This window comes from Dendrobium catenatum, unplaced genomic scaffold (assembly GCF_001605985.2).
Source record: "Dendrobium catenatum unplaced genomic scaffold, ASM160598v2 fragScaff_scaffold_794, whole genome shotgun sequence".
Lineage (NCBI taxonomy): Eukaryota > Viridiplantae > Streptophyta > Magnoliopsida > Asparagales > Orchidaceae > Dendrobium > Dendrobium catenatum.
Genome location: NW_021319256.1, coordinates 75385 through 147473, shown reverse-complemented (window position 1 = coordinate 147473; position 72089 = coordinate 75385). Strand labels below are relative to the sequence as shown.

At 32.1% G+C, this 72089-nt stretch overlaps 2 protein-coding genes across 2 annotated transcripts; one reads left to right on the top strand and one right to left on the bottom strand.

The window, feature by feature from the left end:
• Positions 1 to 23785: 23785 nt before the first annotated feature.
• On the bottom strand, positions 23786 to 24331 carry LOC110111086. Its single transcript, XM_020842786.2, has one exon. The coding sequence runs from the start codon at positions 24191 to 24193 to the stop codon at positions 23987 to 23989; it is 207 nt and encodes a 68-aa protein (XP_020698445.1). The 5' UTR covers positions 24194 to 24331; the 3' UTR covers positions 23786 to 23986.
• Positions 24332 to 38254: 13923 nt separating this feature from the next.
• On the top strand, positions 38255 to 39275 carry LOC110111085. The gene has a single exon (XM_020842785.2). It carries the CDS (start codon positions 38779 to 38781, stop codon positions 39256 to 39258), a length of 480 nt encoding a protein of 159 aa, XP_020698444.1. The 5' UTR covers positions 38255 to 38778; the 3' UTR covers positions 39259 to 39275.
• Positions 39276 to 72089: the final 32814 nt, after the last annotated feature.

Genomic DNA, 72089 nt, shown 5'->3' with positions numbered 1-72089 from the left:
TTGACCAAGTCAACCAAAATATTAGGTCAAACTCCACCCTACTTGTATTCATTTCCTCTCATGTTAGACATAGCACTCTTGATCCCTTTCACTCTAGCTCAAGAATAAATATACTCCCTTAAGTCCACCTCATCAGTCAACTTGACTAATTGACTGGTCAAATGGTCAACTAGGAGCTTATATGAGGTCAAAATGGCCACATGGTCAAGCAATTTAAGCAAGCTCTTCTACCCATCAAAACATGTTATAACCTACTATAATGAGGCTTTTTCCCCTCCCAAAGAAGCCCTAGTGCAACCCCAAATCTATATTTTAGGCATGGTTTAACCAAATAGGGGTAAAAGCATGTCATCCCCCTTCATATGGAATAAGGGAAGTCCCTCTTAACTCTAGCATTCCCCCTAGCATCTAACAGCCTTGGAGGACACATGGCATGCATCAAAGCTTACCTAAAATAGATCTAACCAATCATTTAAAATAACTAAGGGTTTAATGGGGTAAAACATGACCTAATGGCTTATTCTTTAATCATTCACTCAAACCCTTTTCTTTGGGAGTCTCCATCTGTCCAAACCCTTTCCCCAGCTTCTCCAGCCATTTTCTAAGTTTTCCCATGCTTTTACTCACCAACCCAAGTCTCAAAACAACGTTTTAGTGAAGAGAAAGAGTGATAGTAAAAAAAAAGTATGTTTTCTTCAATAACTTTAAATTCCACTATTATTGTCCCATTCAGTCTTCTACAAAGTTGTGGAGGACACCACCAGGAGAAAAAGGAGCTAAGGAACTCAAAAATCCATTTACTAGCTAGTGAGAAAACTCAATATTTATTTAAAACTTATATTTTAAATTTTTTAATATTTCCATTGTGGCTCCAAACTCTAGGTAATGAAAATATAGGTTGCAATGAGCTTATGTTTTTAATTTCATTAAATTTGGACTGGTATTTTGAAAGATATGAGGATTTAAAATTTTCTAATTTATTTATACTAAAATTTAATCAGCTAATAAGATAGTCAATCCAAACTGCATGGTTCGAACAGTCCAGATCACACACTGATATGGTTAAGTGACCATGCGGTCATCCAATGCATGTCCCGCCATACGATGTAATGTGATTCTGCCATGTGTCCCACCCTGTCGTTTGACCATATGAAGCTCTTCCTTGCTAGCACATATTAGTTGTTGTCACATCGCCACCGTTTCCTACCTCCAATCATTGCCAATCATTGGCACAATGGCACTAGCGCCTGATTTGACTAAATTATGTTTAAAAATTAAATTAAATTCTCAAAAAAAATCTTTGAAATTTTATAAAAAAAAATTAATTTTCCACCAAATTGATATATTTTAGTTTTATTTGAAAGGGCTTGAGCTCCAGTATTTATTAAAATTAAAATTAAAGTATTTTGATCACTAAATTATGCATTTTTAACATCTTCGGCATCCCCTATATTTTTCATAAGTTCAGAAGTTCTCTAGATTTCTATGGAGTGAATTTACAAAGTGATGGTCCATTTTGGACACAAAATTTTGAAAACTCATAACTCTTTAAATTAATAGGATTAGGCTGCGTGTTTTGTGGTGTGTTTTCATTTGTATTAGAGTTAGCTAGATAAAGGTTCAAACCCATTTGAATAATAGTGACACCTAGAAAAAACAATTAAGGTCAAGATCTTGATAAACCAATAGGGATAAAACTTTATAAAATTAAATTTAGTGACGTTTCACTACTTAGGTTCAAATTTCATTGAATTTGAAGCTCATTAGTTCTTAAAATTAACCAAGTTAAAATTTAGCTCCTTATAGGGCCCAAAAACTTAAAAAACTCATAATTATTTCAAATTTAATCCAAAAAATATAGAGAACATACCAAATTGTTTAGAATTTAAACCCTCTTTAAAAAAAATTAAAAGCCACTTCATTGGATCTCTAATTTGGGCTTAATTTAGTTTTTTTAACTAATAATTAATTATATTAATTAATTTAAAATTAATAAAAATACCAAATAAATTTCAAACCTTGAAAACACTCCTATAGGTCAGCTTTGACCTTTGGGAGTGTTTTCAAGGATTTTAGAGTGCATTTGATAGAAAATCATAAAAACCTCCTTAATTAAGCAATTTAATAATTCATTAAATACTAAAACTTTAAAAATTTATAATTAATTACAAAAAAATTAAATTAAAAAACTCACAAAAATTGTACTCCTTTAAGGATCTAATATTTATTAAAAAAATTATGTTACAACTTAGTTCTCATAACTTTATTTTCATATCATGTGAATTTTTTATAATTATAAATATTATTGTTTGATTACTATTTCTCCTAACATATATTGGATATATTGCTTTTGTTATTTGTGTATACTAACATTTTAGGAAAATCATACTGCATATTATTAAAAACTTTAAGACATATTAGATTAGGATTTATTATAATTGGAGTCTATACTTTTTTATACTTTTGTTGAGTCTGAGAGAGTGAGATTGTAATTAAATAATCATGCACACACACACACACTAGGGAGTGTAAAAATTTGTAATTTTTTTAAAAAACTGATTGTACTGTATGATTTGAGTTCGTACGAGATAATTTATCTAGATCATTCTTCCACAAAATAGTTAATCAAACCATGACATAAAAAAAGTTTTTTTAAAGTCTTATTCGTATTGTACAAAGTTAATTTCATATAGATGAAATCCAGAGTATGAAATATATACGTACACGTTCGTCCTGAAAAACATTCAATTTTTTTTGAACTATTTATATTGTACGATCTAATGTTCGTACATACAACGTCCAAAGTATGAAATAGTGGTATATCTTTTTGTCTAGACAAACAGGTATATTTTTTGAACTATTAGTACTGTAAGATCATAGGATCATATATATGACGTCTATAGTATGAAATGGATGCATATCTTTTTGTCCAGACGAACATGTAGAATTTTTGAACTGTTTGTACTATACGATCATAGGATCGTACAGATGACTTCTAGAGTACAAAATGGTTGAGGCCATTTTCATAGCAAATGAAACATGGTTTGATTAAATCTGATCGTACTATACAATATGGATTTCGTATAGAATATTATTTAGAGTATAAAATTGTTTGGTACTAGTTCATACTGGACGATCTTATTCAATTTTTAACTGATCGTATTGTACGATGAAAGTTCGTACAGACGATTGTTAGTGTACGAAAATAATTTGTACAGCATCATACGAGCAAATTTTGAGTTGTTCATATGTATGATTGGTGATTATACTGTATGATCATAGATGATCAAACTTGCAATTTTCAATTTTTAGGACAGTTTTTTGTGCCTTTTATATATAAGGTCCTTAAAAACTATATGAGACAAATCATTCTTTGTATTTTCTTTGAGAGAAAGTGTGAGAGTATTTTAAGAGAGTGTTTGAGAGTGTGAAGAGATATCTTTCAAGTGGAAATTATGAATGGTTCATAATGTTGCCCAAAGGTGAGGATCTCTTTGTATATTTTATTGAATCTCTTCCTTGCGTCTTCGGAGTTGCTCGTGAGAATATATTTGGAGAAGATCAGGTTCTTTGCCTACACCAAGTGGGTGTGAAAGGATGATGGTTCTCTGCCAACACTTGGAGAAGTGTGAAAGGATGACAGTACTCTACTAACACCTGGAGGGTGTGAAAGGATGATGGTACTCTTTTGCATCGGGGATTGGTGGAAGAGTGGGTAATTATAAATGCTTCTCCACCTTACTGTGGGAGCAAAAGGAGAGTCAATTTGGTAATAGTGCAATACCTGAGGATAGAGTTTTTAAGGAGTTGACGTAGGTCTAGTTGGACCGAACCACTATCAATTTCTGTGTTCTTTTTATTTTATCACAATTTTATTTTCCTGCACTTTATATATTTTTGTGATTGAAAAGTTTTTTATTTTGAAAATTTTTTTGTGTCCAAAAATTATAAAATAGTATTCTAAAATTTCCAAGAGGTTTTTAAAATAGGCAATTCACCCACCCTCTTGGTTAGTATTGAAATAATTCTTATAAGTTTAACTATGTATACGGACTTTCAAATTAAAACTTTAAAAGTCAGTCCATGTCAAAAGGTTAACACTTTGGTCAACTTTAGTTTGAAAACACATCAAAAACCTCAAAAAATTATAACTTAATTTAGAAAAAATCAAACTCTGCAAACATAGAATCTATTTACTCAACCTAGGATCTAGAATTTAGGAAAAATGTTAAAGCTCTAAAATTTAACTCAATTTAAAAAGTTAAATTTATACCCCTTAATTTAATGATTTAAATAATTCATAAAAATTTTAAAAATTTAAAAATCCATTAAAATTTTAAGAAATAGTAATTTGATTATTAAAATCAGTTTATTAACCCCCAAATATATAACAAACACTCCATTAATAAAGTATTTAGGATGGACTACCTTGAGCTTCAAGGCTAAGTATCTTACGGAGGATTGGTTCCTTGAGCCTACTGTGAAAACACTATGAATAAATTCAATGGGAGGTAAAATATTAAATTTAATTGATTATTAATTATTTAACTATGATAAAACCTCTAATTTAACTACATCAACCTAATTTTTTTATGGACTATCTTGAGATGTGGGGCTACATATCTAAAGAAGGCCTAGTTCCTCGAGCCCATTGTGAAAATGCCACGAACTGGTTGATGGACAATCTAATTAATTTAAGCTTTAAAATCAGATAACAAATCTTAAAATATATAATAAACATTATATTGATAAAGTTTTTAGGATAGACCACCTTGACTTGCTGGGTTACATGTTCTAAGGAGGCTTAGTTCCTCAAGCCCACTATGATAATGTCATGAATAAATTCAATGGATTATAAAACCTTAAAATTAATTAATTATTGATAATTTAACCAAAATTATTTTTTTAATTCAACTACATCACCCTAGTTTTCAAAATGAACTACATTGAGCTGTGGGGCTATGTGTCCTAAGGAGGCCTGGTCCATCGAGCTATTATGACAATGCTACGAACTGCTTAATGATAAACATTAATTAACTTAATGATTCAAATCAAAAACTAATAAATTAACTTAAAATATATAATCATTTAATTCCAACCAATTAAATTAAGAAATGATTACTATTGGGTAACCTGGGCCTACAAAGCTATTAACTTAGCCCTAAGACAGGTGAAATAAACTTCATGACCCTGATATAAATAAAGGTAGTAATAACTAAACACTTAAAAATATATATTTTAAAAATAATATTAAAATAGTAATACTTAAACTTAAATAAAAAATTCCCTTTGGCCCATAATAAATATGAAAATATTAGACAACTTTAATAATTACCTAGCATAAGACACATCCAAATCACATAGCCTATTGTACACATTTTAGATGATTTTCTAGGAAAACAAATCCTAGTTTTAGGCTAGGCCAGTATTTTCCATTTCTGCTACTTATGTGCCATCTTTTTTGTGGTTTCACTATATACTAGTTGCAAAAATTTATTTTATATTATTTATTAATGTGTTAATTTTGTTATGCAATCTATGAATTGATATGGTAAGTGTTATATTACTCCTAGGTTAGGAACGATCTGAATGCTCATAAAATTTTTTATAGGTGTCTATGCTCTTGCAGGTCTATGAAATAATGAGGCTAAATTAAAATTTAATTGAGAAATTTTCTACTGGTGCTAAATATGCTAAGTCTCCCTTGAAATTAAAAGAGCATGGCCAAGCATTTTTGTGCTAAAATGTTAGCAATTAAATCATATAACTTCTTGGGATGATGTTAAGAATTTTAATTATAAATGCTTAAGATAATCATGCAGGTTATTTAGAGTCTTTTTTTATTTTCTACATGTATTTAAATTCAAGTATTAAAAAAGTTGATTTTGAGATTAGATATTAACCATCCAACATGAAGTCCAAAGAAAAGGGAAACATCCCCAAGGGGAGAGTTTCCATCGTTTATAAATTCAAGCTAGGATGACTTGAAAATCCAAGGAGAAAAGAAACTCCCCTTTAGGGAGATGTTCTTTTCCATTTAGATATTTAGACCCGACAAATCCAGGGAGCTCGCAAAAGGAAGGATGAATAAGAAGTGAAGAAATAAGAATATCACATTCTTACAATCACTTGCGTCATTTCTAGGACCAAAATTTGGGTTGTTGTTAGTGGTAGTTGACGACTTTTAATTTCTACAGAGCCTGAGTTATAATTAACACTTATCATATGGATTTTTCTTACACTTATTTGATTTATTTTAATTACATGATTTTATTAATTTTATAATTCTTCGTAGTAGGAGTTTCATAATCTTTATAAGTTTCTTACTCTTGCATGTATTTTTTTTATTTTGCCTGAAATCATTTAGGCTCTTTAAGGACAAACTATTTCTACTTGTAATTTAAATAAAATTTTTAGGCCAACATAGAAAGATAAATATTCTCTATCTTATTAGGCACCTCCCCGCCTATGGCCTGTGGCAGACCACCTGATCTGTTAGGGTGCAACTCAATCTAGGGTATGTAATGAAATCTTCAGGAAAAAATATATTTTTAAGCTTATTTTATAATTATTTCATATCATTTATACATACAAGGTCAATTAGCATACTTTACTTTAGAAACCAATTAAAGAATTAAAATTTTAATGGAATTCGAGCATAATGACCCATTATAAGTAAAGTGGTTAGTTAGGATATTCTATAGTCATCAACCCCAATTCCTCAAAGCTTAAACAACATCCCACCCATATTTCATAAAAGACCATATTTATGATTTTGAAGTGTTAGGTGATTAGCTGGCTCCCCATTCGAGATTGAGATAAGTCCAAATTTGTACTGCATTAGCTAGTTTTGGCCACTATGGTTTAGTGCCCAAAATAGAATTAGGATCCAAGGCGAACTCAAAATCATAATGCCCCACCTTCGAGAATATAATCCTAACTTTTTAATAAATTGACAATTCAAATTAAAATATTTTTTGATTCAAAATTTGAAGTCAAATACATAGGATTGACTAAGGCATTTTTGAATGGTTTCAAAATCCCAAAATGCCTCCTACTTTTCCTTCGTTGGCCTCCAAAAATGAGTACTCAAAATTTTATCCAATCCCTATTAAAAATTTAACCTCACTTCTTTGATATTACTTCTTGAAAATTCAAAATAAAATTTCTACCATTATTTTAATCGAAAATATTTGTAGGAAACTCAAGTTTTCTACATTGTAATTAACAACGAGGGCTTTCCCTTGTAGGAGATTTAAGACCCCAGATAAATTTTAAAATTTATTTAATTCTCCTTAGAAAAATCAAGAAAATCAAAGATAATCATTATCGTCTTATTTAACTAGTTAATAAGAAATGGTACTTTCTTCCCATAGGAAGATATATTATATGTTGTTATGGCTTCAAATATTAAATTAAGGATAACACATCTAGATTATAGAAGATAAATATTTGATTAAACATAATTTTGATCCTTGAGGGTCATATGTAGTTTCCTCTTAAATTTGGCTAGGATATTAATGATGAAATTTTCAGTTCTGAATTTGAACCCATTAGAAAATTTTATTTCTGCCTCATAGGGAGATATATCGATTCTAATGGCATGTTGGATTTCAAAATTAAAATAAAAAAGTTAATCTTAAATTTTCTCAAAAAAAAATTATAATGTTAATTGCTTTGCATCTTTCCAAAACAAAAGCTTCAAAACTAGTAGCTAAGAGTCATTGTATAGCCAATAGGTAGAACTACCTTTACAATCGATCAAGATCAAATAAAAAAAATCACAAGCTAAGAAATAGATGCATAAACTCAAATATTGGATGAGCTACAAAAAATGAGGGAGCATTTCAATGGAAATCAGGCATCATAAATAGATAAGGATACTTTTTCTAATTAGATTTTTTTTTTTGTTATTAATGGACATTTCATTTATATGTTGGGCATTTCATTTATATGTTTGTGTATTTTATTATGAATTTTTAATTGTGCAATAAACAAACTTTACATTTAATTTTAAATTGTTTGGTGAATGTTCAATAAAATTTTGTGATCAAGTCTATTATTACATGCAAATAGCATGTCTTTAAATTCAATATTTAAATGAATATGATATATGTATATTTTTATACATGTTTGTCGTGTTATAGAAAATATAAGGAGTGCTATTTTTTATTTTAATACATGTTTCTGGTGTATTTTCGGCAAAATATCCGTTGAAAAAAGAGATACGGTGAAAATATATTGAATTACTAGTGCAAACATTTTGCCTGAAATTTTAGTGGATAGCCCATCAGAAATTTACGCTAGTTTGTGTCCGTCAGATTTTTCCAATGGGTTATCCGCTAGTAAAAATGCCTCGCAAATGATGAATATTGCCCCACAATTTTTTTAGAACTCCATCAGATATATTTCCAGTAAAAAAATTTCGCTGGAATAAAGTTTCAACCATCAACCACATTTCCACCGAAAATCCATCGGAAATGCACATTTTTCGCCAAAATTTTTTTTATTTTGGGTGGATATGGGCCTCCTGTAATAAGATATTTTCTTGTAGTATAAATAATTATTTTGTATTATTATATAGCTACATATTATTATGTAATTGATTGTGGATTTTTCTATTCACCAAAACTAATTATTTCTCACTTAGGGATTCTTTGGTTGGAGGAAAAGTGAATGCAAAGTAAACTAATTAAAATATTTTTTGCCAAATTTTGAGAAGGAGCATGTTTCTTCCACCATTTATCGGAAGCAGCATGTTTGGAAATAAATTTGAGAACAAGCCAATGCGCTAAAGGCATTGGCGCATTCAAAAAATACGAGCAATTGAGTGGCGCGGTCTTTGAATGCGCCTAATTGAATGGCGCATTCAAAGAATGCGCCTATACTTTCAGCGTATTCTTTATTGGTTCAGTGATTGCGCTGAATGATGTAGCGTATTCCTTGATGGCATCTGTGTAACAGTCTTTTCCTAGTATTTATGTCTTTTTCCTAGTATTTACGTCGATATCGCAATATGATTGGGCAAAGTTTTCAGTGAGGAGCTCACTTGGACGGGCTACCCAGATTTCAACGAAATTGTTATCATTTTAATGTAACAATTTAATGGCAACAATTTGAATATATTAGCTATTTTTAAATATTTTTGAATGAACCTAAAGTAAAAATCGTATGTGTAAAAAAATATAGTAATATCTATTTATATCCTAATTGAAATATTTAATGAAAAATTAGTTTGATTATATTTTGATATATAAAGTCAATTTGATATAAGTTATTTATAATTTATGAACCGGATATCTATTAGATATTTAAATTATTTGTAATATAAATTTGATTTAAATTAGATATAGTAATATCTATTTATTTCATAATTGAAATATTTAATGAAATATTAGTTAGATTAAATTTTGATATATAAAGTTAAATTAGATTTAATGTGACATACAATTTGAACTTTGTAACAACCTCAACGTCGTTAATGTTTGTGAAGGTTGAACTTATTAATTTTTAAGGGTATTTTATTATTTTTTAAATAATTTTTTTAATGACAATTTTATATTAAATTTTTTTTTTATAAAAAAAGAGAAATATTTTATCATATTGAAATAAAATAATATTATTTTTTTTTACATTTTTCATAAAAAATATCTTTAAAGCACTTGTTATATGATCATGAAAATAATTCTTGAGAAAAAGACATTTATATATATAAAGCACATTTATATATTTGTTAAAATAAGAGGTTTCAATAAAATGTATTTGATATGAATTAGAGGAATTTTGATGAGAACATGTTAGTGTGTGAAATTTCAAATATAATCAATAAGTATAAATAGAAATGTTAAATATTTATAAAAATGAAATCAAAGTAATGTTTTTCTCATAAATATCATATATAAATTTGGAATAATGTAGTTAGTATTTAACACGAGTTAATGTTAATACATACGGTAATGATTGAAAGCAATATCGAAAAAATTATTATACATGTGGCTCAGTACAATGCGCATACGTGCTTGCAGCTGGGTTAAAGTTGGACAGCATAAGAATTTTTCTGTGAACTACTTTTGGATGATTTGCCAATCTTTGCTATTTAAGAACTCCTTCTGTTTTTTACCATATACAATATTCAGCTCTTGATATATTTTTTATAGAAATGCATCTTGATAAGTATGCCAACTTTTGTAAAGAATACAATGTTGCACACCAGCTATTGGATTCTAAACATTGACAACGATAGAACCATCTTTTATTCGTGTGATTTCACGAAATCTTGTTCTAAGAATACTTATAGGTGCAAAATGGCCATTATGATCCCTAAATCTTTGTCGTATAAATTTCCAACCCATATCAGTAATTGTTTGTCCATCCACTACATTGGATGACGAGTTTTGATAACTTCATGATATACATCCCATAAATTATCGTTCTTATACCAAGACCATTCATGTAGACAACATCGAAAAAATTCATTTGCTCTTGTTTTCTCCTCCAAGAATTCATCCATGGAATATGACATAGAATTTGACAATCGAATTATACCATCATAGATCAACTTCTTTCGTGGAATAATATGTAGGAAATCCCTTGATGGTGAGCGCTTGATTGATGACATGTTATGCTGAATATTTAAGAAATGCAAGTTTAGTATTCATTAGAATTATAATATGAAATAATTTTTTTTAAAAGAATGATTTGAAGAGCAAGAGTCTAATTAATAAAACAAATTATAAATTGAGTACCAAGAAGAAACGTAGATATTAAGCATCAACATAACAAGAAGAAGTACATTTTAAATTCATGTTTAACAATAAAAAGTACATTTTCGATGCATGGTAATAGGAGTAGTGCTAAACATATTATTTAAATTTTTTTGAAAGTACTACTTAATATTATTTAATTGATATCGTAAACGAGTTTGCAGCTATGTTTGTGTAGGACAACAGTTGAAGTCGATATGAAATTATTGTTGTATTTGCTGCCAATCTTCTCCATTAAGAAAATCCTTTACTTTAGCATGTTTGGAAGTTTGCGTTAACTGTTTATAAGAATCTAATATGTGCTTGTCATGCCGAGGCTTCCAATCAGAGTATAAAATACAATTGTCTATATCCATCATGGACCTTCCCAAACCGGGTTCAATGTCACCGTTTTTAGTGCGACAAAGTTCTAGAATTCGACCTTTTAGGAAATCTATTGCCACAAGGTGGTGCTTAAAAATGGGAAAGCCTTATTGTATACATTTCCAGCCTAACTCTCGACGTGCATGGTTACCTCTATATTCCTTCTCTTTCATCGTATCTTCGTGTAAGTGCCATAGTAAGAAATCTTCATCTTCATCCCAAGTATGGATAACACACCTGAATAGTTCATTTGATGATACCCTAGCTTCAAGGTCCTCATCGACAGGATACGATAAGCTTTTACGCACCCGTATGGTACCCTCTATAATCCATTGTTTGATTTCAGAACTGCTGCTAGCATCAGAATTGTTGGAGTACATTCTTGAATAATGACGCTGAAATGAAAAATTTGTGATCAACCTTGAGTAATGTAGAATTTAATATTTATTACTTAACGAAAAGTAAAGAAGAAAAAAAAAATTAGGACGTAGAAAAAAAAATTTCCTGTAACTACTAGATATGAGCCGTCGAGCAATTTAGTAAGAAGATTTCATAATATGAATAAATTTTTGTAACAGGTAGTCATATCCCAAATATCACAACAACAATACATCTCAAATCTTATACTAACGATGCCTAGGTAATGCCCCACTCCCTGGAGTAAATCTATTTGGTGCCCTTCATCTTCTCCTCTATAATTGTGGCTCCTCTGAGACCTCAGTCTCCTCCTGCTCAACCTCGGCGCGTTGTTGTGAAAGTTGTGTACCTGGTTCAGTAGGAAAACCTCCCGTTAACATAATATCCTGCTGCGTTGGGGATGAAGGTAATCCTACTGAGGACATCCACTATGGAATGGCCATTGGAAATAATGAATGTCCACTGGGTTGGTCGTATTGTGTGTCATAATAGATTTGTCCTGGTTGAGTAGACTGGCCGACGTGTGGGCTCTAATGTTGGGTTGAAGTACCTGCTCCCATGTAATCATAGGCCATGGATGGTGTATGAACGGAATGCCGATGCGGGTCCGGCACAACAGTCCGTCGGTGCCTGCTTCCCATCGACTGGGACGGAGCATCTGAAACAGATCGTCTACCATGCTGCTGCCCATGAGAACTCTCCACACGTTCTCTCCTTTGTTGCTCTGCCTCCGTGGATGTATCAAAGGTAGCGTAGTCGATGTACACTGATTGTTGAACTCGGGCAGACAATTCAGCAACCTGATCTATAGCCATCTGCAATGAACTAGCATTTTGTCCCCCACCCCCGGCAAGTGGCTCAAGTATCGCAGATGATCGTATATAGTAATCTGCCTAAAGATTAAATATATATTTATTAGTACTAATTTCAAAATTTATGTTAAAAAAAAATTAATGCATTGTACATAACAGTTCAATATATACCATTAATCTCTCGCCAGGTGATCGAGGAAAGAAGGTCTCTGGAGGCTCAATTTGAGGTTGTAACAGGTAGATTGAAGCCCAAGATCTATACCACCGTAGGTAAGCTCCAACTTCTCGGTTGCCTGTCCCTACTAGTGGAGTGATGGGAACCACGTAAGCCCTTCTCTCCTCCAAGATCTGGAGGTAGTCGCGGTACTATACTGTCCAATCTTGATCTACGCGACCCCGACCAACAATGCGCCTGAAAGATTGATCCATGGGCTCAATGTCAGTGGACGGCGTGCCTACAAATTGTCTTATAACCCGATCTGGAAAGTGCCACTCTGCACGTTTCCAACTAATCAACGGTACTCTTTCCCTCCAAATCTCATGTCCTTCTTGATACTGTACTGGAAGCGCATCTAAAATTTCTTGGGTATTTGGAGTCATGATAACCTAGAAAATTGTGATCAATAATATGTAAATATTTTATGTACAAAAATAAATTATTTACGTTGTTGACATATTATTATTTTACCTGACTCATACGCAGACCATCAAACTCGTCTCTATACGTCATTGTATTTCCTGCAGGAAGCTCTTGTATCCTATCTTCAGCCCACCTATAAATTTGTAAGAAATATTATTAGTTAAAATATAATTGTAATTTTATTCAGTAAAACTTACGAACCTGCATCCCAAAGGTCGTCCGGCCATGTAAAAAATCTGAGGGACTCGCAGTGTTGGTCGACCAATGTACAATCGTTCCCATGACCAAACTTGCAGGAGTGAGACACATCCCACTATATATGTCCTCGTTGGCCTTGTCGCATAGCACAGTTCCCTATAAAGATGTGCAAGAACAGCACCTCCTATTGACATCCTACTGAAGCTGTCAACATCCACAAGTAATGGTAACCACTGTAGAGAAACATGACTCCGTGATGTATCGGGTATTAAAAAACAACATATCATGAAAAGGATGTATGCGCGGACATGTCGAAGGAAAATTTCTGGTGCTAAATCATCATATGAATCTCTGTAAAATGTCCAGTGGAGCTAACGTAGTGGGAGCATAGAATCAACTTGTGATGAACCCATCCTGAAGGTCGCAACATCTTCCTCATCATCTGGGGCATGGTATACCGTGTCCCTGCCAGGATGCGTCCCTAGTAATTCATCACAACAAATCGGCCATATAGCCCATATACGGCCTAGCCCAACAACATTTGGGCCAACTACTGCAGGTCCATCAACTCTAAGGCCTAGTAAAATTTGGACATCCTGCAATGTGATTGTCATCTCACCGATGGTCAAATGAAAAAAGTTTGTTAATGGACACCACCTCTCCACCAGTGCCGTGATAAGGCTGTAATCCAACCTAATGAACTGCAAATGTCTGAGATTTTGGAATTCCATGTTAGTCAAGACATAAAGCATACGCGGGCAATCAATTGGCCATTCCCTAGCCATGCGCATATGAGTAGCGGCAACCAAAGGAGAGGCCTACAAATTTTAAATTTATTATAATTAAATAGATATATGAACATGCAATAAGGAAAATATATTTACATAAATTTTTGGTAACATACATGATTAGGATCGCGCGCCCTGTGAGACTCCCCCAGTGACGCAATACTAAGTTCTCTTGGGACATTTTCATCGGCAGTCCGATAAGATGTGCGTCGGCCTGGACGCGCACGTCTAAATCTGTCGGCCATACCTAGCAAAAATAAAATAAAAAAATTTCATATTTTTATTGTCACTAAATTTTTTAGAAGCACAATATGGAGTAATTAAAGATTACCTTGATGAGGAAGGATTATGTGGACATGTTGATCTATTGTGGCATGTTTGTTTGCAAAATCCACAAGCTTTATTTGAACTACTCGACGGCTCATCCATCGTGTTACGGAACTTATTCATTTGCGGTCGACCAGCACGACGTCTAAAATTTGGAGCCAGTAAAGGAATTAATCCATGCTCTTCATTAAATGCGGGCCATATGTCTTTCGGGGGGAAGACATGAAATAATTTGGAGTACGTAGCGATGTAGTTCTCAATCATAAACATTGGTGATACAAATGCATTATGATCCCACCGCCTAGCTCCAACTACTGCAACGACATGAACGTAAGGGACATGATAAAGTTGTGGTCTCAAACAAGTGCACGTACAAGAGGCTGCATTTGTTATCTCAACCTTGTTTGCTCGAGAAGATGTATCAATCACTTCAAATTCATTTCTATTAATCGTCACTGGTTCAGGACAACGTCGAGCATCACGTTCGGCTCTTTGTATCACAATCATTGTTCATGGAATGAAGGGTGATTGGCCTGCCTCAATCCACTTTTGAGATTCAGCTGATCTCTTCAGGAATAGTGCTACGAGGTTATAGTAAATTAACATAATTAGCCCTTGAATAGGAAGACCACGGGCTCATTTATGGACACCGTTAAAACATTCGGATGCATTGGTGGTCATAATACCATATCGATGTCCTTCATCAAAAAGTAGTGACCATTTGGAGACGTCGCGTTATACTAACCAATCAAATGCCTCTTGCTTTATCATTTTAATTTCATCCATCATTTGATTGAAATATGAATAATCATCTGTATTTCCGGCAAAATACATTTTTTTACTTAATCCCTCACTATCTGGAGTTCCTAAACGACTAACTATCTTTTTAAAATTTTCACGCAAGTGACGAAGACAGTGCCTATGAACTGCATTAGGAAATACTTCCCTGCATCCACGTACAAGTCCTGGGTGCTTATCAGAAACAATGCACAACTTCTCCCGAACAGCTACAGTTGATACTAATTATTGTAGTTTTTGTAGGAACCAAATCCATGATTCATTGCTCTCCGATTCCACCACTGCAAATGCTAGTGGAAACAATCCACCATTCCCGTCAATTCCTACCGCAGCCAAGAGGGTGCCTCGATACTTCCCAAGCAAGAATGTCCCATCCATGCTCAAGACTGGCCTGCAGTGTTCCCAACCACATATACATGTACCAAATGCCCAGAAAAGTCCCTTAAAGCGTCTGGGAGGCACGACATGAATATTGTATACAGTGTCTGGTTGTGATAATCGTAAGGCCTCCATAAAACAAAAAAGAGAATGATAAGATTGTTCGTAGCTACCAAAAGTGGCTTCAATAGCTTTTCTACGTGCGTCCCATGCCTTCATATATGAAATCATTATGTCAAACTTTGACTCCATTCTAGCAATGATCTCCTTCGGCTTCATGTCTAGTTGTTGTCTAATTATAGGAATGATAAGTCTGCATATAAACTTCGATGTGCAGTTATGATGTCCACTAGCCAATATTGGGTGGGTGCATGTATGTGGAGGGCCATATGTAGATATTTTCCATAACCCACCTAGATGTTTACTTCTTGATGCATGTAAGCGCCAAAGGCAGGGACGATCAACTTTATCATGTTGGGCACAAATGATACTCAATCGACTTTTGTTCGATGTTGAATTTAAAAATTGAACATTATGAAGAATTGACCAACCATTAATTGCGGCTTGTAAATCTACCTTAGTATGAAATATCTGACCTTCATATAACTCTATTGGAGAAGTTGCTTCTGTCGGGCTAACAATGTTTACACATGGAGTATCAAAATTTTCATCATCATCCCACTGTTATGTTGTCCTAACAGTTTCGACAAAATCGTTATTTATGTTCATCCCATCTAACCCATCACAATTTTGTGTTGCGTGATCTTCAATGTACCATTGGCCATTACATTCTATGTTGTTAAATTCTTCCATAGGACACTGGGAGTACAATCTTGGGCTATCATCATCCGACGAATTACTACTATTGTTATTCATCGTTTCATACCCTTCAACTTCATCTCTATCACCATCAGCATGTTCCCCCGTGTACGGCTCGTGTTGTGAATTACGGGGCATTGAAGCTACTGAGGGTAGGATGTTTTGTGATTGTTCGTAGTTAGTTGTCTCCCAAGAGGGATGTTCAACGACACCACGTCTAGGTTCAGCTCTTGGAAGCTGTTGCGTTGAATGAATAGGTCGCTCCCATAACCTATTACACCCATGTAAATGATCTTCAACATTACCCGAAATATCTCTAACAATAGGAATAAAGGCTTCAGAGGTGGGAGTGGGCCTAATACACAAAAGTTAAATGAGGACAATGGAGAAGTTTGTTCATATAATTATGAAAAGTAATAATTGGAACTCACATGTAAGCTTGAGCTGATGGGCCATCATCTTGGGCATCACTTATTTGCTCAACCTCCACATATACAACGACAGTATGTGTTTTGGCCTCCATCAATATGTACTCACATACCTCATCATCGAAGACATTGGTCGCAGAAAATCCACCATTATCTCGAATACGACATGTGAGGGTAATAGTGTTTGTTGTTGAATTTATCCTTATTGCACGCATAATTCTTAATTTTAACATTTCAAGAGTAATTATTCCATCGATAAGGATCGATCTATTTCTTCCGCCAATATAAGCTGGTGTGAACTTGCCCGAAATAAGTAACTCACCATCGAAATATAGCAACAACCGAGATATACTAAGAAGATAAGAGAAACTTATGTAAATACTTTGCTGATGATATAAAGTTCAAATTCACTTAAACATTGCCCTAATTATATGTCAATAAATTTTAAAGGTCCTTGGAGATCTATAAAACAAGTTATGTTCATAAGAATTCTATTCATTATATCTCTTTAATTAGTAAAAGTAAAAAAATATTTAAATATATTTTGAGGTTACTTATGACATAAACTATTTAAATTCTAATATCATCTTCACTTTTGTTATGATTTGATTACAATAACCAAATGATGTTTCCAAAAAATATTAATGTTCAACACTAATTACAGCATTCCATTTTAATTATAAGAACTGGATAACAAATTTATAGTTTATGTTAATCTATTATGCCATAAAATTAAAAAAAATTATTATGTCATCTTTTAATTGCTTTTACATTTAAAAACTTTTAAATTACTTTTATTCACAAAAAATAATTAATTTTCATTATTTATAGGATTGTAAGAACTTTTAATTGCTTTCATATTAAAAAATTTTGAGAGTATAAAGTTAAATGCTAACGATTTTCTTGACGAAGTAATACGAAAATAGACGCAAATTAAAACTACTCTAAATGTCCTCCCAACCGACCCATATAAGTCATGCCTACTTATAATATAATTAATAAATACTTGTTCATCATCATTAAGTGCATTTATTATAAAATTATTATACCTTAAAGATCTAAATTTTTTGTTCACGAATATCCTAAAAAAATTGTCTTTTTCCTTGATGGAAATTATTCAGGGATATCCCTTCAATTGAGCACATTCTTTTCACAAATAATTTTTTCTTAGGGAAAAATTCTTTCCACGTTAGTTAATATATTAAGAACCTATGTCAAAAATTACGCTATAATAAAATTTATTTTCTAACTATTTGCATAAAAAAATTTTAATGTGTATTAACTTATTTATTTTTAATCTCATGAACAAAAATACAAATATTAATGTTATTACAAACTAAGTTAAATATCAGAAAAATATATCTTTCTATCTTAATTTTTTAAATAAACTTACAACTGACGGAAACCATCACTAACATAATCTAACATTTATTAAATTAACTTAACAAATATACTACACGGGTGCTTTGCAAAAAATAAGCTTGCATTCTTATAATGATATTACTAAATATGACATTCTTATTTTTAATTGCATAAGATATTTACTGATAAAAATTTATCTAAAAGAAATATAGTTGTTGACCGCTATTTGCGAGTTGGAATTCTTTCCTGCTCGACTAGCGCCCCTCCTCGCGCGCAGAAGCCTCAACCACCAGTAAGCCGGAGCGGGAGGAAGAAATCCCGTTGGTTTCTATCGCCAGAAAACCGGAGGGAGAAGATGAAATCCCGTAGGTTTCTATCGCCAGAAAAACGGAGGGGGAGAAAGAAATCCCGTTGGTTTCTATCGCCAGAAAACCGGAGGGGGAGAAAGAAATCCCGTAGGTTTCTATCGCCAGTAAACCGGAGGGAGAATTTTTTAAGTTAACTATACAATTTTTTGTAAGACTTATCTAAAATAATAGTTTTTCAGTACAAAGCAAAATAAACTAAATCAATACTCTTTCTTAACACTAACATTCATTTTAAAAAAAAAAATAGAACCATGAAGTTAGGTTTCCTCTCGTTACTAAAATAACTTACAATTATTACATTAATCAAAACTGTTCTTTTGGATCCTTCTTTGTTACTTACACACAACTATTCGTATTTACTTGCTGTCTTTGGCAAGCCTTTATATTCTTAGGTTTTTTTTTAACATTAAAATGTTTAGTGATTCTATTCAGCTATTTTTTTTAAAAAAAATTAGCCTAATAATGCAAATAAACTTATATTTTATCATAAATTTTAATGAAAAAAATGAGAAAACTACTAAATACCTCATTCGAAAAACATGAGTCTTTCCTTTGAACTTTGGAAAAATTATTCTAAAAAACAAGTGCATGCGCTTATCACCATGAATTGTTTTAAGTAAATAAAATAACTATTTTTAAATTATAAAAAAAACTTATATTTCAGGAGATCATTCTTCTCTAAAACTGTTTTACTTAAATGTTTTCAAAGTACAAATTTTCAAATAATAAACACTTTTTAATGCTTTTACACCAAGTGGAAATCAAATATTACGTGTTTGTTTTTTAAACCAATCTCCACCATCTTTATTTTCCTTCTTAAATTTTATAAAATAGTTGGTCAAGGGAGAGAAAAGGCTAAGCAATTTCCAATAAATATATCCTAATCCCTCTAACATAAACAATAAAACCATGATGAAAATATATAAACGTGTCTCCCAAAATAAGGTCTCCGACCATACATTACCAACTTCAAATAATAAACAAAATATTTAACTCAGCATACGGAAGTTCTTCAATGAACATACAAAAAGGCTAACAAAATTATTCAACAACAAAAATAATTAACAAACTACGAATACAAAATTTTTCTGTCATAACACATGAAAATTAAATAAACTATAAACTCTGCAAACTATTCAACAAAGATAAAATATAATTATACAAAAAGTAAGGAACTAACCTTCTCTTCCTCTCTGGAGAATAAGTGAATAGCTAATGCGGTGCCTTCTCCCCAGCACTCCCCGGCTTTTATAACCATTTCTGCTTATCTCCCCAACCACCTCAATCAATCCACCGCACTGAATGCCACCAAACAAACCATCAACCACCGCACCGCACTGAATGCGCGGAATTTGCGAATCTGGCCGGGGACACGACAGCTGCCAAGAAAAAAACAATGGAATGCGCCAACTATATAGGCGCATTCTATAAATTACGCCAGATGTTTTGGCTTTAGAATGCGCTAAACGATTACGCGCATTCTTTAGAATACGCTAAACGATAACGCGTACTCTTTAGAATGCACTTTTTATTACGGCGTATTCTTTAAATACGCCAATTTTTATGGCGTAGTTGCTGTTTCTCAAATTATTATGAGACCACGCTGCTTCTCCTAATAACGGCATCAACCGTGCTACTTCCGAAAATTTGGCCAATATTTTTTAGTTTTTGGTGTTTTCTCAACATAATAAAAATTAAAGTGAAACTTCGGAGTATTCCAAATCCCGCCCCGCGGGCCATTTTTTGCTTAAAAGAAACCCACTCATTTTGAGCGAAAAAGGAAATCACACAAGGTCAAAAAGAGAGAAGCCCATGGAACCATCTTCGTCGCTTCATCCTCATCTTTTATTTAATTACACTTCACTCCCTAAACCCTAGCGGAGCTCAGGGAATTCAAGAGAAAACAAGCATAAGCAATGGCGAGTCTTGTCGCTTCACCACTCGCTTCCGGTTGCTTCGACAGAAGAGAAAATAAGTAGAAGAAACACAACTAACTGCCAATGCTTTGGCTTGGGCACCCACTTATGGGACCATCAGTAGCTTGAGTCTGATCGCTTCAGCAGTTATCTTCTCCTCTGTAGTTTTTGGCTAATTTTTTTCTCACCCCCTATTTGCGCTGACTTGGCATTTGGCTATGTTTTCTCGAGATTTCAAGCATGAGAAGCAATGGCATCTCGCTATGTTTTCTCGAGATTTCAAGCATGAGAAGCAATGGCATCTCCAAGATATCTGATCCATACCGATGCTTTTATTGATTTAGATGATTAAAAATTGAGAGTAATAGGATATTAAGTATCGATTAGTATCTTCTCCTCTGCCAATGCTTTTATTGGATCGTTGCCACATAACATGTTAGGCCAAGTTCAAACGTATCGATTAGGATAGCTATAGTATATTAAGTAATCAAGGAAGGAAACAATCATATTGTCTATAATTGACCAAATGAAATATAATTAATCTACCAAGTTCATATGATGCTCATGATTCTTGAAGAATATTTTACTTTCACTACTTTGAAGTCGGTGCAAGAGTTAAGTGGTCAATTATAGTATTATTATGCCCCCCCAACATTTTTTATTATAAAGAATAGTAGTTAATCAGATTTATTCTATTATTCATCCGTTATAATTCTAATTTTTACATAAAAATAAATTATGGTTTCAAGGTTGAATCAAAAAAATTAAAGAAATATTTGAAAAATCTAATTTGTGCCCCCACTAATAAAATTTCTGGTCTGCCACTATTTTGACATCAATTAGGGTTCGTATTAATGTTCAATTATTAATTATTTTGTAAGTGCAAGCGCTCATGATTAATTATATTATGATCTATATGTATAGAACAATCTTGATTGAGGATATTTTTTGGGGTGGGCATTAAGACCAATTAAGACAAACTCACCAATGACCTCTTGGTTAGTGGCCAAAGCTCATAACCAATAAACCAAGTTGAGTTACATTTGATTGGGGATATTAACTTACATCACATATTGAAAGTTATTGTCAAAATTATATTTGATATGTTAAAGCTGATACACAATGTTTTTAGTAGTCAAATAGAAGAGAAGAAAATGGGAAAAAATCCCACAATAATGAGTTTTTAATAATATAAACTATGTTTTTAATGACTTCATGGTGTTACTATTTTGTTTTTTTTTTACAGTAAAAGTGCAAATTTGTATCATGTTCTAATGAAACAAAGAAATGTATTTTGAATAATATGAATACAAAAATGAAGGCAATTGAGGTTAAGGATGTAGAATTTGATGGTAGATTGACTAAAATAAAATGGCTACAATTATTTCTATTCTTAAGTTGTGGGCTTACTTTTTATCCTATAAAGAAAATGTGCTAAATATATTTAGTCTTCGTTTGGGATAATTTTTTTATTGTTTTATAAAATTATTATAGAGAAAGTTGTTTTTAAGCTATTGTAAAAATAGTTTTCCAGTATATGAAATTTTTTAAAGCAGTGAAATATTAAGGACAAAAAAAAAATTATAATTGTGATCTAAAATTAAAGTAGTAATAAAATTGACACAAATGAAGCCTTATTTCCATGTAGCTAATGTGGTTCTGAAATGTTTGCTCTATGGAGTGTGAGCTTTGATGGTTTATGTCAATAACAACATTTTAGGTATTTTATTATACTTTCGGATGTTGCATAAAATTCTTCGTGTTTTGTACATATTGATTAGCTTTTATATTTTATCTCTTTTTGAAGACTCAACAATTGTATTAGATTTTGCCTATTGCTTTAAAAGATCAATCAATACAAAGTGTTTGCCAATCATTGATGCCCAACCAAACGCCTGTTTCTCTTCGTTAGCTGCTTCAATGACGTCGGATATAGCTTGAAGCTAAATTTGTTGATCCTTTAATTTGCAGCCCACATCTCTTTTGTTCTAGAGAAAACAACTAGTCTTCTAACCAAATTCCTCCCAACAATAAGCTTTCAGTCATGAACTGTTGGTACTAAGAAAATAAAAAAGCTTTATGCCATCAAGAGAATTCTGAAATAAGAGAAAGTTCTAATATAATTTTTTTTTTTTTATACTTTAAAAGAAATATGAGTAGTATTACTTCAGCTTCAGTTATACTATTTAAAAATATAGAGCTAAAAGCATTATTCAAGCAAATAATTCATTAAACTAATTTTCCAACAAGCATCATTTATTATCATTAAAATTAAATACTTCATTAGTTGTGATCATGGGATCAACAAGTGTATGCAAATTAAAAATTTCATTGAGTGGAACGATATAGAATGCAAATAAAAAATACATCTACATATTCATCAATCTCATAATCCAACGGAACTCTGATTTAAACAAACTTATATCGAATTGAATTTCTCAACAAGCCAGTGATATAAAAATTTGGTTTGACTCTAATTTGAATGACCCCAAGTCAATCGTTTTAAGTGTAATTGAAAAACCTTAGGACATTAATTAGACAATTAAAAGATCTCAAAATCTTGTATTTTTATAGTTGAATCGAGCATCCCAACAGTCAAATCCAATGAGACTAAGATCATGAGGAGATTTTATTCAGAAATCAATTCCATATATATTCTAGTAATGTGAGCTTGTGAGGGCATATCATAGGGAGTCCCCTTAATATTCTTGTATGAGATATAATTTAGCAAATTATAAATATTAATTTCTAATTACTTTGCCAATGAACATTTCTTAAAAAGCTGAAGCAATTCCAAGCATATTTTCATCCCCTAAATTTGCACAGGCCCAATATACACAGTTAGAAGCACTTAAAAGGTCAAAACAACTATCACAAATCTATATATTACAATAATTCTAAGATTTATAATCTAAATAAACTTAATAACATCTTAAGCAGATAATTGCAATGAGCAACAAATAAAAAAGTGATTGTAAATTGCTAGGCTTCCATACAAAATCAAGGCCATTTATATTCCTCCACAATGAACAAACACAGGATATTCATTACTGCAGAGCTACAGACTGATAGTCTGATAGAATCTGAACTAATTTTACTATGCCATTGATCAGCCAATCTCATAATCCAACGAGTATCTCATTAAGCCCAATAATTTTCGTCCCTTTAGTATCAAAACAAATTTTACCATAAGTCCACTAAGATTATTAAACCATCCCCACATTAAGTACAACGTGATAGTTTAGGATAAAGATGTGGTCATATAGTTTTATTAGAAAAAGAATTATGTGCTCATCAAAGATTGCTTAATTTTTATCGATTCAATGGCGACCATAACATATCTATGCTGGGAGTACATAGGAATTTACTTGCTGTGTACTCCAGAAATAGATGAAGTACTCCGTTATATACTGTTAGTATATTTTTTGTGTACTTATCATTTTGGAGTACATAGCAAGTGCACAATATGTGCTTATTACACAACAAATAAACAATTGCATAAACAAAATTCTCTGATTAAGAACTAAATCAACAAACACTGGAAAACATATCTTTATTTCCCCTAAAGAAAACCTCACTCCACCTTAAAAGCAGCTCAGAAATTCAATGTCAAATATAGAGATGAGGATGAAGAATGATGAGAAAGAGCATAAGTAGAATAGCAAAGATAAGAGCATGAACTAAAATAGAAACACAGCTGGTCTTCATATTAAAGAATTCAACAGGCCTATATCTCCCCGCCATCTGAATTATTACTCCTGGACTCAGAAATCCGAACAAGGCTGAAGCTATAATCGATGCCGCCCAGTCTTTCATTTCTTCGCTGCAAATTATATGGTAAGTTAGCGTTTGGGAAGAAGAATATGAACAACAAACTTTATAAGAAGCTGGGACTAAGATGAAGGTAATATAAATTTTTGATTTATTTCTTATATATTACACTCTTCTCAGAGTAAATATAATGGTTTTTTTTTTCTTTCAAAGTGGTGTTTTTTGTCTAATAGGAATCTGGGAAAGTTGATCAGAAGATAACAATTATGCAGAAGGAATCTGCTTTTTTCAGCTTTAAAAACAGAATAAGTTCTCTTCTATCTCTTGTTGTTACATAAGTATTGATGTTTTACAATTAATTATACTTCTGATTAGCGTCTAATAAGATACAAAGTGAACCTTATCACGGCAAATTGTAGAGAGAAAGAAATATATTAGTAAGGTTTGATAAGATGAGAAAATAGAAGACAGAATAGAGTTTATAGAAGGTATATTTATATAAAAAAAAGAATATATTTGAAGCATATTAGGGTATGATACGTCAACAAAAATAGCTTTGATTGAGCACGAATCTTGAGGCATATTTTAGTTGGCAACCTCGAAGATTAAATGCGGGAACATCTAAACTCCGATTTCGACAAACTTATAATCAAATTGAACGTCACAGCCAAACAAACAAATTGGTTCAATCCGATCGTAAATGGGCTAAAATCAAGGACTTCAAATATATTTGCAAACTCCAAAGTATTAATTGGATGACTAAATAATATCCAAATCTAGTATGCTTATAGTCGAATCGAGCGGCTGGACGAGAAGAATCCAACGAGCCAAAGTTCACTTTATTTTGATAGCAATAAGGCCCTTAAATGCTAAACAAACACTTCATAATTGAGAGAATCAATAAAACATATCTGATGGAGCACTCTTAATTTGCCCTAAATCTTTTCCATATTTATGGAGCATGCCACTATGCAAAATCTATAATAAATTCCACCCCCTCTTCCCACATGGAGGGGGCTTGGACTTTTGGAGACTAGAGACTCAATAGTGCTCGAAGGATCGAAGCATTCCGGAGCTCCACCTCAGCACCACCGTCAGCGAACCCTCGCCACCAGGCCGTTGCTATCAAACCTTTGCCCGATCATTGCTGTCAAACCTCCATCTGGTAACCATCGCTAGGCCACCAACTTCCATCCCCCATCGACTATGGTCCCTGTAACCTCTGTCGCCCACCGACTATAATCTCTTTGACCACCGTCGACAACCAACTATGTATATATATATATATATGGAGCATGTAAGGCTTCAGGCATACTTCAGTGGTATATTTGAATCCAACGCATCCTAATGAATTTTTTATATGGAAATATATTGATAGAATTTTTTGGTTTCATTCTAGCAAGGTGGGGCACGTACCCCCCTTAAAAAATTTGAAATTTTTTATTTTTTAATCTCATGACAAAATCAAGTTGGAAACTTCAAAAATTAAATCAGAGACCATCTGAACTCTGATTTTAGTAAACTTATAGCCGAACTGAACGTCTCGAAAATACGAACCTAACGACACCCAATTCAACTCAATCTGAAGCCAAATGACTCCAAATCAAAGACCCGAAGCATATTTGTAAGATTCAAACCATAATTTGGATTAACAAACGGTTTCCAAACATGACATGCTTATAGTCAAATCGAGCGGCTAGACAAGACGAATCCAATGAGCCCAAGATCGCCAAATTCTGATATCGCTAAGACATTTAAATGCCCAATAAACAGCCCACAATCAAGAAATTTAACATCGGTCATCCATTTAAATCACTATATATTTAATTTCCTATTCATTTACATTTTTTTCTTGATTGATATTAGCTTATTCCTATAATGATTCGATCTTAAAGAGATTTTATGATTTTTTTTAGCAATGAGATTTTTAATATCACGTATTTAGTTAATATATTAATCATGTTCTAGTAGAAATCGAGTGATTTCAGTATTGAAGTCATTTTGTGAAAGAAGAAAATAAACTAATTAATTACCAAAGTTTTATCATTTTTAATACTGATTATATTGGTCATAAGCCTAGATGTAAAATGTTGAACGAAAATAAAAAAAAATTAAAATTTAGGCCCCCCTAGATATATTTTCTGGCTTCGCCACTGCAAATTAGGGTATGATCCGTCATCAAAAATAGCTTTGATTGAGCATGAATCTGAAGGCATATTTTAGTTGGCAAATTTCTGTTGACCTCATTATTTGAGGTCATTTTTTTCGAAACTAATCTTTAGTGTCTAGGTCCTTAAAGTCTAAAAAAAAAAGGTCCGCATAGTCTAGAGTAGATGTTACCTTTAGAATTTCTATTAAGTGGATACCTATTGACGTAGTATTGACTTAGCCTCCAAATTCGACATAAATGGATGGGAGAGGAAGTGAAATTAACTCAAATCAGGTTTGATTTTAGGACAACAGCCCTGATTAATTCAAATTGAATCGTTGCCAGTTAATTGAAAACAAATTAGTGATAAATAAATTTATTAAATTTTTTTGAACCTTTATAAATTAAAAGTTTAATTCATTTCACTAAATTAATCTATCAAATTCATTAAAGTTTCTCTATATCTTCTAAATTTGATTAATTAAAATCTTGCCTATAGACTTGTTTAAATCAGCTGTATTCTAAAAAAAAAATAGGATTTTCAAATGAAGATCTTGGTTAGGACCGGTCCAAGCAAAACAGAACCTCTCGGTCCCTGGCTCCAATTCGCGAAACTGCTCTTAGCCCTGCCACTCTCTGCAGTTCGCAAACTCACACTCTCATTGGCACAACTCCTCCCCATCTCCCTCTGATTCGGTCATCAATAAACGCCTCTCCGGCTCTCCCCCTCTCCCGTCGCTCTCTGCTCGCAAACGACGCCAAGGCTGAAAGCCCGTCTCCTCTCTAGTTCGGAAAACCCAGGGTCCGTCGCCTTGCTATTCTCAAGCTACCCAACCGATCTCCCTCTCCGCTCGCACAACCCTAGGGACCCCGACCAAACCCCTCTCTGCTGCGGATTGTTCCACTAGAGGCAGGAGGAAGTGGTAAACCTTCTCTTGTTCCTGATTTTTCTTCTCCTCTTCTTCTTGATTCTTCTTCTACTCTTCTTCCTCTAATTGTTCTTTCTTTTATGGATAATTTTGTTGGATAGTTAGCCTATCAAATGAGGTTATTTAGCTAAATATTCATTCATTTTAGACTTAAATTTCTGCACTTGTTTGGGATGAATACTCCCTTGCCTGTGAATGCTTACTCTTCAAGACTTAACTAGATAGTCTGATGAATCATGAATGGGTTTATGGAAAGATCCATATCATTTAAAACTAATCTCTGTGTGTGTAAAATCTGCAGAATAATATACTTATTGTGGCTTGTATAATGAAATGTATAGTTTGGAACTTTATGCATAGATTGGAGGAAATTATAGCCTCATTTATCAAATGCATCAACGGTGTTCGTGTTTTTGTCTATTAAGGAATGAGATGAGTTTTGGGTAAATAAAGAGCTATTGGGAAAGCATATCTATGTTTTATTTCGTTCATACTCCCAAGAAATATATGAATTAGAGAAAGACAAGAAAACTTTATATATATATTTGTAACAAATGGTAATCATATACAAGTCAAACATTCATATGATTTTCATCACAACATGGTTTTTGATATCTTTGTTTGCTTTCATTGTTGAGCAAGGGTATTTCAGTATCATGTTTCAAGGGATTAAAATTCTCCTCAAAAGAATTCTTAGCGTTGCCTCAATCTTTCTGTTGTGTATGAGTTCATTGGATAATTAAGTATGGAAACATAAAATTGTCTTTGGATCTTCGCATGTGAAGTTGTATTTAAAATAGGCATTGATTAAAAGGATGAAGTTCTTATGTGATTTCATGTTCCAATCTTGAACATGTGTGGGTTAAATGAAAAATTATATGGTTTAAATTGAAAGGTGTTCTTGAATTGTCGGAAGGAAATAAAGTTGCTATAGTGTTCTTTTCTTTCTCAAATTTCATTTGTTATGTGTCGATTTAGAATGAATGAATAAGCTAGAAGAATTGTATGCATGTTCAAGGTTTAATATTATATTGCGTATCAAGGATTGATGAATTTGTTCTCTCTTGGAAAAGCCTATAGGAGCATGTAAGTTGCAATACTGTATTATCAACACAATAAAGCATAGTTGAGTAAAGAAAATGCATATATATATGTATCTTGTGTTTTAAAGTTCACTATCCATGCATATGTGATGTAAAAAGAAAGTTGGGCAAATACATCGGTCGTACCCTTTGAATTTTGGAAAGAAATTTGTTGCAATTGTTTCTTTCATTCAATCATGTATAAGTATTTGAGTTGAAATATGATTTTTATAGAGGTGAAGAAAGCAATTCGCATACTCTCATATGGTGATTTAAGAAAAAGAAAAGTTGTGGGTGCTTTTAGAGATGACATTTGTTTCATTGAATCATGTTAAAGGATTTTCTACATTTTAATATATTCTATATTCATACATGAGAAAATTTTAGTGACTTTTTTATACATTTATAACATGAGTGGTTATGTGTTGTGATGGGGGAAAGACAATGGTGAACATTGATTTATATTTCACAAGGGAAAATGAGTTGTCGTTAAGAGAAGAAATGTTGTGAATTTTGGGACAAGTGAATTGTATTTCAATTTAAAAGTAAAGTGCTTGGGAAAGTATGTGTTGAAAATGAAGTGTTTGAAAAGGTGATGTGTGTGAAAGATAAAAAAAAGTGAGATTTGTGGGGTTTGGAAAGGTGAAATGTGTGTATAATTCGGAAAGGTAATTTGTGAGTTTTCTTTGGAAACTGAAATGTGCATGGAAAAGTAAAGTGCATAATTTTGTGAGAATGGTGTATGTTGGAAAACTAAGAATGGTGAAATTGAGTTTGTATTAAAAGGTGAAGCTTGAGTGTGTTTTGAAAAGTGAAAAGTGTGTAGGTTTTGGAAAAGAAAGCAAAAGTGTAGGTTTTGGAAAACAAAGTGTGAAAAATAGTGAAAAATGAAAGTTTGATTGTTGTGAAGTGAAAAGCAAAGTGTAGATGTTGGAGAATAGGTTATTTAAATGATTGTTGAAAAGCAAAAGCTCTCTTTCTTTCTCTATCTCTCTCTCTTCTTCTTCTTCTTCCTCTTTTTTGTGCCTTGGGGTGAATTTTGAAAAAATATAAAGTATGCGTTTTAAAAGTGAAAAGTTCAAAAGACGATCAACGAGCCAGTGTGCAAGCTCGAGAAAAAGGTACGTTTGAATTTAAATAATATTTTTTAAAATTTTTCAACTATAAGTATTAAATGTGCTTATAATCCCTAGTTTTATTTTTTTGTTTGCATGAACTATACGGAATGATACCGATCAAGTAGACAAAAAGAAATGGACTAAAGGTTGTAGTCGCTATTATCCAACCGGGTAAAGGACTACAATAGGATATCACCGGACATTAGCTCCAATATATATGAGTATTCTAAAAACTTAGGTAACCTTAAGGCTCAAAACCCTTATTATGTTTTGTGATCTCCCAACCATAGAGCCTTGTAGAAATTCTAGCTTTTTTATTATATATTTTAAATTCAAATTTAGTAGCAAGTATTTTTTTTGTTATTTAAATTTTATTCTGTTATTTAGAATCCAAAATACATTAGTTTACAATCACGTATATGTTCAAAGGATTTGTGACTGTAATTACCATCCTACAAAATAGTAGTGTCATTTAAGGATAATAATTAAGAGCAAGTCTTAGAAAACATAGAATAAATTTAGGATTCATATATAAATTTTAAATAAAGAAAACTTAGTGACACCTGTCCTTATAATTAATGAAGACTTTTTAACCTAAAAGCAACCAATCCTAAATAATAATCAAACAATCATTAAAATTTCCTTTAAGAATTCGAAACTATAACTATAAATAATAATTCAAACCAACTATAAAAAAATATTTGAATTAAAATTATGAAAATATTAGGGATAAATTAATTGTTAAATTAAAACAAAAATCAATAGAATCATAAAAATCATAAACATATAATCAAAACAATCCTAAATAAAATTTAAAGAGAGGTTAAATAATAAATTATAATCAATTAAAAAGGAAAAAAAATAATAGTAATATAATAAAAAATAAAAATAAAAATAAAATTTAAAAATATAATAAATTATTAAAATAAAAACAAAATCCACAGAATTTTTTGCAAGTGATCATACTCATACATGGATAAATCAAATTGAGAAAATTAAAAAGTTAAACTGACATAATTTTTCTATATATGCAAAATATTAAACCCCCTTTAAAATTAAAAGAGCATGATCAAGTGTGTCTGATAAATATAAATTAAATACAAATATATAACTGTTTGAGATGATTTTATTATAACTGTTTAGGATAACCTTATAGGCGGTTTAACTTTTTTTTTATTGAGATAATGAGATGTAATGTAAATATATTTAAAAGAGTTGTCATATAAAAGTGATTTGAAATTGAGATATCACATCTAACTTTGAATTCAAAAAGGAGAGAATATCCCTTAGGGGAATATTCTTTTCTATTTAAAAAAAAAGTTATGATGACTTTAATATCCAAAGGGAAAGAAAATACCCCTTCGGAAATGAGTTTCTTTTCATTTGGATATCCATACCGAGTGAATTCAAGGAGCTTGCAAAAAGAAAGTAGATTAAGGAGAGAAGACAAACAGGTGAAGAAAAGAAGAGATATCTCATTTCAAAATCACTTGCGTCAGTCACATGATTAGAATCCAAATTTATTGTCAGTGGTACTCGATCATTTTATTTTTCAGCAAATTATGGGTTGTAAATAAAGTGACACTTGCCATATAAACTTTAGATATTATATTTTGATAATTTAATTTGATTGTTTACATTATTTGCTTAGTAAAAAATATTTATTTTTTTAAGTTTCTTGCATGTCGTGTTTTGTTTTAATCTGAATACGATTGAAGTTTTATGAGGGCACGAATAAAATCTTTTATACTTAAACTTAAATAAATTATTTAGGCTCACATAGAAACTGAAGTAAGCTCGAGACCATCGAAAGTCAGCATATATACATATTATTATTTTATCTATCTTTTTAAGTACCTCCTGGACCGCGGATTCTAGCAGACCACCTGACCTATTATGATGCAATTCTATCAAGGAGATGTGCAATATCTAGAGAAAAATATATTTTTTAAGCCTGATTTTAAAATTGCTTCATAATTATTTTATATATTTTAGTCAATTAGCATGCATTGCATTATATACAAATTAAAAGAGTCTAAAATTTTAATTGAATTTTACTCTCAAGCATTATTTACCATACATAAGTTAAGGGGCCAACTAAGATTTATCTTAGCCTCAAAACTTAAATAATGTCTCTACCCATCTTTCATAAAAAGACCGGACACATGTTTTTAAAATACCTAGGTGGTTAGCTAGATCCCCAATCCAGGCTGGAGTAAATCCAGATTTGCACTTCATTATATAAGTTCGGGTCACTGTTTTGTATTACCCAAATTAGACTTAAGCTCTCATGTAGACTTAAAATCATAAGTCCCCATCATCCGAGAATATAATCCCAAATTTCTAATTAAAATGCCAACTTAAATATAAAAATTTTCTTCAAAAACTTAAAGTCCAACATATGATAGACTTAGGTTGCCTCTTAGCTTTTCAGAATCAAGTATCTCCTACTTTTTCCCTTTTGACTAGCTAAAAACTGTTCAACATTGAGGTTTCTCCTTGAAAAAATCTTACTTCTTTCCTGGTCTTTTACTTTGTAATCATAGGGTATGAAATCGTTTTTTTAATCAAGAGTTTTCCTAAGAGCCCCCTTCCTAAGATGTAATTAACTATAGGGGCTTTCCGTTATAGAGATTTGAGAACTCTAAATTAAAATAAACCTTGTTTTATTCCTATAAATAAGGGAAAAATCTTTGGGAACGCAAATATGTTTTAAAAACTTATTTCTAATTTTAAATATACTCGTAGAATGTTATTATTATCTTTTCAGGTTATATAACATTATACTTGTTATATTCAATCTTAAAAATAATGAATTTTATAAAATTCATTCTTGCTTTTATATATTATGTTCGTCATTTAAGATAATATAATGTTCTCCTTGTTACATCTAATTAAAAGAATAGATGAATTTTCAAAACCCTATTTCTATTTTTAAGCACACTCTATAAAATTGCATGCTCATATTTCGAAATGATATGTTATTATCTGAATTGTGTTTGATCATAAAAATATTATTTTCCAAAACTCTATTTTGTTATAGATTATTGTGTCAGTCTCTCGAGATTGTACTTTATTCTTAATATAGTATTCGATTATAAAATAAGAGAACATCGAATCTGTGTGGCGGCATAATTTTTCCCCCAAATACTTTCAAAATTAAATGTGAAAACATCTGGACTCCGATTTTAATAAACTTATAATCAAATTGGTTGTCTCAACCAGATAAACAAATCGGTCCAATCTAATCATAAATGGGCTCAAATCAAAGTCATAAAACATATTAGAAAACACCTAAGTATTAATTAGATGGCTAAATAATATTCAAATCTGACGTGCTTATAGTCGATCGAGCGACTCGACGAGAAGAATCCAATGAGCCCAAGTTGGCTTTATTTTTACATCAATAAGTACTTAAATGTTGAACAAATGCTCCATAAGCAATGGAATCAATCAAGGCGTTCGATGAAGTACTCCAAATTTTCCCTTGATCTTTTTAGTATTTATGGAGCATGCCACTATTAAAATATATAAATAGATCTCACCCCCTTTTCGCACATGGAGGGGGTTTGGCTTTTTGGGGCTAGACCCTAGGCTGGAGACTCAATAGAGCTCTAAGGCTTGAAGCATCTCGAAGCTCCAACTCGACACCACCATCAGCTAACCCTCACCACCAGGCCGTGGCTGCTTGACCATTGTCGTCGGACCTTTATCCAACCATCGTTGTCAGACCTCTATCTGGTAACCATCCACTACAAAAAATAGGGCTATCACAGCACAATTTTTTACTTATCCTGGTGGTTATAACCACTACATTTTCTTTTGTAGTGATTCTAAAATTGCTGCACCCCCGTTGTAATTATAATGCACTGCAATGATATTCCGCAATCGTTTTAGGACCGATGGGGTAAATCAAAGGATGCGCTTGTTTTAGCAGCAGTTATAACCGATGTTAAGTTATACATTTGCACCGGTTATAACTGCCACAACAAATGAAAAATAAACTGATTTTCAGTATTATGGAGGTTTTAACCGACATAATTTTGGACGTTTGTGACGGTTTAAACTGCCACAATTGTCCATAATTTAAAATATAAAATAAAACTTGAATGTCCACTGCAATCTCATGATGACAATTCTGGGAAATTCATGTTAGAAACTCCACACCAGAATATCCAACATCCTTTATGCAATACCACCAACAAACCACCTACTCATCCATCTACAATACAAGAACACTTTCTAAGGTCCAACGATAGATGATTAAGATATCATTTGTGTTAAGTTATGTCATCATCAAAGTGCTTTAGGGTGTCTTTAACTAGCTATAAGAGAATCATTACCACACGAAAGATATAAAAATTTAAGGGGTGGAGAAAATGGATGTCTTTAATCTAATTTGCTATCCTCCATATAAAATCACAAAACTGAAAATCTTAAGAATGTCAAGGAGCATAAATAACGTATAATTTTAATAATAATCAGAAAAATGAAATGACAAAGTGGCTATATGAATGCTTTCCATTAAATGAAAATTTGAGTGGCTATATGAAATGAATACAATCTAGATCAAATACTAACAAGTGCTTGTGGTAAGAGGCTGACTGAATACAAGTAATGAAGCTTTTCAAACAAAAAATCATTATAATAACAATATAAACATAGATGGCTCTATGATAGCGTTTTGATGCATGCACAAATTTCAATTTTTTTAGTGGTTGAGGCTTTTTTTTACTCGTGTTTCATGTAACTGAATGTAGCCTAATGATATAATCAGCTTTCCACTTATCAGGAATCAGACCCATTTGGATAAAGATGCATTTGAGATGACCCTAAAGTCATGCTTGGCAATGGTGTTGTGACTGCATGGTAAGGCTGCAAGGTTTAGCAGTCCGTATAATAGATTTTTAATTGATACAAGGGACATAAGATATAACAAAAGATGAAATACAAGCATTCAAACCACTTGATTGTTAATGATTTGGGTTGAGTTCAACGAAACTTGAAGGACACCAATGATCACACTCTAAGAACATTTAACACACTCTCAAGTCACATAATATCCAGTAATTTCATTGAATAAGGAAACAATTACATATTTATAAAGCAACAAATGCACATTTTAACGTCTAGATTTTGATGACTTTTTACAAACTCAAAATGTTTAACATAAAAGTAAAACTTAAAATTACTAAATAAATGAAGACAAAGTAAAGTCACTCAAACATCTTAAAAACCATTACAATAAGAGTTCACTTGTACTCTCCTAGGCCATATAAATTCAGCTTAAGGAGATATAACTAGAAGCATCACAACTAGAATCATCACAATAAATACTAGAGCTTATCAGTCAAACAATTTTAAGTTTTTAGAAGACTGTCAAGTATTAGATGAATTGTCATTGTCACCCTGAACACAATATGGAGATAATAAGATACTAACAATCAATTAATTTAAAATTTACATTAAATTACTTAATTTTTTTTTTCATACCATTTTTTGTCCTCCTTGGGGTGGTTGATTCATCTGAAATTGTTGCATAAATCGTCTCATCAAATCACGAAATGAGCTAAACTTTTCTTGAAGACTTGTTATTTGAGCAAAATTTCTACCACTACCACAACTTGTTTCATTTTTTTTCCCTTGAGAAAAGTATCGGGTCGGCGTGACACCAAATCGTTGGTTACGAATTTGGCCTGAATGTTCTGGTCCCATAACTATACTAAATACTCGCTCATTAGCTTAAATGTTTCACTCTTTGGGTGTAAGCCCCTCAGCAAGAAAATTACATGCTTGCATCTACATTACAGTTGTAAATAGTTAATTTTCTTAAAGAACTGATTATAAAAAATAATTTGTAATCCCTATATATATGTACCCATCACTGCATAACATCCTCAGATGACCAGGTCCAATCTTTGTGCATCCTATTGATTTTCCATAATTGCAATTTGTCCTTAATATACAAAAAAAATTATAATAAAAATATAAGTTTAAAAATGAAGCATTTTGTAGATATAATTAAATATTTAAATAAATATCGTTTCCTTCTGTCTCCAAGCTGAGCTCACACGACCCATTGTGTGAGCTTTGAAAACAGAATAAGTTTTATTCTATCTCTTGTTGTTACATATGTATTACTATTTTACAATTAATTATACTCTTGAACACCGTTTAATAATATACAAAGTGATACTTATTCACCTATTGTAGAGGGGAAAGAAATATATTAGGAAGATTTGATGAGATAAGAAAATAGAAGGCATAATAGAGTTTATAGAAGGTATATCTAATTAAAAATACATATATATATATATATTTGAAGCATATTAGGGTTTTATACATTACAAAAAATAGCCTTGATTGAATTCAAATCTTGAGGCATATTTTAGTTGGCAACATTCAAAATTAATTGCAGGAACATCTGGACTCTGATTTCAGCAAACTTAAAATCAAATTGAACGTCTCAGCTATAAAAAAAAATCAGTTCAATCCGATCGCAAATGGGCACAAATCAAGGGCTTAAAACGCATTTGAAAACTCTAAAGTATTAATTGAATGACTAAATAATATACAAATCTAGCGTGCTTATAGTCAAATAGAGCGGCTCGAAGAGAAGAATCCAACGAGCCCTAGCTCGCTTTATTGTGACATCAATAAGGCACTTAAATAATGAACAAACCCTCAATAATCGAGGGAATCAATATAGAACGTCTGATGGAGAACTCTGAATTTTTCCTAGATCTTCTCTATATTTATGGAGAATGTCACTATCAAAATCTATAAATAGATCCCACCCCTATTCCCATATTTAGGGGGCTTGGACTTTTGGAGGCTAGACCTTGGGCTAAAGACTCAATAGAGCTCTAATTAAGGCTTGAAGCATCCTGGAGCTCTACCCTGACACCACCGTCAGCAAACCCTCGCCATCAGGCCATTGTTGTCGGACCTTTGCTAGACCATCGTTGTTAGACCTCCGTCTAGTAACCATCGTTGGGTCTCCAACTTCCTTCGCCCATCAACTATGGTCCCTATAACCTCAGTCGCTCACCCACTATAATCCCTCTGACCACTATCGTCTATCAACTATATATATCTTAGGAATATTTGATGAGATAAGAAAATAGAAGACATAATAGACTTTATCGAAGATATATCTAAATTAAAAAAAAAAAAAGGATGTATTTGAAGCCTGTAAGGCTTGAGGCATACTACAGTGATACATTTGAATCCAACGCATCTTAATGCATTTTTTATGTGGAAAGATATTGATATACTTTTTTGGTTTCATTCTAGCGTAAATGTGATCGATATAATTATTTTTATTTTATGTTTGGCTATTTTGTACTGCACTAATGAACTTTTAATGTATTATTTTCTATTATTACCATGTATAACATTTCACTTTATTAATTTCAAATCATCTCTTCAATAATAATTATGTTCTTTTTGAAAAAAGATTATCAGATATCTTATTGGAATTGTCTTCCTAGCTGCTTATTCTTGTTCATAGAGGAAGCTTTTTAGATGGTTTAAACGATGTGATTTTTTTAGGAAGTTGGTAGTCTTCTCACTTTATTTAGGATTTGTTTGGAATGACTATAATTTTTTATAATGATGATTTTGATATTACTGTGAAGCAAAGAGAGGCTTATGTGATTGAAAGCCAGACTCATTGTACAAGCTGAAATCCATCTTTATGGAGCAGCAACTTAAAGTTTTTTTTTTTAATTCTAATCTGTTGAAAAACCATATCATACTGTTGATTTGTTACTTAACGACGATTACACCATGGCTGGGTGTGATAGGAAACAACTTCAATAAGGAAAAATGGATTCTGTGGAATACTATGGTAAGAATACTATGGTGGTATGTTTTGTGGGAATATCCTGTTGTAAATTATGATATTCTCTACTCTTTTATGGCCATTTTAATCTTCAACTATCTCCTGAGACAATCTGAAGAGGTTGTTTGGTTGGAAGATTTAGGTTTTGTTTGGGACAACTTTCTTGTTGCTTCTTAAAGCAGCTTTTTAGTATAAAAATTTTAATTTTTATACTAAGAAACTGCTTTAAGAAGCAACAAAAAAGCCGTCACAAATGAAGCCTTAGTCTAAATATTGCTAAACAATTTTTCTGAGCCAGATAATTTTCTTACTTCTTAAATTTCAATTTTATGATTTTAAGAGATTTACACCATTTCTCATCATCATTGTATTTTCCCTTTGTTCCATGTAATCCTACATCTTGAAAATATTTGTCAAACAATTTGTCTTGTAATCCTTTCTTTCATTTTCATTGGATTTCATTGTAGCTGTTAAGCATTTATTTAGAATTACTTATAGGCATAAAGAACATAAAAATAATAATTTTATCTTTTTATTAGAAAAAAAATTAAAATTTTCGTAATAAGAATTTTAGTTTCTAAAAATTCATTCATGAAATAAAACTAGTATATATATTTATAATCAAAATTTCTCTCATTTAGGGTGTGTTTCAGATAGTTTTCACGTTGTTTTGCTTTGCAGATAGCGATCACAATCTTCTTTGTCTACTTCTTTATCATTATTTTTTTAAAAATTTTTGTGGTGGAAAATTACTTTTACAACCATAGTGACTAAATTATTTTCCCCCAACAACTTTATAATCAATTTTATGAGACGCTACAAACAGATCTTTAGTACCTCCCAACTTGTTTTACATCAAAATTTTAATTTTCTAAGCATAATATCAAAATAATATATCATATAATAAAAAATAAATATGTTTAAGCGAAAACACAAAATCTTCAAAAAAAAAAAAGTTCAAATTTTTTTTAATGTGGCACATAATTTAATTTATTTTAAAAGTTGCCAAAATTGAATTATTATAATAGAAAACATCAAATAGCGGGTTTATGGTAATACATATCTATTATAAATAGTAATAGATTAAAATGTTAGGGTGGACTCTTCTCCCCACGTCCTCTTTAGATTGGCCATTATATTGAAATATTTAATAATTTTAAATATCTTTTTATTAATCCAAATATTTTAACTTATCATTATTAATTAGATCAGAATATCTTTATAAAACTCTTTCCATTATTTAAAATAGAGAGTTTTTTCATTGAGGAAATTCCTAAGAAACCAATCAAGATTGCTTCTGCGTTCCGTTTGGGTTGATGGTTACAGCTCGACCCATCCCGACCGGCCCGGCTCTTTAATGGGTCAATTCTACATGGTAATACGAATTCCCACGTGTCAGTCATCAGAACTTTTCTCTTCACCTCTTTATATACAAACTTCTACTCTGTAGCCTATCATTACTCATCACGAACTCTGTCAAGAATTACCATCTCACCCCTTCCTTCCATGGGGAATTACATCTCCTGTACCCTATCGGTTGCGATAATTGAAGCCCAATCACAAGTGCCGAAGGTAATTCTCCCCAATGACGCCATCCTCCAACTCAGCGCCAGATTAGTAACGGCGGCAGAGCTCATGCTTGACCACCCGGGATATTTTCTGGTTCATTCCGGGGCCATGCTCGTCAGCCGGCGGCTCTTTGCTCTATCGGCTGATGAAGAGCTCGAGCTCGGAGCCGTCTATGTCATGTTTCCCATGGATCGCCTCGGCTCGGTTGCCAGAGAGGAAGACATGGGTCGGTTGCTCCTGGCTACAGGGAAGGAGGGCAGAAAGGGAGTTTCGGAGTCCACTGCTCAGATGGCGTCGCCGCTGGAGCCGAGGACTGAGATGGACGATGCTTTGATTGCGGATTTCATTTATTTGAAGAGCTTGTCCAGGTCGAAGAGACCTGCAATGGACACGATAATGGAGGAGGCCTTCCATTAGCAAATATATGCTTGAAATTTGAAAAAAAAATCATTGTCGATATCCGGTATATTATCAGTCTGTATAACGAATTTCATATCAAATTAGAAGGGAATGTTTTAGCGGCTACAACTTTTTTTATAAAGTTGACTGTGAAGTGTTTTTTTTGGAAAATCAACTTAAGCTATGTTGAGATAATTTTCTTATCACTTTTTCAAATAGACTCTAATACGTAGCAAAATTAACGATAAAAAAAGAGGAAAAATGCTTAGTTTTTTTAACGATAGTCATATTTTTTAAATCTCCTAGAGATGGAATAAAAAAATGAGCTTATATGTGAAAGGTTGGAGAAGCTCTAGTGGCATATAAGATTAGAGAGTCATTTTAGATGGTTTGATCACATAAAATATCAGTCTTTCAATGAACCGGTTAGGAGAATAGATGTATTAGATTTGACTTATGTTAAAAAAGGTAAATATTGAACTAAAAAAATTGGATTGAAAATATTTGAAATATCTTTCTTTATTAAATTTAAATAAGAAATTGATTCTTAATATAATATAATGGAGAAAGGGATTAATGTAGCCCATCCCACATAGTGGATACAATACAGGAAATTCAACTATTACCGACGGCTATGATCGGCGGTCCTGTAGCCTCCAGTAATGCCGGCGGTTTCGGTGGCGGTTTGACCGCCGGCATTAACTGGCGGTTTAACCGACGGTCTTTAATAAACCGCAGCCGGAATTAGCGGCGGTTTAAAAATTGCAGGGTGTGGCACCGATTTAATTAATACCGGCGGCTGAGACCGCCGGTAAAAGCCCTAAATCTATCCAGCCCGAGCATTCCTCCTCACTTCTCTCTCGCTTTTGCAGAAGGCTCGCCCCCTTCTCGCGATCGCGCCTCCGAATACATCGTAGGAATATTAATTCGGCGCCGAAAAACTCCCTCCGTCCGAAGATCTCACCCCCAAGCCGAACACCTCTTCTCTCCGGTCTCCCTGTGTCGCTGGACTTAATATTCTTCTCCAGCCGCCGGACTCGTCCACCTCCTCTACCCTAGTCGCCAGCTCTCCTCTTTGCTATAGGTAAATTCTCTATAAAAGTGCTCGATAATTTCTTATTATTAATGCTTTAATTCTCATCCAAACACACTTAGAAAGATTGATGTATTCTTCTTCTTGTTGGTAAGGCTAGAGAGGGACTTGAAGTTAAACATGAATTATGGAGGTCAACCTTAGGGGCTGTTTGGTAGAATCTAGGATTTCATTTAAGTAGGATTTCGTAAATTCTCCAAATTCGGATTTAAAAAATCCAGAGGGCATTAAATTTTGAGAACTGTTTGGTAACCTTCATGAGATAGCGGGTATTATACTATGAAAATACATATATGATTTATTATATCATATTATTTCGCTATCACTTTTATTAATAACTAATTAACTATTATTCTATACATAATAATCTCCATTGTGTATCATTCCTAAAGGTTCACTATAAAATTTTGATTTCTCAAGTGGTTGTAGTAGTGGCTATTAAAACAAGTAGTGTTTAGTGCTCGCATGGGTAACAAAAGGTACCAACCCCTATTTGTACACAAGTTTTTTGATGTTGCACTTCATGGATGGGGAAAAATTAAATCTTGATTCCCTCCCCCATACTAGATTTAACTTACAGAAGAATCCATGTAAAATCCCATGAAATTAAATGTCAATAGATATATCTTTAACATTTTACTTCCAAATTGACTAGTCTTGATTTTATTCACTCGTTAAACTTTCACCATAGGGTAAATTAATGCACTCTAGCTAATTGATGGAATCAATACATATTCATGTAATCATTACATAATTTAGAATTCAAATGAATAGCCAAAAATACACAACATACTTCATATATAACCATATTAAAATATTCTCCTTAATCTATAATACGTGATGGGCCTATGATGCACTGCATCATATGTTATGTTTTTTTATATATTTTTAAGCTTGTTTAAAGTTATCTTTAAGCCTAGAGATTTAACATAATACTCAAAGCTATTGTTCAAATTAACTCAACATTTAAAACTTTTAAACCTACAACTTTCTTCTTGTTGGTAAGGCTAGAGAGGTCCTTGAAGCTAAACATGAATTATGGAGGTCAACCTTAGCTGTTGTTAGGTAGAATCTAAGATATCATTTAAGTAGAATTTCATAAATCCACCAAATCCGAAATTACGAAATCCTTAGGGGTTATAACCTTCATGATAAATCCTATGTGACTATTTGGCTATTCCATTTAGGATTTAATAAGGTTGAAAGATTTGTGTGGAGTTTCTTCCTTCCCGCGCCAGTAAAGCCTGAGAATTTAAAAAATCCGCCGAACGAGAGGATTTTTGAAATATAGGATTTACGACAAAAAGGCGAAATTTTTCATCTACCAAGGCTTTGATTTTCCGTGAGATTTGGTTTTGCATTTTAGGCCGTTTGGTTGGATTTCAAGATATCTAAAACGTGTACCTTGGTGTATGCTTTTTGTTGATGATATTCTTCTTGTTGATAAGACTAGAGAGGGAGTTGAAGGTAAACTTGAATTATGGAGGTCAACCTTAGAGTCTAAAGGTTTTTGCTTGAGTTGATCTAAAACGGAATATATCCAAGGCTTTGATTTTTTGTGAGATTTGGTTTTGCATTTTAGGCCATTTGGCTGGATTTCACATGTACACTTGTTCAAAAGTAAAGCACGTACACTTGTTCAGGGTGCATATATTCTAATAATTGATTTCACAACTATATAAGAAAACTTTTACTTCAACGTCCAAATGACTTTCCAAGAAGAGATATATTGGATATATAACATATTGTTACCGGGTTGAAGAGGATTGACAGGTGAATTTATATAGAGAGTTAAAACTTTCAATTAAGTTACATCTCAAATGTCTTCCTTTAAGTTCGATAGAATGTTTAAATGTCCATGTTGGAAGCAAAAAAATTAATCATTTCTCAAGCTCGATGATGTGAAAGTTGATTTATATCTTAGGGGATTTATTCCAGACTACTGGATTTGGACCTCCCATGATGAGTACGAGCTACACAGAGATACTCATGTCGGTCCATCTACAGCTTTTGAAACATTTGATGAATATCTAATGATTAGAGCATATAAAAAACTTATTTTTTATGTAACAGGTCCTAGTTTAAAGGCTAGTGTGGAAGAGCCACCAAATGCAGAAACAAAAAAATTCTTTACGTTAGTATATGCAACTCAAAAATCAATTTGGGATGGTTGCAAAACTCGTTCAGAATTATCGATTACAGTGAAGATGCTAAGTATTAAAACTGAATATAATATTTATAGTGATTATTTTAATGACTTCATTGATCTTCTCAAGAAAACTAATCCAACGGATAATTTAATTCCCTCAGATTTGTATCGAACGAAGAAATTAGTATCCAAATTGGATTTCACCGCGACAGAAATTGATTGTTGTATTATTGGATGTATGTTATACTACAAAGATGATGCAATAAAAGTTTATTGTTGTACCTGCAATACATCTCTATTTAAGCTAAACTCGGGAAAATAATGTCATCCAAAGTAAGATGTTTTATATTCCCACTTATTTTATTTATCAATTATTCCAAGACTTCAGCGGCTCTATGCATCATTGAGTTCAGTAGGTCATATGAGATAGCATAAGGAGAAATTAGTAAACAGTGGTGTTCTTTCTCATCCATCAAATGTGTTGCAAACTATTTTCATGACTTATGTTTTGATGATTGACAAACACTATCTCTCTTGGACTACTTGTTGCTTCTAACTTTTCAGGAATCGAAGATCGGACGATCAAGAGGAAGCCAAGTCCAGGATCGCGTAGGTTTAGGGTTGAGTCAGTCTGTAATTTTATTTTTCACCTTTTGAGTCTACTTGTAAGAATCAAAAAGACTGATGCTAAGTAACCCGTTACACACACACTTGAGAGGCTTAGAAATTCTGTTTTTGCCCACATCGGCCCGGCCGATATTTATATCGTCCGGGACGATCAGCTTAAAACAGAAAGTCTAATTAAGAATTCTTAATTAAGGCAGCCGACATTAACATATCGGCCTGGACGATACGTGTATCGGCCAGGACGATAAGCTCAAAATAGAAAGAGATAGCCGCCTTAGACAGTTTAGGCATACTGAATTTTAAATTATCGGCCAGGCCGATTCCAGGACCGGCCTGGACGAAATTACCAAATTATGCCTTAATTAATCAGGAAATCAAGGGAGTAATTAAGGATGATTGATACGATCATATCGTCCAGAACGATCGTGAGAACGGCCTGGACGATCAAGACCCGGTTAGGAGAGTAGAGGTATTAGATTTGACCTATGTTAAGAAAGGTAGGGGTAGACCTAAAAAGACTTAGTTAGAAAATATTAGGAATGACCTTTCTTTATTAGATTTAAATGAGAATTTGACTTTTAATAGGACACAATGGAGAAAAAAGATTCATGTAGCCAACCCCACGTAGTGGGATAAAGGCTTGTTGTTGTTGTTATTGTTGTTGGCTGGATTTCATACGTACACTTGTTCGAAAGTAAAGCACGTACACTTGTTTAGTGTGCATATCTTCTAATATTTAATTTCACAACTATATAAAGAAACATTTATTTTAACGTCCAAATGATTATCGAAGAAGAGAGATATTGGATGTATAACAGATTGTTATCGAGTCAAAGAGGATTGACAGGTGAATTTATATAGAGAGTTAAAACTTTCATTCAAGTTACATTGCAACTGTCTTCCTTTAAGTTCGATGGAATGTTTAAATATCCATATTGGAAGCACAAAAATCAAGCATTCCTCAAGCTCGATGATGTGAAAGTTGATTTATATCTTAGGGGATTTATTCCAGACTACTAGATTTGAACCTCTCATGGCGAGTACGAGCTACACAGAGATACTCATGTTGATCCATCCATGGCTTTTGAAACATTTGATGAAGATCAAATGACTAGACTATATAAAAAACTTATTTTTAATCTAATAGGACCTAGTTTAAAGGCTTGTGTAGAAGAGCCACCAAATGTAGAAACCAAAAAATTCTTTGAGTTACTATATGCAACTCAAAAATCAATTTAGGTTGGTTGAAAAACTCATTCGTAATTATCAATTACAGTGAAGATGCTAAGTATTAAAATTGAATATAATATTCCTCATGATTATTTTAATGACTTCATTGGTCTTGTCAAGGAAACTAATCCAACGGATAATTTAATTCCCTCAGATTTATATCGAACGAAGAAATTAGTATCCAAATTGGATCTCACCACTACAGAAATTGATTATTGTATCAATGGTTATATGTGATACTACAAGGATGATGCAATAGAAGTTTATTGTCATACTTGTAATGTATCTCGATTTAAGCCAAACTCGGGAAAATAATGTCGTCAAAAGAAAGATGTTCTATATTCCCATTTATTTTATTTATCGATCATTCCAAGACTTTAGCCACTCTATGCATCATTGAGTTCAGCAGGTTATATGAAATGGCATAAGGAGAAGTTAGCAAACAGTGGTGTTCTTTCTCATCCATCAGATGCTGAAGCGTGAAAACATTTTAATCGAGTGCATACTTCTTTTAGTGCTGAACCCTACAATATAAGATTGAGATTATATGCCAATAATTTTATTCCATATAATTAAGCAGCTACACCATACTCTTATTGGCTTGTTATACTAATATCATACAATCTTCCACTAGAGATATGTATGACTACTCTATACATATTCTTAACACTTATAATACCTAAAATACATAATTCAAAAGCAAAATTTAATATTTTTTAGAAATCATTAATTAATGATCTCAAGTTATTATAAGAAAAAAGTGTTCTCACATATGACATCTCAACAAAATAAAATTTTCTTCTTCAATGTGTATTGCTTTGGACCATTGACGATTTTTTAACTTATGGTATGTTGTATGATTAGAGCATAGTAAGAAAATTAGCTTGCCCTTTTAGCAAGGAGAATACTAAAGCTTTCACACTAAAACATGGAGGAAAAAATATTTGGTTTGATTATCATCGTATATTCCTACCTATGAATCATCTATTTTGGAGGAGTAAGGAAGCATTCGTTAAAAACAGAGTTGAGAGGTCACCTCCTCCACCCAGATTAAGTGGTGATGATGTACTATAGAGATTTTTTGACTTTTTAACAATTATTAATTTTTCAATATTATCGAAGTCTAAATTTTAGGGATATTGTATTCAACATAATTGGATTAAAAAATATTTTTTAAACATTATCATATTGGAGAACTAATTTGATAAGGTATAATCTAGATGTTTTGCACATTAAGAAAAAATTCATGAACAATATTTTTAATAGAATTATGAATGTTAAAGGTAAGAGCAAGAATAATGTCAAAGCAATGATGAACATTAAAGTGTACTACCGGCAAAAAAAAATTTAGAGTTAGTAACAACTACTGACGGCAGAATAATAAAGCCCAAAACACCTTACTCTTTCACTTTAGAGTAAAAAAGATCAATATGTCAGTAATTTAAAGGTTTAAAAATACCTGATGGTTATGGATCAAATTTAAGCTGATGTGTTAACCTAAAATCTATGAGGTTATTTGCACTAAAAAGTCATGATTGTCATATAATTATAGATGTTCTCCTTCCAATCATAGTATGTATGTTATCAGATTACATATCAAATTTATTAACTGAGTTTAGCATTTTCTTCAAAGATCTATGTTAATCTAAACTAAGTGAAGATGTTTTACGGAGGAGCGAATAGAACATACCAATCATTCTCTACAATTTAGAAAAAAAATTCATCGGTATTTTTTCATTCTATGGAACATCTTCCAGTCCATCTATCTTATGAAGTTAAAGTTGGTGGACCTATGTAATATCATTGGATGTATCCTTTCGAGATGTAAAACATGTTTTTATTAAGTATTCAATATTTTTGAATAAGTTGAAAATAAATATTTATTAAATTGATAATTGTAATTATTTAATAAATATTTAAACAAGTTAAAAAAATATGTTAAGAATAAAGCATGACAAGAAGGATCGATCTGTGAAGCATATTTATCTCAAGAAAACACTCACTTCTGCTCCTACTATTTTGAGCCCCATATAAGGAGTAGAATAACAAAGATTATTCGTAAAACAGACTTCGATGTAGAAGAACAATCACGGACTGCACTATTAGTCTTTAAAAGTCATGGAAAGCCCAATGGTAAATGTGTTGAAAGATTTTTCAATGATTTAGAAATAAAAACAGTGAGTTTATATGTGCAACTAAACTATGAATAAGTCCAACCAATCTTAGAGTAAGTTTTTCCAAAATGTATATAAAGAGTAATATTTATTTGAAATAATAAAATATTATTTGGATGATTTGTCATCAGGTATTTCATAAGTAAATTTTCTCTAACAGATTCTATGGATATTGAGCAAGTTTTAGTAAATGAATTCCCAACCTAGTTTAGATCTTATATGAGTTCATATATTTTAAAATGTTTATTTGAATTACATCTTATTAATACTAAAAACCCTAATATTTAAATAAAATTTTAGGTACATAATCTTGGTAATAATTATTTCGATTAAGATTTGCAAGTACTAACATGGGGCCCAATACAAAAACTAATGACATGACCAATATATATAGTGAATGTGCTTAGATTTCATACTAAGTCATGGAGTGAAGGAAGAAAAGTTAAAAATTATGATGTGTGTATTAGAGAAAATACTCATGAAAAAGATGAGTGTGATTATTACGGTATTGTGAATGAGGTTCTTGACCTGCAGTACCCAGGCAAAGATGAAAACTTTGTATGCTTGTTTAACTGTCAATGGTATGATCCAGTACAGAATAGAGGCACAAGGATTTATCTTGCATATGGTTTAATAGACATAAAACATAATATAAGATATGAGAAGTTTGATCCGTTTGTGTTACCAAGTCAAATTATTCAAGTTTATTTCAGCAAATATCTTAGTGGTCGTAGGGATAAATAAGATTAACTAGTTGTCATAAAAATAAAAGCATGAGGGATAATTTATCGATAATACATTGTAGTAACTACACATCAAGAGGATGAGATGTCAAGTTATTGGTCTGTTAAAATTGAGGAGATGCCAACTATAACCCCTTGTATTGAAATGCAGTTAGAAGATGTGAATAGTTGAACTAGCTCATCAAGTGAGAACGAGGATGAAAGTGAAGATACCTTTGAGAGCAATAAAAATATTTCTAATTCTGAATAGTTTTTATAATTTAGAATTATAGTTTTTGTACTTTTATAATTATAGAATTACAGTTTTTTTAATATTTTTGAGTAGTTTTTGTACTTATAGAATTGTATTTTTTTAAAACATATCATTCTTATAATGTCTCTTGTCAAATTTATTTTGAATGTTGATCATTATATTATTATATATTCTATAATTCTTTATATTTGTAATTCATGATTGTGTATTCTATAATTCTATAATTCTTTATGTTTTTTATCTATTATAATGTTTTACTAAATATTTCTTTTAATGCAGATGGCTTCAGGTGATGATCCTCTTTATAGATCCTTCATCTTAAAGTTTTCTAAAAAAAAGTTAACTGTTGAACCTAGTAGACCTACACAACTTGATGATATAGAGGGGCAGAGATTAGTTCCACCAGTTATACCATCACCACCACCACTAAGGAGTCAGCAAAATAAACATAATAGAGCATCTGATTGTGGGGGTTTAGGAAGTTCCCTTCATACTGCCTTATCTGTTCCTCATACAGAACATAGAACACGACTGGCAAAACTTTGAATTAGTTTAATAAATATTTGTATATTATTTAAAAATATATCTTTTAATTTCAGAAAGAGTTTCTTGGACGAGAGCCCACACCATTGAAGTTGCTACGAGGACTCACCAACATTAAGCTAACCATTAGTGGATTGATGAAAAGGCTAAAAAAACGCATATGATTATACTTTTTTAGAGTTTTGCAATAGAAATATAATATAAAAAACACATTCTAATATTGATATATTTTATGGATTTATTGTCGCAGGATGATTTTCTATGAGCTCGGGAAAGTTGTCAGTCTACTGGTGAGGGATCATCTTCAGGATTGACCTAGTATTCTGAGTATAATACATAGTCAGATGTTGTTGGAGGAAAGTAGAGGGGGAAGGTATATGGCTTGGGTTCATAAGGCTATGCTTATGAGGGCAGTTCATTCACCTCAATATTTTACGATCTAAGTGGAACGGAAGAAAGTGTAAGTCAAAGAGTTGCAGTGCCAACGAAAGAGGTAGAAGAGATAAGAAAGGTTCAACATGAGATGCAAGCAGAGCTGTGATCATATAGAGATGAAAATAAAAAAGGAGAAAGATCAAGAGCAGCCACATGCATCACCAGATAGCGATGACACGGAGGATGATTAGTACTCTTATTTGTTTGATGAACTTATGATGAACTTATGTGTGAACTTATTTGATTTGATAAACTTGTTCTATGAAATCAATGACTTTATTTATTTCTTTTGTTTGATGAGTTTATTTATTTTGATGAATATTATAAACTTTTTAATAGTTGTGATTTATTATAGTGGTGTGTTACCCATATTTATGAGAGCTTTGTTGTCTATTTTGTGCAGGTTTAGACTTTAGGGTAAAATTAAATAAATTAGAGGGGAGGCTTTCAATTTTTTTTTAGATGCTATAAGTTTTCGGTGGCCAACTGGTGGTTTGGCACCGGAAACCTCAATACCTGACTGCTTTTTAAAGCCACCGGTACTTCTGGCGGTTCTGACAGTAGCTAAGCCGTCGATGATTTATCGGCGATTGAAGGTAGTCATCCAGCGATGTTCCGGCGGTTTGGCCGCTATTTTTAACCAATGATTTTGACAGCCGGTTCGCTGCCGATAACTAATTGGCGGTCACCGGCATTACCACCGCCGGAAATCCCTGACCGTCTTCACCGCCGGAAAACCTCCGGTGATTAAAATCGCCAGAAATTGGCCGTCGGAAACCGTTGCATACGCGGTTTTTTTCGGCGGTTTTTGTACCGCCGAAAGTCGTCGGTGTTCTACAAAACCGCCGGAAATCAATCATTAACTGCCAGAAACAACCACCGACAATGATTGAATTTCTTGTAGTGATAAAAGCTTTGTGTTGTATTTAATATCCTACTGAAAAAAATGAAATATTTAATTTAAATATTTGAATATGGAGGTATAAATGAGTTGAGTTGGGTCAAGTCTCAACTTAATCAAGCTAAACTCATTTAATTTTTACTAAGCTTGAGCTTGAATTGAGCTCATTTACGAAGCTCTAATTTGGCAAGTTTGAAAAATATTAAGCTCAAGCCAGGCTCGATTACTTGAGCTCAATTGAAAATCTTGAACTTAAGTTATGAAATAATTTAAAATATTGAATATTTATTATTGTTTAATTTTTCTTAAATAAATTTTGAATTATATTTTAATTTAAATAAGTGGCAAAGCTAAGACATGCGAGCTTGAGTGTAGGCTCCAATTTGAACTAGTGGTTCAATAAGCTCGCCTTGTGAACTTGTTAACAAGTAGAGTTCGAGCTAGCTTATGAACGAGTTCGACTCACTTATCCCCCTATTTGACTGCGTTACTATCGATGATAATTTAATGAAAACAAAATTAAGAATTGGAGTTTATTGTATTCTTCTAGCTTTATGTACTATTATTGTATATAGAAATAATTCAATGTTAATTTCATAAATACAAAAATTTGTTTCTTTTTATAATAGCTGAGTGACAAAGACTATATTTTTTCCTTCTTTGAAAGTGCTTGTCACTGACTTTCAACCTCTTTTGCACAAAATTGAAACTTTATTGGATGGATGGAAAGCCAAAATGATATCTTTTATTGGGTGCCTGCAAAACATTATATTTATTATTTGGAGTTTCATTGTTTACTGGATTAGGGGTGCAATTTTGCACAAAAAGATGTTGTAAGTATATTGATAGATCATGTGCTAGGTTTCTTTACTATGCAAATATAAGCATTAGAAAACCCCAATAAGTATCTTGGTCCAAAACTTGCCTGCCTAAGCGACTTGGAGTTTCATGGCTTCCTAACATTCAAGCTCTCATTTATGCCTTCAATATTGCACTTATTTGGTGTATTTGTAGCACGGATTCTCTATTGGCTAACTGGGGTAGAAGCAAATATCTATCCTCGTGTGGAAGCCTGCTATCATTCCTCTCCTCTATTATGGAAAAAACTTTGTAATTTTGCTTCCTTATCTAGACATAAATTTGGCTTCAAAGTCTTGCTTGATTTTTGTTTATAATTTTTTTTGGCCCCTAGTGTGGGGGCAAGATAATTACTGAGCTGATGCCTTTTCCACTGGAGCAATTAAATCTCCCTGCTAATGATTCTGTATAAAATTTTAATTAAATATGGCTTTTGGTCATTCCTTCATCTTTTCCTTTGGACATTACTACAAAGATTTTGGGGATTGCTTTAAATGTTGTTGATTCTAACAGTATTTATTTGGAATAATCTTGATAGGCCTTCATTTAAAAGTTTCATTGAAGTTGGTATTCTTTTTTTTGGCACAAAGGTTATTCTCTCAGATTTTCATGCTATACATAGTTGGCTGTTATGGGTGGCTTAAAAATTGCTGAAGAGCTTCTTAAAAGGAATATTTGCATTCCTTTTGTTGTTCTGTTTTTGTCATCTACATAATGAATCTGTACATCTTTTCTTTGAACGTGATCATACCTTCAACATTATAATTAAGCCATCTTACCCCTTGGCTTTCTTCATTTCTACCCAAACCTAACATTATATAGTTATTTAATCTTATATCTGATTGAGATAATTGGCCCCTTTCAATAAAAAAACATTACTTTCCAAACATTTCATGCTCAATTTATTTTATATGGAAAAAAAGAAATACAAGGAGATTCAGTTGCAATATTGACAACATATGTACTACATGTGGAAATATTTTAAAAATTATTAAGTGGAAGAATTTTGACACTATTAGGCACTTCATTTCTTAGTTGGTTGATTGTTTGATGTCTATTTAAGTACATGCTATTATTTCGCTTTTGTTCCTCTAGAAGCTTTGCTGGAATCTTGATTAACTCTTGATGGACCTGCTTCTTTTTTTCTACTAGTGGACAATGATGATATGTGGATTTATTTTGCTCCCTTGGAAAGTCCTTGTGGCAACCAGGGAGAATATTTGGTATCTACTAGTTGTTGCTTCTATAGTACATTATCTGATTTGCTGTTCTTTTGTGACTTTGTTGCAACCCATATATTCTGAGTCCACCTGGGTTGATTTTCAACCCAGTTTTTTTTCAATCTTGTATTTCAGATAATCGACTAATTATCTTATTAATCTATGATTGTTTGTTTTGAGCTTGCCTCTTTTGACTTCAGCTCTACTTTGTTTGTCTGATTAGTTTTGTTTGGAGCATGAATTTTATCATTATTGTAGTATTTCAGTTATTTGTCAATGGTTTGTCACACATTTAATCTTATTTATTTTCTTGTGAAAAAAATAAATATATGGAAGATTTCAGAAAATTTAATGGACTATTTTAAACAAAAAAAATTATACCATGGATTCCTAAAATTGCTATGCGTTCAAATATATTATTTATTTACCATAAATTTGGCATTCCTTTACCAATATTTAATAAATTTTTCAACATAAGATCATACATATTAAAATTCTGATATCCCCATATGATCATGTAATTGTTGCAAAGAGGTGGCTAGGGTTGTAATTGAACTGAGTTGAACTTAACTGAACTGAGTGCATCTTGTATTGTATTTGGCTAGATCATATTACAAATTGTTCAAGTTAGACTTGAGTTCAGGACAAGCTTTTATATGTACGTTTGTGCTTGACATGTTCGAAATTGTGTATTATCAAGCTTAGCTTGCACTTGGCTCATCTTAATTAATCAAAGAGGTATTTAAATGAGCTAATGAAATAGCTATAAAAACCCACCACTGCTTGCCCGGGTGGTGAAGAGCCGGCTAGGCAAAGCCCAAGTCCCTGGTTCGAATCCCTTGGCAAGCAGTGAAAGCCTTAAGTGTTGGCCCATGTAAATTGGTGTGGGTTGCATGCTAGGTCGACCGAGATTTTCACTAGCCTAAGGACAGTGCTTCCTCGTTAAAAAAAAAAGAAAAAAAAGAGCTATAAAAGAACTAACTTGTGATTGCCATATTAAAGAATGGTTTAAAGGTTGAAAAGAATAAAAATTCAATAAATTTTAAATTAATATCCCGTTAATTGATGCCATTTAAATAAGATAATAAATATTTCATGAATAATATTTTTTTAATCATTTAATACTAATAAGTAGATGTATGTTTGTTTATTGAAATAGAGAAATAAAAAAAAATTAATGCCAGAGCTCGAACGAAGGAAAAAATATTCTAAATAAATACTGAATAGAATTAAAAAAATAAGTAGACATAATTCCGAACTCATGCTTCATAAAAAAGATAGAGTATTGATTTGAATCTTGAATAAAATCATTTGATCTACAAGAATCTCAAGCTATTTTTTGAATTGAAAAAATTTTAAATTAAAATTATAATCATATGAACTCCAAATTGGACATGTTTGTAGTCAAATCGAGTGGTTTGATGAGGCAAATCCAACAAGCCCAAAATCACTCAATTCTATTATATTATAAAATTTTCATTTGGGGATTTTCCACGTAAATTTTAATGATTCATGATTTTTCCTATTTCTAGGGTTTCCATATAAATTTTTTTAGCTTACTACTTTATCTATATATGCTAAAATTTTTTACAATACTAAGACATTAAACATGCACTTTGCCGATTAAAATTTTCTATCCCGTAACAATTTGGCGTCATCAATGAGAAAAGATTTTTGGTTGGGGTCAACATTTGTTACAGCCTTGAAGGATCATTCACGTCAACATTTTAAGCATGGTTGTAGCAAGGTGGTCTATTTACCATGCATAATTATTAGGTACAAAAGAAGTCCGTCAATATTGAGTGCAACCTCACAGCAATAACAATTAGACATTATTTTATCTCATCTCAATCATCAATCATTGTTGCCTCAATTTTATGGAAAATAGATTTGGGATGGGGTAACCTTGGTTGCAACCTCAAATGGATTTTTATGTTGAAATATTAAAAATGGTTATAGTTGAGCAAATCGATCCAATATTTGTGCTTTCATGACAGTTTCTCTAATAACCACTTTCATAAAGCTTCTAACAATTACATATAGCCTTTAAGTGAATACTAAACTTTACACAATTCCCAGTTGAACTTCTACTTGTTAGAGAATGTCATAATCTCAACCTCAAAAAAATAGTGATGATTTAAAGAAAGAGAAATACTCACCTTCGATTTGGGATACACTTGGCATTCGTCCCCTCCCATCAAGATATAATCAGTATAATTTATCCCAGTGGGGTCAATTCAACCTCTTGTACACATGTTGTGGCACCCCAAGATTTAAAGTATAATTTAATTCTAATTTCTAAATCAATACTAATCATCCACAATTGCAATTACACCCGAGCCATTATATATGAAGTGTATATAAAATAAGCATCAAGAGTATGCAAAACCTAAATTTATTTCCTCAAAATAATCATATATAAGAATCAAGATCCCAAATATGCTAAACCGTGACCTGATTTCTTTACTTCCTATCAAACATAATCTACTTAACAATATCTTTACCGGTTCATGAAATAGTATTACATTAATAGAGTGAGTCTATAACTTAGTAGTTTAAAACAAATTCCCATTACAATATTCAATTAATTATTATTAAAAATTAAAAATCATATCATTATATAAGAGCTTTTAAACTAAATATCATAAAATACTTTTTAACCTAAAATGTACTTGTAAATACAAAATATAAATGCCTTGATTCCCCTTATAACTCCTAATCTTCCACCTCCCACCTGGTTACCCCGGTGTAGAGCAGAGACTCCTCCCATCTTTCAGGATAGGTGTAGAGCATAAGGAAACCAATTCAAAATAATTTCAAATACATAGAGGTTCCAATGCAGAGTGTTTCCAATATAGAATATTTCTAATATAGAATATTTTCACCATACAAAATACTTTCACTTTGGGCCCAATTTTCTCTCCAATTTAAAATTCCATGCATGAGGTACATGCATAACGTAATTATGAGGTATAATGCAAATTTGGTAAAAATCATATCACGACCTTTCTTGTATAGAAAAAACCCCCACTTTTTTAGTCACCAGTACAATGTACTCAAAACTTTATCAAATTTATAGAGCTTATATAAAATAATAAAATAACATACTTTCTTAATTATATTGCCAATCATAAGTGTATAAAATTCTTAGAATCATAAAAAAATTAATGCAATAGAAACCAACTAGTGAAAACTTGTATTTTTATATTTGAAAAGCAATATATAAAAGGTTACACGATGAAACCTTTTTAAAATCCAAGAAAAAAATACTTTAAAAGCACTACTTTCAATTTATTTGTTTGAATTAAAAATAAAATGGGGTATAGGAGGCCTACCTCAAGACTGATAATTTTCCTAACTAAGGCTTCGTTTGGGACGGCTTTTTTACTGCTTTCTAAAACGGAGTTTTAGTACAAAATTTTTTATTTTTGTACTAAAACTCCGTTTTAGAAAGCAATAAAAAAGCCGTCCCAAACGAAGCCTAAGTTGAAGAATAAAAACTAAACTTCAGACTCCAAACCTTTGCTTTCTCCTACTGCTTTCTCTCCTCTTTCTCTCTTCCTTCTCTAGCAAGCCACTAGATAAATAGGGTTTGGGTTAGTGACTTTAAATATTTATTATTTTAAAAGTAAATCATTGGAATGTTGCAGCGCTACTTTTCATACGCCATAACGCTATAAGGAAAAACTCCCAAACTCTTCCAAATTTTCCTTAACTACCATAGGTTGTATTTCTCATATAATACATTTGCTACCTAGCCAAAATGATCCTCCAAAACATTAAAAATGCTATTTTCCTAAGGCTAGAGTACTGAAGTGCTTGAATCCAGAGCCGTCTGATGGAGGCAATTGAGTAACGTAAATAATTGTGAAAATGATTTAAGCCTATATCTTTCCCTAAATAATGCTTATGTTTTTTATTGATACAAAAATTATAAAAAATCCACTTAATATACACAAGTATTTATGCCGAATCAAGTATAGCTATATAATAGGGTATCAATCCCATGAGGAATAATGTTTACTTGTAGATACTTGTAATGTCTACTTTAACTATAACAATTATCCTAATAAATTGAGATAAGTTTGGGTGGAGATTCAATCACTTAATTTAAAATAAAAATAATTAATTAAAATGCTATTTGGATAAATAGTTTTGGATTAATGGAATATAATTAAATATATTTCATGATGAACCTTTTTATATTGATATTATTTAGAGCATATGCATCACCAATCGCTTAATCAAGCATGAAGAGACAAAAGACAAATTAAACTCCTCCAACCACAATACCACTCTAAATTTCCATAGTTTATCACCTTATGAAAATCTTAAAAGAGTAAGTAAAGCATATACTATTAAAACACCCTCATGTTAATTCATCTCTATAAATTTGATACATGACAAGCATTATGCCTACACTTACATCAATCCAATCCAACATACCTGATTATGCTTTCTTTCTTATTCTTAGGCTCCATATAACCCATGATATTAACTACATATTGGCCACTATGTGGATTAAATGATGACCTAGTATAATGAAAATATTATGAAATTATTGATGACGAGAATTCTCCATATTTTATTTTCACCATCAATAAAACACTAGAAAATTTATCGAGACATGAAGAACAAGTGAAGCATATTCATTTTTATTAATTACATAAAAGAAAAAAATACAAAAAAAAAAATTCTTCTGATGGGTGCAATGATATCCTCTTCACTCCTTTTTAAACTATAAAATTACTTTCACAAACACAATCCAAATAATCTAATGGAATGTATCTAGTGTTTCTTTGAATTATCTTAGTAATTACTCCTAAGAAAAAATTAGAGAAGCACTATAAAGACTAAAATTAAACAAGTGACTAAAATCTTACGCTAACATCTTCTGCTAACATTACAAATAAATTATCTATATAAAAACATAATGAAATATCGTGATGTGGTGCTCAAGACACTTACACTGCGGTGCCCATAAAATGAACAAATACTGCAGTGCTAAAGGGTTTCCTCTACTGTAGTTCTTGCTGACATGGACCCACTTTTTAATGAATCGATTCATCGCTTCGGTAGCAGATCGTGGCATGAATAGTTATAATTGTAGCACCGAGGTGCTCATGATGGTTGAGTTCTACAAAATTCACAAGACACTCCCATAACTTAGTGGCCTTAAAATTTGGCATTATAGTGATGTATAAATAGAGATTAGGCTTTGCAATGCTGACTCCTTCGATGCTGGGGCACTAGATTATTTGTTGAGCTTTACAGTGCTGACTCCTTCAATGTTGCAGCACTATTAAAAAGAAACTGAGCTTAACCATGTCCATATTTGGGCTCTCCAGTGGTGTCAATAATGGCGCCACGATAGTATTATATTTGACACCATAGTGCTGTACCATACTAAAAAAATTTGCTCATTTCTTAAATTTTCCTGCTTAAATATAATTAAAATAACATATTTTTACTAACAAATAAATAAATAAATAATAATATTATTTATAATTATCAAATTTTCCCTAGCTTAAACACTTGCTTGTCCTCAAGTAAATATAATTTTTTAATTATGACTAAGTGATTAATAAAAAAATGATAATATAAAATTACTAAAATATAAGATAATACATCAGTGTCTAGAATTTGTAAAAATGAATCAAAACTATACTTTTATTTTGAAAAAAATACTAATAGCAAAACTTAATCAATCATTCTTCATGATTCTTTTTTTGAGGTTGTGGAGAATAATTGGCATGCTCCTCTTTATCTAGATAACTCTTATTTTGGCATGAGGAGGCTTTGGTTTAAGCTGAAAAGGCCTAAGCAAGTTTTAAATTTGTGGAACCGTAACATTTTTAAAAATCTCTTTTTTAACATTTTGGAGGCTGAACAGCTTGTTGAGAATATAGAATCTACTTGTCAAGCTGACCCTTCTGATGCTAATTTCTCTCTTTTAAAAAAAGCTAAGGAGGATCTTTTTAAATTCCAAGCTCAGGAAGAAGTTTTTTGGAAACAAAAAGTTGTTGCTAAGCACTTGGTTGAGGAGGACATTAATACTAAATATTTTCATGTGTTGGTTAGGAGGAAACATTCTAAAAATGGTATTAATAAAATCCAATGTGATGATGGTTTTGTTTCTGAGGATAATGTGGAAATTTCCAATTTAGCTATCCTTCACTTTCAAAGTTGTCTTAATAAGGATTTTAACCCAGTTCAGTTTAATTATCACTCTTTTATTCCTAACCTTATCTCTCAATAGGATAATGTGAATTTTATTAAACCTCCTTATTTTGAGGAGGTTAAAGATACTTTATTTGGTATGAATAGTGATTCGATGGCTGGTCCTAATGGGTTTACTAATTAGTTTTTTAAAAAATCTTGGCATATTATTATTAAGGATAATTTTGCTTCTACTCTAGATTTTTTAGCTGGTAATTCTATTCCTAAGTTTTTTATGTTTACTTCGCTTGTGCTTATTCCCAAGAACAACTCTATCAACACTTTGAATGATTTTAGCCAATCAGTATTTGTACCTTTTTTAATAAGTTGATCTCTAAAATTATCATGGATCGTCTCACTTTTCTCTTACCTAGAATTATCTCTACATCACAGATGGGTTTTGTGAAAGGTAGGGTTTTTACGGATAATATTTTGTTTGCTCAAGAACTCTGTCGTGACATGGATGTCAGAGTTAGAAGGGGGAACTTGATTTTAAAGCTTGATATTGCCAAAGCCTATGATAATATTGTCTGGTCCTTTATTTATCAGATTTTGGAGTGTTTTGGTTTTAATTCTATTTTTATTAAGCTTATTAAGAACTATATTGAAGGTGTTTCTTTCTCTATTATTGTGAATGGCTCTACTGATGGTTTCTTTAAATATTCTCATGGCTTAAGGAAGGGAGATCCTATATCTCACCCATTCACTATATATATTGGCCAGGTGTTAATTTTTCACATTGGGACCCTTGCTAGTGCTTGTAGACCTTTATCGAAACACTTATTTTCAGGATTATGTACTTAAGAAATTTTTAAAATGTTAAGACTTTTAATATTAAATAAGATGTAATTCAATAATAATTTTAAAATTTAAGAGCTTACATAAGATTTCAACCAAGTTGTGAATTCATTTACAATAAGTTGCTCAACTTCTATAGTATATATTAGAGGTAAATTATTTATAAAATACCTTATGACAAATTATGTAAATAAAACTTTAGTATTTAAAATAAATATTACTCCTTCTGCATATTATGAAAAAACTTAATCTAAGATTGGTTGGACTTCTTCACAATTTAGTAGCACATATAAAGTCACTATTTTGATTTCTAAATCATTGAAAAATCTTTCAACACATTTGTCACTAGGCTTTTCATGACTTCTAAAGACTGATAGTGCAGTCTATGATCATTCCTATATATCGAAGTCCATGTGTTACGACCAATCTTTGTTCTTGTACTCCTTACATGAGGCTTGAAGTAGTAGGAGCAGAAGTGAGAAGTTTTTTGAGACAAATATACTTTACATATCGATCATTCTAGTCATGCTTTATTCTTAATATATTTCTTCAACTTGTTCAAATATCTATTAAATAATTATAATTATCAAGTTAATAAATATATATTCTCTAAATTTATTCAAAAATATTAAAGATTAATAAAAATATGTTTTATCTCTCAAAAAGATACATCCAACAATATTGCACAGGTCCATCAACTCTAGCTTTATAAGGTAGATATACTGGAAGATGTTCCATAGAATTAAAAAATTTTGGGGGAAATTTTTTTTCTAACTTACAGAGAATGATTGGTATGTTATCCTCCCTCCTCTGTAAAGCATATTCGCATATTTTAGATGAACATAGGTCTTTGAAAAAAATTATAAGCTCAGTCAACAGATTCGATATGTAATCGGGTAACATACATATTATGATCGGAAGAAGAATCTCCATAATTATGTGATAATCATGACTTTTTAGTCCAAATAATCTTGCAGATTTCAAGTCAACACATCAGCTTATGTTTAATTCATAGCCATCAGGCATTTTTAAACCTTTAAACCATAAACATATTGATCTTTTTTACTCTAAAGTGAAAGAGTAAGATGCTTTGGGCTTCATTACTTTGCCGTTGGTTGTTATCACTAATTCCAAATTTTTTTATTGGCAGTATTCTTTAATGTCCATTCTTGCTTTGACATTATCTTTACTCTTACCTTTAACATCTATAAATATATTAAAAATGTTGTCTAGGAAGTTTTACTCAATGTGGATAACATCCAGATTATGTCTTATCAAATTAGTTATCCAATATGGTAATGTCTAGAAAATACTTTTTTTAATCTAATTATGTAAAACACCATATCCCAGATATTTAGACTATGATAATATTAAAAATTTAATAAATGTTAGAAAGTCAGAAAGTCTATGTAGTACATCATCACCACTTAATCTGGGTGGAGGTGGTGACCTCTCAACTCTGTTTTTAACGAATGCTTCCTTATTCCTCCGAAACTGATGATCAACAGGTAAAAACATTTAATGACAATCAAACTAAATATTTTTTTCCTCTATATTTTAGTGTGAAAGCTTTATTATTTTTCATGTAGTAAGGATAAACTAATTTTTCTACTTTGCTCAAACCAGACAACATAGCATAAGCTGAAAAATCGTCAATGATCCACAACAATGCAGCTCGAAGGAGAAAATTTTATTTTATTAATATGTCATATGTGACAACTCTTTCTTCCCATAATAACTTAAGGTCATCAATTAATGGTTGCAAAAAATATCAATTTTTACTTTTGGATTATGTGATCTAAGTATTATAAGAGTTAAGAGCATGTACGGAGTAGTCATACACAGCTCTGATGGAAGGTTGTATGGCATTAGTATAACAGACCAATAAGAGTACAGTGTAGCTGCTTGACTCTATGGGGTAAAACCATCGGCACATAATCACAATCTTATGTTGCTGGGTTCAACAACAAATGAAGCATGCACTCAATCAAAATGTTTTCATGCTTTAGCATTTGATGGATGAGAAATAACACAACTTTTTGCTTATTTTTTCTTATGCCATCTCATATGACCTGCTGAACTCATTGATGCATAGAGTCATTGAAGTCATAAAATGATTGGTAAATAAAATAAATGGGAATATGAAACATCTTTCTTTTGATGATGTTGTTTTCCTAAGTTTGGCATAAATTGGAGAGCATTACAGGTGCGACAAAAAAACTTTTATTGCATCATTCTTATAGTATAACATATATCCATTGATACAATAATTAATTTTTATAGCAGTGAGACTCAACTTGGATACTAATTTCTTCGTTCGGTATAAATTTGAGGGAATTAAATTTTTAGTTGGATTAGTTTGCTTGAGAAAATAAATAAAGTCATTGAAATAATCACGAGGAATATTATACTTAATTTTAATACTTAGTATCATAACTGCAATCAACAATTCTGAATAAGTATTGTAACCGTCTCAAATTGGTTTTTGAGCTGTATGTAGTAACTCAAAGAATTTTTGAGTTTCTGTATTTGGTGGCTCTTCTACACTAGCCATAAAATTAAGACATGCTGCATCAAAAATAAGTTATTCATACGGTCTACTCATTTGATCTTCTTCAAATATTTTATAAGCTGTGGATGGACCGCCATGAGTATCTCTGTGTGGCTCATACTCGCCATGTAATATCCAAATCCAGTAGTTTGGAAGAAATCCCCTATGATATAAATCAAGTTTCAAATCATCGGGCTTGAGGAATGCTTGATTTTTATGCTTTGAACATGAATATCTAAATATTTTATCAAACTTAAAGGAAGGCAATTGAGATGCAGCTTGGAAGAAAGTCTTAACTCTCTATATAAATTCATCTGTCAATCTTTTTCGACCCGATAACATTCTTTTATACATCCAATATCTCTCTTCTTGAATAGTCATTTGGACATTGAAACAAACGTCCCCCTACATAGTTATGAAAATAATCATTATGAGATATGCACCCTTAACAAGTGTACATGCTATACTTTCAAACAAATGTACTTTACCTGAATTAGTATGTATTGTAGGTCTCACAACCATCTCATATGATATTTATTGATTTTGAGAAGCATAATATTAAGTTAAGAGTTGCAATGATGAGGATGCTTAGGTCTACCTCTACCTTTTTTAACATAAGTCAAATCTAATACCTCAACTCTTCTTATCGGGTCATTAGAAGGCCTCTGTTTAATGTGACCAAACCATGTAAAATGACTCTCTCTAATTTTATCTTCCACTGGAGCTACTCAAACCTTATTACGTATATGCTCATTTCGTATCCTATCTTTAAGGGTCAAGCCACTCATCCATCCAAGCCAAAAAAAGTTCAAAATTTTATGGTGCTGAATGTTAGACATTAAAAGAGAAGCATAATACTAAGTTAAGTGTTGTAGAGATGAGGATGCTTAGGTCTACCTCTACATTTCTTAACATAAGTCAAATCTGAAGACTGTTGTTTTATGTGACCAAACCATCTAAGGCCCCACTCTCTAATCTCATCATCCACTGGAGGTACTCCAACATTTTTATGTCTATGCTCATTTTGTATCCTATCTCTAGGGGTAAAGCCACACTCCCCACTCTGAATAATAGATCCAAGATATCTAAAGCATGTACTTTTATTAATGACTTGATCGTCCAAAATTACAAACCCCTCACTAGGTCTATTACTACTAAAATTACACTTAATATATTTAGTTTTAGATCTAATCAAGCAAAAACCTTCAGACTCTATGGTTTACCTCCATAATTCAAGTTTACCATCAACTCCCTCTGTAGTCTTATCAACAAGAATAATATCATCAACAAAAACATACAACAAGGTACATCCTCTCGTAAATGTCTTGTGAGAACACCCTTGACTAAAGCACAAAGAACATCCATGCTCTCATTTCGTATCCTATCTTTAGGGGTAAAGTCACTCATCCACGTGAGCACCCTCATCTCTGTAACACTTAACTTAGTATTATGCTTCTCTTTTAATGACCAAGATTCGGCACCATAAAGCATTGCAAATCCACCACCATCTTATAGAATTTTCCCTTATGTTTGAGGGAGACTTTTCTATCACACAACAAGCTCAATACATTCCTCCATTTCAACCATGCAACTTGAATTCTGCTGATAATATCCCTTATTATTTCACCATTACTCTGAACAATAGATCCAAGATATCTAAAATGTATACTTTTATTAATGACTTGATCGCCCAAAGTCAGAACCCCTCAGTAGGTTTATTACTACTAAAATTATACTTCATATATTTAGTTTTAGATCTAATCAAGCGAAAACCTTCAGACTCTATGGTCCTCCATAATTCAAGTTTACCATCAACTCCCTCTCTAGTCTTATCAACAAGAATAATATCATCAATAAGAAATATACAACAAGGTACATCCTCTCACAAATGTCTAGTGAGAACACCCATGACTAAAGCACAAAGAACATCCATGCTCATTTCGTATACTACCTCTAAGGGTAAAGCCACTCATCCACTTGAGCACCATCATCTCTACAACACTTAACTTAGTATTATGCTTCTCTTTAATGACCAAGATTCGGCACCATAAAGCATTACAGATCTCACCATCATCTTATAGAATTTTCCCTTAAGAATGAGGGATACGTTTCTATCACAAAATAAGCCCGATTCATTCCTCCATTTCAACCATCCAACTTGAATTATGCTGATAATATCCCCTACTATTTCACCATCACTCTGAACAATAGATCCAAAATATCTAAAATGTGTATTTTTATTAATGACATGATCACCCAAAGTCAAAAACCCCTCACTAGGTCTATTACTAATAAAATTATACTTCATATATTTAGTTTTAGATCTACTCAAGTGAAACCCTTTAGACTATATGATTGACCTCCATAATTCAAGTTTACCCTAAACTCCCTCTCTAATCTTATCAACAAGAAGAATATCATAAACAAAAAGCATATAACAAGGTAAATCTTCTCTTAAATGACTAGTGAGAACATGCATGACTAAAATAAAAAGATATTGGCTTAAGGCTTACACTAAACTTCCTCTCTAATCTTATCAACAAGAAGAATATCATCAACAAAAAGCATACAATAAGGTAAATCCTCTCTCAAAAGTCTAGTGAGAACATGCATGACTAAAGCAAAAAGATATTGGCTTAATTAAGGCTTACCCTAAACTCCCTCTCTAATCTTATCAACAAGAAGAATATCATCAATAAAAAGCATACAAAAAGGTAAATCCTCTCTTGAATGTCTAGTGAGAACATGCATGACTAAAGAAAAAAGATATTAGCTTAAGGATGATCTTTGATGTAATCTAACCAAAATAACAAAATACATAACAAAATTTAAAAATGCAAACCTCGGAGGCAGGCGTCACGCACGGGACGAGGAGATCCTTCGACGTTGCAGTGGGGGTGATATATTCCTTTGGAGAAATTTTTCATCGGCCAAAGGGAGCTCGTCGTCGGTTTGAGAATGAGTCTCGATTGCAAGAGGGTGGAGGAGATGGGGGAGAGCACCACGTAGGAGAGAGAGAGTAGGTGTTGAAACTTGTTCATTATGAATTAGGTTGTTAGACCTAAGCTTATATCCCAGCGGCTAATCAAGGGGGTGGGGGTGAATTAGTAATTAAAAATTATCCCTCTTTTGAAATTTAAATCGATAATAACTTTAGTGAATTTTTGTAGAAAAAGTTTTTCAACCACAAATTAAATAATACAGTAAAGTAAAAAAGCAAAAGTAGCAGAAAATAAAAAGACAGAAGATTTATAATGGTTCAGTCAAACACGACCTACATCCACTCCCCAGAGGCACCCTCCGAATATTGCACTAATACCACTAGTGACTCTCCTTTTGCACCCACAGCAAGTTGGAGAAGCCTTTACAAAAACTCTCTTCCACCACTACTCGGTGCGGCAGAGAATCGTCATCCTTTTACACTCTCCAAGTGTTGGCAGAGAACCGTTCATCCTTTCACACTCCCCAAGTGTGGGCAGAGAACCCTTCGGTTGTTCACACTTTCCAAGTGTAGGTAGAGAACCCTTCATCCTTTCACACTCCACGAGTTTCGATGGAGAATTGGCATTATTTTACACTCTCCAAGTGTGGCAGAGAACCCTTTGTCTATTCACACTTTCCAAGTGTAGGCAGAGAACCCTTCATCCTTTCACACTTCACAAGTGTCGGCAGAGAACTAGATTTCCTTGACAAATCTTCTCACGAGAAATCTAGAAGGATGAGAGAAAAGAGGGAAGTAATAAAAAATCACAATTGAAGATTTTTATCTTTGAGTACCAAGTGAATCATTCACGCTCCAGTAGTAAAAATCATCTTTCAAACACTCTCTCACACTCTCTCCTTCACTCTCCCATCAGTTTACATGAAGATTAGTAGGAAAAAATAATACAAGATAGTTTTAAGTGGACCTTATATAGGAAAGACATGAAAAATCATCCAAAAATTGCTGACTTTCAAGTCTGTACACAGTCGATCGTCCTGGACGATCGTCAGATCGCCCTGTATGAATAGTATAAAAATAGTTACATACAAACCCAATGTATATTGGAATGAACTGACTTCATACCCGATTATCATCCCGTATGAACTAAGTTCGTCCTAGGATGAATAGTTATATCAAGGGTTCGTTCAAAAGAAACTGCAGGACGGTCCCAAATTTTCAATGAACAGAGGACATCGTACTGGGATGAAGATGAGTGTTCATCTGGACGAATAGTTCATGGCATGTGTCCAGAGAACTTCGTCCTGATATGAACAGGATGAATCGTCTGGACTATCAGCACAAAGTGAGAATCCAGAGCCAATCATCCTGGGATGAATTATACACTTCGTTCAGACAATCAATACAAAGTGAGAAATCCAGAGCCCATCGTCTAGGAACGAATGGTACACTTCGTCTGGGAAAACAGTTCAAAGTGAGAATCCAAAGCACATCATCCCGGAATAAATAGGGAAATTCATCTGGACGATCAGGACTTAAAAAAATTTCTCACTTTATGTTTGTTCCATTGCTCTTATGAGGGGATAACTGACCCGATCGTCCCGTATGAACTTGGTTCATCCCGTACGATCAGTATAAAAAAATTTGATTTTTAAAGATCTCCCCAAGTGTGTGTGTGCTAAGTTACTAAATTACAATCACACTCTCTCAAACTCAATAAATTGAAAAATACAGACTTCAATTTACAAACTATCTTATGCTGAAATTGATTTGAAATCTTCATTAGTCTGGAGTTCGATTATTCTGAAATGTTAGTTCACACAAGAGCAAAAAATTTTTTTCCAAAAAGTGTTAGGAGAATATAATACTTAAAATAATAATATTTGGAATAATCTAAACTACACAAGTTACAATAATATAAAACATGCAAATAACAACTCTCTTAACAATCTGCCCCTTTATGATGATGACAAAATTATTATTATTTGTATAATTTTCAAATTCTAATAATCTTCTAAACTCTCCTTGAATTGATAAACTCCCCTTGAATGGATAAACATGTGAGAATAAGGAGGTTCACCATCATTTGCAGAACAGTCTCTTTTTTTTTTTTAAAAAAATTACAAACAAATACGATACGGAATAAAAAAATATGAATAAATAATATTTTCTCCACCATTTTGACAACAATAAAAAGAGAAGAATAAAAAAAACAAAAAGGGAAATATAAGAAGTCATATGATAATCCTTTGATAATTGATACTTAAAGGTGATTGAGATAAATTTGCAAATAAAATTAAAAATCATTAGTGAAATAAAATGATTCATGTGATTTAAGAAAAGATATAACATTGATAATAAAAAAAAATTATCAGAAATATGTATCAATTTAGACATTGAGATAAAGAATATCATTGCAAAAAGGATGAATAAAAAATTTTAATACCAAATAAAATCATATAGAAGATTAATTTGAATTAAAAAATTGAAAGATTAAGGAAAGAAATAATTATTACATGTGGCACTTTCCGCATCTTTTTTTTTTCAATAGTTGTGGCACATTTTTGTGCATCTTTTTACTTGTGGGTTTATTTTGTGCCTCTTTTTCAAATTTTGAACCATTGCGCATTCTTTTTGATTTTTGTATATATGTATATTTTTCAAGAGTAATCTTAATCTTTCCATAATCAATAATAAATTTTTTTTAATTTCTCTTAGGTATAATAATATTTATATTGAAAATAGAAATACAAAATAAAAAATATCATAATTGCAATAATAATATAAAAATTTAAATTAGTCTAACAAGAGACATGAGATTGACATTTTTTATTACATCAAGTTATATGCACAACTTAAATTTAGAAAAATTAGATTTTCTAATAAATTCAATTTTGTATTGCAGTTCAAGGTATAACACTTGTAAGATAAATTTATTTAGGAATTTTCATATATACTAACAAATATTTCTAAACAAGATTAAAAGCAAGACAAGATAACTTATATTGATATCATGATGAAGAATATTACAATCAATAGATATGATATCAATACATTCACAATCTAAAAACACATAAAACACAAAACACAAAACATAACATAAAATTATAACTGCTAACAACACATCACTGATATAAACACATCACATTTTGGGTGGTCCCTTAGCAAGCACCTTTTGTCTTTTGCTAGAACTAGCCATAGATAAAGCCTTGGGGAATAGAGGATTGAAAGAGATTTTGAAAGAGATGAGACTTGAGTTCATAACCCTTCTATTTAAAGAAAAAAAATGAGTTTTCATACATACAAAATTAATTTTGTCCCGTACGAATTTGAGTTCGTACGTACGAACGAAATTTTGTATGGACGAACGAATGAGTCCAAAAATGTAACGGCTTTTCATAATCACACAAGTTACGATGCATCCTTTTATACAGACTTTTGAATAAGATGATCGTACAGAGGAACAGGTGTTCGTCCAGGACGATCAGAAATTTAAGATTATTTTTATGATAGTTTGAAATGTCCCCCACTTTTAAATGCCACGTGTTCGTATGGACGAACCAAAGGTTCGTACATACGATCAGGGATAATTAATTTGATCTTATCCATATAACTGACTTCACGCATACATACGATTGAATACACATCGTCTGGACGATCGTCACGATCGTACATATGAATAGTAAAATGAAAATTGAAAAACTGTATGCAAACCGTTCAAATTCAATAGTTAATACACTATACAACTCATCCCGTATGAAATTAATTTTGCCGTAGATGATTTTCACTTAATTTTCAAGCATGCATTCAAAACTCTAGATGTGAGAGAACACAAAACAACATGTACAAGAATTCTCAAAACCAGACACACACAAACAAAATAATAATAAAAAAATAGAAAACATAGAAAATTATAAATTAAAAAATACACACAAAAACACCAACTAGAAAAACACACATCATTGTTGCAGAATCACTTTAATTAAGTATTTAAATCGATTACACCAAGCCTTGTTCTTAATGTACTGAAAGTATCAAAGGCTAGTGGTTTTGTAAAAATATCTGCAAGTTGATTTTCTGCATAAATATGAATTAGTTCAATTTCTTTTTTTGATACATGATTTCTTATGAAATGATGCCTCATGTTTATATGTTCAGTTCTTGAATGTTGAATAGGATTTTTAGAAATGCAAATAGCACTAGTGTTATCACAATAAATAGAAATAGTGCCTATATTTAATCCTAAATCAATCAATTATTATTTCAACCAAAGTACTTGTGCCACACAACTTTCTAATGCAATGTATTCAGCTTCAACACTGGATAGAGCTATTGAATTTTTTTTTATACTGGACCAAGAGACTAAAGAATTTCCAATAAATTGACATGTTCTAGAAGTACTCTTTCTATCAACCCTACAACCTGCAAAGTTAGAATATAAAGAAAGAATTATTTCAAATGAAGAGCTAAACTTAGTATTCCAAATTCGTTAGTTCTGAGTTCTTAACAGATATCTTAAAATCCTTTTTACTGATGTCAAATGTGATTCTTTAGGATCTAATTGAAATGTAGCACATAAATAAACACTAAATATGATATCGGGCATGCTAGCTGTCAAGTAATGCAAAGATCAAATAATCCCTTTAAATTTCTTTTGATCAACAAATTTTTCCTTAGGGTCCTTATCCAACTGAACTGGGGAACTCATAGGTGTACTAACAAGTTTAGCATTGTCCATTTCATACTTTTTGAAGATATCCTTAACATATTTTGATTGACTAATAAATATACCCTCCTCAATTTGCTTAATGCTAAAGCCTAGAAAGTAACTTAAATCTCTCATTATACTCATCTCAAATTCACTACTAATTATTTTAGAAAAATCATCACAAAGATTTTTATTTGAAGATCCAAAGATGATGTCATAAACATAAATTTGTACAATGAGTATATCCTCTCCAATTTTCTTCAAAAAAAGGGTTGTATCCATACTCACTTTTTCAAAAGATCTCTCAAGTAAGAATGTGCTCAACCTCTCATACGAAGCTCTAGGTGCATGTTTCAATCCATATAATGTCTTTTTCAGTTTAAAATCATTATTTAGGTGTTTAGAATTTTCAAAGTCTGGAGTTTGTTCTACAAAACATTCTCTTGTATTACCCCATTTAAAAATGTACTTTTAACATCTATTTGATACAATTTAAATCCTCTAAAATAGGTAAAGGCTAATAAAACTCTAATTGCTTCAAGTCTAGCTGCAAGGGCAAAAGTCTCCTCAAAATCAATCCCTTCAATCTGATTATAACCCTTAGCCACCAATCTAGCCTTATTTCTAATAACTACTTCTGAGTCATTCATTTTATTCTTGAAAACCCACTTAGTTCCAATTACACTTTGATCCTTTGGCCTTGCAGTTAATTCTCAAACTTTATTTCTTACAAATTAATTTAACTCTTTTTGCAAAGCCAAAATTCATCTGAAAGTGCTTGATTAATAGTTGTGGGTTCTATGGTTAAAATAAAGGCTGAATGATTGACTTGTTTATTTAGTCCATGCCTAGTCCTTACACTCTCACCAGGTTCACCTATAATCAATTTTTTTTGGATGGTTCTTTGAAAATCTCAAATCTCTAGGCAAAGGATTTTCTATCTCCAAATTTTCTTTCAAACTTATTTTATCAATATTTTGAGAGTTAATCTCTATCTCATCTTCTTCAACATTTGGCTCTTCCAAATTTTTAGATTCATCAAATATAACATGCATGGTTTCCTCAATTACCAAAGTTTTTTTTTTTGAATACTCTAAAAGATTTTCCAACACTTGAGTATCCTATAAAAATACCTTCATATGAATTTGGATCAAATTTTTTTAAGGCAGATTTTCCATTTTTATGAATAAACACCTTACATCCAAAATCATGCAAATGTGATAAATTAGGTGTTCTTCCTTTTAGCAACTCATAGGGTGTTTTATTTAATTTTGATCTCACATTCACCTTATTCATAACATAACATGCAGTGCTAACCGCCTCAGCCCAAAAATATTTAGGAAGTAAGTATTCTGGCAACATGGTTTGGGCGGCTTCAATTAATATTCTATTTTTTCTTTCGACTACACCATTTTGTTGAGGGGTTCTAGGTGTAGAAAAATTGTGATCAATTCCTTTCTCCTTATAAAAATCTTCAAATCTTTCATTCTCAAACTCTCCTCCATGATCACTTTGAATAGTCATAATTTTACATTCTAGCTTCCTTTGAATCCAAGTCGAAAAGTTTCAAAATTTCTTAAATGATTCACTCTTATGATATAGAAATCTAACCCATGTGAATTTAGAATAATCATCCACAATCACAAATCTGTATACCTTTCCTCCTAGACTTGTAGTTCCAACTGGTCCAAAAAGATCCATATACAAAATCTCCAATGGTTTACTAGTTCTAAGATCCTTATTGGACTGAAAAGAGGACTTCACCTATTTTCTTAATTGATATGCATCACAAAGATGGTCCTTATTAAAGTCTGGTTTTGGTATACCTCTTGCTAGGTTCTTTTGGGTAATTCTTTTAAGATTTTTCATGCTAGAGTGACAAAGTCTCCTATGCCAAAGACATGACTCATCAGAAATAGTTTTTAAACAAAAAGAAATAGGAGTTTTAATGCAATTCAAGTTTAGCATATACACGTTGTTTACCCTTATATCATTTAAAACATCATTTTCATTTATGCTTAATATGCAACTAGTAGAAAAAATTTTATACAGTATCCTTTATCACATAGCTGGCTAATACTTAATAAATTATGCTTTAAGCCTTCTACCAATAACACATTTTTAATGTAAAAGTTTTTAAGATTTCCAATCATACCTGACCTAACCACCTTTCTTGTGGTGTTATCTCCAAGTGTAACCTTGCCTCCACTTCTGGCTTCCAGCGATATGAATTGTGCAGTATCTCCAGTCATATGCTTTAAGCAACCGCTATCCAGATACCATAGCTCTGATACCACTTATCAAAACAAAGTTTTGATACCACTTGTTGAAACTTATGATTTTAAAACAAATCTCTGATACCACTTGTTGAAACTTGTTCAATATGAATTAGGTTGTTAGACGTAAGATTATATCCCAGCGGCAAACCAAGAGGGGAGATAAATTGGTAATTAAAATTTATCCCTCTTTTTTTGAAATTTGAACCAATAATAACTTTAGTGAATTTTTATAGAAAAAAGTTTTTCAACCACAAATTAAACAATACAGTGAAGTAAAAAGTAAAAGCAGCAAAAAATAAAAAGACACAGGATTTATAGCAGTTAGGTTAAACACAACCTACGTCCACTCCCCGGAGGCACCCTCAGAGTATTGCACTAATACCACTAGTTGCTCTCCTTTTGCACCCACAGTAAGGCGGAGAAGCCTTTACAAAAACTCTCTTCCACTACTACTCGGTGCGTCAAATAACCGTCGTCCTTTTACACTCTCCAAGTATTGGCAGAGAACCGTCCGTCATTTCACACTCTCGAAGTGTGGGCAGAGAACCCTTCGGCTATTCACACTTTCCAAGTGTAGGCAGAGAACCCTTCATCCTTTCAGACTCCACGAGTGTTGGTAGAGATCTGGCGTTTTTTTCACTCTCCAAGTGTGGGCAGAGAACCCTTCGGCTATTCACACTTTCCAAGTATAGGCAGAGAACCATTTGTCCTTTCAGACTCCACGAGTGTTGGCAGAGAATCGGATCTCCTTGACATATCTTTTCAAGAGAAATCTAGAAGGACGAGAGAAAATAGTGAAGTAATCAAAAATCACAATTGGAGATTCTTACCTTTAAGTACCAAGTGAATCATTCACGCTCTAGTAGCAAGAATCATCTTTTAAACACTCTCTCACACTCTCTCCTTCACTCTCCCTTCAGTTTACACAAAGATTAGTAGGAAAAAAGACTACAAGATAGTTTTAAGTGGACCTTATATAGGAAAGACACGAAAAATCATCCAAAAATTGCTGACTTTCAAGTCTGTACATGGTCGATCATCATGGACGATTGTCAGATCATCTTGTACGAATAGTGTAAAAATAGTTGCATATGAACCCAATATATATTGGTATGAATTGACTTCGT

Coding starts and splice junctions, on each gene's coding strand:
- LOC110111086 (XM_020842786.2), bottom strand. CDS start 24,193: ATGAAAGACTGGGCGGCATCGATTATAGCTTCAGCCTTGTTCGGATTT.
- LOC110111085 (XM_020842785.2), top strand. CDS start 38,779: ATGGGGAATTACATCTCCTGTACCCTATCGGTTGCGATAATTGAAGCC.